The sequence below is a fragment of the Macrotis lagotis genome, chromosome 8 (assembly GCF_037893015.1).
Source record: "Macrotis lagotis isolate mMagLag1 chromosome 8, bilby.v1.9.chrom.fasta, whole genome shotgun sequence".
Lineage (NCBI taxonomy): Eukaryota > Metazoa > Chordata > Mammalia > Peramelemorphia > Peramelidae > Macrotis > Macrotis lagotis.
The window spans coordinates 193,505,349-193,576,930 of record NC_133665.1 but is presented as its reverse complement, the minus strand read 5'-3'; the positions used below and the strand labels follow the sequence as shown (position 1 = coordinate 193,576,930).

The 71,582-nt window shown below is 43.4% G+C and overlaps 1 protein-coding gene across 1 annotated transcript; it reads left to right on the top strand.

The window, feature by feature from the left end:
- The first annotated feature begins 17,811 nt into the window (after positions 1 to 17,811).
- SEPTIN7 (septin 7) lies at positions 17,812 to 60,993 on the top strand. Its single transcript, XM_074199253.1, has 13 exons — positions 17,812 to 18,406; positions 19,694 to 19,796; positions 24,755 to 24,861; positions 32,424 to 32,524; positions 38,075 to 38,209; positions 39,753 to 39,870; positions 41,172 to 41,264; positions 42,701 to 42,797; positions 48,525 to 48,576; positions 52,964 to 53,089; positions 58,112 to 58,247; positions 58,989 to 59,128; positions 60,051 to 60,993. The coding sequence occupies exons 2-13, from the start codon at positions 19,787 to 19,789 to the stop codon at positions 60,088 to 60,090; spliced, it is 1,155 nt and encodes a 384-aa protein (XP_074055354.1). The 5' UTR covers positions 17,812 to 18,406; positions 19,694 to 19,786; the 3' UTR covers positions 60,091 to 60,993.
- The last annotated feature ends 10,589 nt before the right edge of the window (positions 60,994 to 71,582 follow it).

Genomic DNA, 71,582 nt, shown 5'->3' with positions numbered 1-71,582 from the left:
CAGACAAATTTTGGACTCATTTAGCATTTTAAAGATGGCAAATAGTTAAAGCAGCAGCAGAATAACCAATTAAAGTAAAATTGACAGGGAGAAGGGTTAGCCATTATACTTGCTCTTCACAGAGCCAAAGACTAGAAAACTTGAAATATACAGCTGAGTTCATTTAGTCACAGATACCTTGGACCTTCTTTTTTTGTACTGGAATAAGTGCCTAGCACAGAGACACTGTTTTTTTGGTTTTGATTTGTTTCATGAGGGATGTCCCACTTGGATGTAAAGCAGTTTTGAACTATCCTTTTTTAAACTTTTGAGGTTGAAATTCTCCCCTTTCCTCTCTGCCCCCTTGAGAAGGAATACATTTTGATTTCATTGAAACAAAGTACGTCCATATTAGCCATGTTACAAATGAAAATACAAAATAAAATAACGCTTAGAGTTTGCTTCAGTCTCCATTCGGAATTCATCTGTTCTCTCTCATCAGAGAGATTGTTACTTTTCCAGTGTCAGAGCAAGGTTGATATGACCACATCATATCTGCAAGAAGGAAAGGAACTGCTTACATAAATAAATGAGGAGCTGTTGGTATATTGTCATTATGTTTGATACTTGTCCAAGGTCCCTAGAAATCCTTTAAAGGGTGTGATTTAGTGTCAGGTAAAAATATGAAGAGATTCTCAGGCAGCTATGTCTATAGAACACCATATAAACAAGGTAAGTACATGGACATAATTTCTCCCTCTGAATTCCGTTCCCCAAAATATGCCATTAGCAAAGGGGATGGGGTTAGGCAAGGAGGAAAAAGGAGAGGAGAGAGGCAAAAGAGAGAGACAAGAGGAGAGAGGCAAAAGAGATGGAGGAGGAGAAAAGTTGTGATATGCTTAGAAAAAGTGAGGTTTTACAGCTTTTTGATCAGAGGATGGATGGTTACTGAAAGAATAATGCCAACAAAATAAATATACACATATTTTTAGTGATTCGGGTAAATTTGGAAAGACTAAGTCAAAATGAGTTTTCATTGTGGATCTGTAGAGGGAATTTGAATTTCTGTATCTACAGTTTCCCATGAGGATGAGACCACAGTTCTAGACTAAAAATCTTTTATGCCCCCCCAAGAAAACAATATGGAGAAGTATTTATTGACCATTTACTATGTGCTTACCCATTTAGGTACAAGTTAAAAATAAAACATTATATTCTTTGCAGTGAACTAGAAGATTATACATAGATGTAATTAGATACAAGTCGAGTATTAGGTGCCGTAAGGAGGTCATTCAGACTAATTTCATATTTTGCTAGACTAGTTATGAAAAGTTGTTATAGAAATGCTAGTCAGGAGACTACAACAATATATCACAAAGATCATACATTGTGACCAAGTGGAATTGATACCAAGAATGAAGGGATGGTTTAACATAAGGAACATTATTAACCTAATAATAAATATCACTAACAAAAGTGGCAAATCATGACTATATTGATAGATGCAGAAAAAAACTTTTGACAAAATACAGCACTCATTCCTTTGTAAAAAACACTTGAAAATGGGGGGGCAGCTAGGTGGTGCAGTGGATAGAGCACCGGCCCTGGAGTCAGGAGTACCTGAGTTCAAATCCAGTTTCAGACACTTAATAATCACCTAGCTATGTGGCCTTGGGCAAGCCACTTAACCCCATTGCCCTGCAAAAAAAAAAAAAAAAAACCCTAAAAAAATAAACACTTGAAAATAGGCATGAATGGATTTTTCTTTAAAATGATAAGAAACCTCTACTTAAAACCATCAGCAGTGGGGATTATTTTATTTGTAAGGGGATAAGATAGAAATTTCAGCAATAAGATCAAGAGAAGAACAGTCACTTATTTAATATTATCCCTAGAAATGTTAGTGATAGCAATGAGGGAAAAAAATAAACGGATTAAATCAGAATGGTTAGGGAAGTAATAAAACTATCTCTTTTCAGACAACACGATGACATTCTTGGAAAATCCTAGAGATTCAACTAAAAAGTTAGTTGAAACAGTAATTTTACCAAAGCAGCAAGATATAAAGTAAACTCAAATAAATTATCAGTATTTCTACATATCACCAACAAAGACCTGAAGAAACAGGAAGAGATTACCCTATTTAAAATAATTGGAGACAATTTACCTCTACTACATGAACTACATGAACATACTTAAAAAAAATTCCTTTTTATACAAATGAAGCCAGATTTAAATAATTGGAGAAATTAGCATTCATGAACTAATAAAATAAAAGTGGCAGTTTTCTCTAATTGACATTTTCAATGCCATCCCAATTAAAATACCAAAAAATTATTTTGTTGGACCAGAAAAATTAATTCATTTGGAAGAACAGAAGGTCAAGTATATTAAAGGGATTAATGAAAAAAAGCAAAGGAATATTATAAGGCAGTAATTATCAAAAACTATGTGGTACTAAGAAATAGAAAGGTAGATCAATATAGCAGGAGGAATATAGTAGACAGTAATAAGTGATTATAGTAACCTATAATAGAAAAATTTAAACTTTTGGGATAAGGATTCACTATTTGGTAAAAACTGTTGGGAAAACTGGAAAGCAGTTTGGCAGAAATTGGGGATAGACCAGTATCTTAACACTGTTTACCAATTTAAAGTCAAGATACATGACTTAAATATAAAGAGAAATAATCAGACTTATTGGTAGGAGTAGAAATTATGAATAAATTGACTATAAATTGAGATATAAAGTGGATAATTTAAATTACATTAAATTAAAAAGGTGTTATATAAATAAAACCAATGTAACCAAGGGAAGCAGAAAATTACGAAAATCTTCTATAGGCAGTTTTATCGAATAAAGGCATTGCATATTATATATGTGTGTGTGTGTGTGTGTGAGAGAGAGAGAGAGAGAATAGTCAAATTTACAAGAATGTGAATCTTTCTGAAGCTTATCTTCAGTTTTTAAGTTGTCTTATGTATTATGTCACATTTTTCTCTAAGGTATTCTGTTTTGGATCTGATTCTTTTCATAGTATGTTCAATATCGGATCAATGTGAGCATGGCTATAAATATAGAGTTCTGTCAGATTCCTTTCTGTTGGGGGTAAGGAAGGGAGGGAGGGAGAAAAATTGTAAAAGAAATCAAACTCATTATTGATTACAGAAATACAAATTAAAACAACTATAGAGATATCTCACATCTATCAAATTGACTAAAATGATAGAAGGGGAAAAATGACATTTGATGGAGGGGATATGGAAAATTGGAAGAGCAACCTGAATTGTCTCCCCCAAATTAAAAAAAAACTGTATTATACCCTTTGTCTCAACAATACTACTCTTGGGTCTGTTTCCCAAGGTGATCAGGGAAAAGGAAAAAGAACCCAGACATTCTAAAGTATTTATAGCAGCTCCGTGGTGGCAAAGAACTGGAAATTGAAGAGATGCCTGACTATTGGGAAATGACTGAACAGTTGGAATGTCTATATCCCATGGACATCTTAAGATTGTGATGGATTACTACTGTGCTGTAACAAGCTGTTGGTTGGTTTTAAAAAAACAAGGGAATGACTTGTTGGAAATAACGAAGTGAGGTGAGCAAAACCAAGAGAACATTGTCTATAGAGTAAGTTTACAAAATTGGGATTCCTTTCCATCCAATTCAAATGATAACTTTCTCTAGTATGGGTTAGGGAATGAGGAATACAGTTCAGAATTTAAAAAGTATCCAAAAAATTGAATTCAATTGAATTAAATTTTTCATAGAAATCCTGAAATTCCTTTTTGATCAAGAAGTCCTGATTCCATTTTGTTGGTATATAAAATTCCTAATAAAGAAGCTCTTTCTCTAAAACTTAGTCTTTTTTTTGGTTTAGTTTATAAATGAAGCTTAATTTTCTAGGATCTTACCAAAACCCACGAGTGACTGGCATCCTTGCAAATACCAATGTTGATACCTAATTTGGGGGGCATTTTATGAATGAACAAAAAATCATGTAACTTTTGGCAGCCTTATTTAAGAGTAAACATTATACCCCCCCCAAATATAGACCCTTATGAGCAATAAAGTAAAGATAAAAAAAATTTAAAAATGTGCTTCAGTCTGTTCCAACACCTCCAGCTCTGTCGTGGGTGGACCACATTCTTTATGATAAGTCCTATCACAAAAGCTACTTCCATATTTTTCCACCGTTGGCATTGCTGATCACAACTCCCTCCATTCATACCTCCCTACTACCATATACTATATTTTCTCTCTCCTTTCACTTTATCCCTCTTCTTAAATGTGCTGTAGGGTAGCTGAGTGGCACAGCAGACTGATCACTGGCTCTGGGGCCAAGAGACCCCAAGCCCACATACCACCCCTAAGGCCCAGCAACCACCCAGCCCTGTGATCTCGGACAGGCCATCCAATCCCAACCCCTTGGAAGAAGTAAAAAAAGAAAATGTGTTACATCTGACCACTCTCCCCCACGGTCCACCTCCTCCATCACTCACATCTCCCTGTCCCCCATCCCCCTTCTCTCCTTTTTACTCTAGATGGATGACATGGTTTACAATATGATTTTCCCAAGTCTTATATTTACTTAAAATTCCTATTGACAAAAGTTCCACTTATACTGAAGAGTAAATGTTTACAAATAATAGGATTTTCTTTCTGCTCATCCAGGATATCTCTTATCTTGAAGTTTGTTGATCAGGTAAGGCTAACATAGAAAGGATCAGATAGTATTGACATAGTTGAAGTCAGCATTGTAGGCAACAGGCCTTACATAGCAAACTGACATTTTATAACTATTAAAGGTTAAGAGACTAACTTCTGATCAGAAATATATAGATTAAGAAATATTAATTACATTTTAAAGAATATCATTAAGCAACTGCTGGCTCAGATGAATTTTTTTCTAATTTTCCTATACTTGCAAAATGTTTTTGGTTGTTCGATATGGCACTGAATACATATTTGAGTTTTTTATATTAGCTTGACTAATCCATGAGCAATTGGCATTTGCTCACTTATTTAGATCTGATTTTATATGTGTAAAAAGTTTTATATCATAAAAGTTAAAGTCTTAGTTAAGAATTAAGATAGGACTTACTGGATTGGGGCTCTAAGATGATATGATTTGCCCCTAACCCCCTCAGCTAATATGTAGTCAAAAGGAGGACTTTAATCCAGGTAGGCAAGCTCCCTAGTTTCCTAATCCTTTTCTTTTTCTCACTTTTCTTTAACTCTCTGCAGTATGGCTTCCAATCTTATCACTTAACTGAAATTACTCTCTGGTGTTAGCAATGACTTTAGTTGCCAAGTCTAATAGTCATCTTTTTTCCCTTCCTCATCTTTCTTGAGTTCTCTGCAGCCTTTCACATTATTGATTAGTCTCTTCTTGATATTCTCTTTTAGTTTTTTTTTGATATTTCTCACTTCAGCTCCTTCTTTCTCAGTCATATTTGCTTTAATCTTCATGCCCCTTGGTAGGTAGCCCCTAACCCACAATCCTAGGTACAATTCTCTTTAATCTCTTTATTGTCTCATCTATGCATTCTAATCTATCTCTCTTTATTATAGCTAACCTCTCTCCTTACCACCAGGCTTGCTTTTCCAACTCAGACTGGATGTCTGTTTCTTAGGCATCTTAAACTCAAAAACCAAACTTAATATCATTCTTCTAATGCCCATTCCCTTCTAACTTCTCTATTACTATGAGGGTCATCACTCTCCTTCCCAGTCACCTGTCTTGCAATGTAGCAGTCATGTTTGTCTTTCATCCTTCCCTGCAACTTTTTTCCCCATATCTAATAAATTGCCAAGTACTGTTAATTTTACTTTGCACCTTTCTCATGCCTCCTTCTCCTCCCTGGCATAATGCCACTTTGGTGCAGAGCCTCATCACCACACCCCTGGAGTATTATAATAGTCTGTTGTGGTTTCTGCATCAAGTCCAACCCATCTTCTGGTCAATTATCAGATTGATCTTAAAATGCAGTTTTAACCATTTCTTTGCTGAAACATTTTAATTGTGTCCAAGTCTTTGTAATCCTGTGTGGGATTTTCCTGGCCTAGATACTAGAGTTGTTTGTTGTTTTCTTCTTCATCTCATTTTACAGATAAGAAACTGAAGAAAACAAGGTTAGGTGACTTTCCCAGGGTCACACAGCTAGTAAGCATCTGAGGCCAGATTTGTATTCAGGAAAGCCAGTCTTTCTGACTTCAGGCCTGGCTATGCACTCTGTCACCTAGTTGCCCCAGGTTGAACCAATCTCCTTGGTTCAAATATAAAATCCTTTTTGTCTTTTAAATCTTTTTTTAGGATTTTGCAAGGCAAATGGGGTTAAATGGCTTGCCAAAGGCCATACATACAGCTAGGTAATTATTAAGTGTCTGAGGCCGGATTTGAACTCAGGTACTCCTGACTACAGGGCTCTATCCACTACACCACCTTGACAGGGAGTAATTTGATATAAATTATACATGTTTAACTGTTAAAAATATTTTCATATTAGTCATATTGTGAAAGAAGAATTAGAACAAATGGGAAAAATGAAAGGGGAAAAAAAAGAAAAGCATAAAACAAGTTGCAAAAAGTGAACATAGTATTCTTTGGTCGGTATCCAGATTCCACAGTTTTTTAGTCTTTTAGAATTGTCCTTGATTGGGGAGTCAAGAGGACCTGAGTTCAAGTCGGGCCTCAGACACTTAATTGCCTAGCTGTGTGACTTTGGGCAAGTCACTTAACCCCATTGCCTTGCAAAAAAAAATTGTCCTTGATCACTGAACTATGATCTCTTTCCTTCTCCACATATCTAATCTTTACCTAGTCTTGTCTTTTCTTATAGGTCTGACCTTCTCAAACTCTTCTCTGTAAACTCTTACATCTTAGCATCTCCAGCATCAAAACCCCTTACCCCTTGCTACCTTTCTAAATAAGATAACTCCCATCTTCAAGCACCTGAAAGGACACTGTCCTTGACTCTGGGTGCTGATTTTGACTTAAATTTCAATTAAAAACGTGTCTTCTACTGGAAACTGTTCCTTACTCCTTCATTCTGGTGCCTTCCTTCATTTATTTTCTATTTTTCCCATATATAGTTTATACCTATTGTTTGTCTTTGTCTTAGATTATGAACTGCTTGAGCAGGAGCTCTCAACCTGGCACTTAATTATTGTATCTTACCTGATTGATGTCTGTTTCTGACATCTCTTGCATCTCTCTATTTCTAAAAAAATTGAAATGTTATTAAAAATTTTTTTGAATGTAACATTTTTTTCAATTATATGCAAAGATAAGTTTTTGATGTTCATCTTTTTTTTTTAGCTTTTACAAGGCAGTGGATGTTAAGTGACTTGCCCAAGGCCACACAGCTAGGTAATTATTAAGTGTCTGAGGCCGCATTTGAACTCAGGTCCTCCTAACTCCAGGCCACCCCCTTCAATGTTCATCTTTTTGTAAGCTTTTGAGTTCACATTTTACCTCCCTTCTCTTCCTTATGACAGATAGTAATCTGATTTAGGTTATGCACATGCAATAAGTCCTTATTAGTCATATTGAAAAAAGAAGGATCAAAACTAAAGCTAAAAGAAAATGAGAAGAAAAAACACAAAGCATGTTTTAAAAAATGAATTGTCCCTGATTGCTGAGCTATGAGAGGATCCAAGTCCATCAATGTTGATCATGATCCAGTGTTGCTTTAAATGTGTTTAATGTTCTCTTGATTCTGCTTATTTCTCTCCCTATAAGTCTATGTAAGTCTTGTCAGAAGTCTGCCTGGACTCATGATTTCTTCCAGAACAAAAGTATTCCATCACAATCATATCACAATTTATTCAGCCTTTACCGAATAAATGGGCATTCCCTCTATTTCCAGTTTTTTTTTTTGCTACAAACATTTTTGTACCTGTAGTTTTTACCCATTTTTTAATGATCTTTTTGAGATACAGACTTGGTAGTGGTATGTCATCTGTCCTTTTCCTGCTCTTTGCCTACCACCATCTTCTGGATAGAACTTCCTGTCTTAGGTTTCTTTTTATTCCTAGCCATCCTCTTCAGAACTACCAAAGTTGTCTGTCTGTCTGTCTTTCTTTCTTTCTTTCTTTCTTTCTTTCTTTCTTTCTTTCTTTCTTTCTTTCTTTCTTTCTTTCTTTCTTCCTTCCTTCCTTCCTTTCTTCCTTTCTTCCTTTCTTCCTTTCTTCCTTTCTTCCTTTCTTCCTTTCTTCCTTTCCTTCCTTCCTTCCTTCCTTCCTTCCTTCCTTCCTTCCTTCCTTCCTTCCTTCCTTCCTTCCTTCCTTCCTTCCTTCCTTTCTTTCTTTCTTTCTTTCTTTCTTTCTTTCTTTCTTTCTTTCTTTCTTTCTTTCTTTCTTTCTTTCTTTCTGGTTTTTGCAAGGCAAATGGGGTTCAGTGCCTTACTCAAGGCCACACAGCTAGGTAATTATTAAGTGTCTGAGGTTGGATTTGAACTCAGGTACTCCTGACTCCAGGCCCAATGCTCTATCCACTGGGCCACCTAGCTTCCCCTGCGCCACCTAGCCTCCCCTAAAGTTACTTTTCTTAATCAAAGGTTTGGTAGTCATCTTACTGTTCTATTCAGGAAACTCTACCAGACTTTGCTTCCTACATTCTACAGTTAACCCAACTGGGTCTTCCCCAAACTCCCATTTTCATTCTTTTTGCATTGGCCCTCACCCATGCCTAAGAAACATTTCCTCATTGTCTCCACTGGGAAGAATGCTAGTAAATGGGGGGAGGAGAATGTATATGGCTTAATCTTTGACATTTTCTAGACAGCCAAGCCATATCAATCCCTGAATCACAGCACATAACAAATTCACACTGTAAAGCTTGCTAGCAGGCTCTCTGGAACTAATTTTAGCACAGCCCTGCTTCTGTTTTAGAGCTATTGTAAATAGTGGGGAATAAATACCAACATCAAAGTGAAGGGACCTGCCCTCAGTGAGCTTCTTCTATTCAGTCAACACAGCACATTAATCTACAAAATAAACTGTGTGGTTATTAGGGCATTTTGGGGAATGTGTTGAGAATCAGGAAAGGTGTCATGTTAAAGATGGCAGTGATTGCAAGAAGCTGGGGTAAAAAGGGAGTGCATACCAGTCAGTAGGGAATGGTAGGGATGACCAAACAGGGAGCTATTTAATTAGCTAGTCATTTAGCTACTCTGTCCAGACACTGCTAAGAACAGCAAAAAACAGTCCCTGCTCTCAAGGAACTCAGTTCAACAGGGAGACCACAGGAAAATAACTATGGATGACCAAAATAACACAGGATATACTTAGGGCAGTCTCCGAGGGAAGTCACTAGGAAGCTAGGAGGCGGAGATGAGGAGGGAGAGTGTCCAATCATGAAGCACTTTCAGTAAAAATGTAGTCTGGAGTTCCCAGGTCACTGGATGGCAGACTAGTGGAGAGAGGAGGACCATGTAAGATGACTGGAAAGGTAGGAAGGGGCCAGGTTACAGACCAGAGCATTTTGTTTTTGTCCTGGAGATCATAGGGAACCACTGAAGTTTGTTGACTAGGGATGATAGGAGTCAGAACTTCATTTTAGGAAGATCAGTTTGCTATGTGAGTGGAAGATGAATTGGAGTAGGGCAAACCACAGGTGTGAGGTGTTGAGAGCTGTTTTATAGAAGAGAAGGGGAAGCTATTTGAGAGATATTGGTACTTGTTAATTGATTGGATATGGCAATGGGGGTGAAAGAATGAATGAAAAGGGTTGCTGGGTGGTGCAGTGGATAGAGCATTGGCCTTGGAGTCAGGAAGACCTGAGGTCAAATCTGACCTCAGACACTTAATTACCTAGCTGTGACCTTGGGTAAGTCAGTTTAACTGCATTGCCTTGCAAACCGCCACTGCCGCCCCCCCCCCCCCCCCCCCCCCCAAATGAAGGAGAACATCTAGTCCACAAGCCTGTGTGACAAGGGGGTTATTGCTGGTGACCTGGAGGGTAAAAGCTTTGAGGAAGGGGAGAGCTGATATCATTTTCGGGTAGGTTGACTTTAAGGTGTCTCCAGGATATCACTTCAAAATATCAATTGTATTGGTATTGGGGGGGGGGGGAGCAAGGAGTGGCCTGACTCCACTTGTGGAGTCTATAGTATGTATATATTTAATACATATTTGTGTCCCCCTAGAGCATGAGCTGTAGTTCAGGGACTGTTGGATTTCTATTTTGTATCTCCAGCCCCTGGCTGTGTCTGCTAGGTAGTTTATTGTATTATTGTGTTAGAGAGATGTATTGTGTTAGAGAGTATTGTGTTAGAGAGATGCTTATTTGGCTGTTTGGAAGGAAGGACGTTGTCAACATGGCATGCAGTTTGTCGGAATGCTAGGAGACCAGAGGAAACTGAACTTGCTTAGTCCCTCTTCTCATGGCTTTCTCACTTATCCTAGAGAAAGGTCTCTGCTCAAGGAGTTCACATGCCTTTGAAGGATAATTGTTCACTGAAAACTGAAAAGCTGTACAACCTAGCCAAATGGGAATTCATTTTCCCTTGCTTCTAACTCCTGTTTCTTTTGAGGGGACCCAGTTTTTCTAGTTTTAGGAATGTGGAAATGGAGATTGGGATAGGAATTTCAGTAGTCACCTCAGGAGCAACTTGTACCCAAAGAAGTTGCCTCTCCCACCCCCAACTTCCCTTTACTTTCCTCACCCCACCCTAGACAGAAAATTGTTGATCTCTTAGTTCCTTTTGTTCATTTAACACTCAGTCACTGCCCTCTTGCAGATCCTCTGTACCTCTTTCCTTGAGAGAGTAATCAGCCTCTTCAGTGGGTTTCCCTGCCTCTATACTGTCTCCTGGTCCACACAGCCACCAAATCGATATCCTTAACAGTATAGGTCTTGTTATGACCTTCCTGTACTAATGACAGTGACTTTCTGTTGCCTCAAGGAGAAAAGAACAACTCTTTCTTTCGCCTTTAAGTTTTTTACAATTTGGTTTAAATTTCTCTTTCCACATTCATTTCATTCTACTCTTTTTAGTCCTGATAGAACTGCTCTCGTTCTTCTCCAAACACACCATTTCACCTAACTACCTCTACCTCTACCTAATGTTCTGTTAGAGAAGTCAGTGACATGGTCCAGAGAGGCTTAACAGGCTTACTTTGGAACCTTCTGGAGGAGAGCATGGAAAAGAGAGATACCAGACAGAAAGCAGATAATGTAAGAGGATCTGACCTAGGGTTGTGCCTAGGTGAACAGAGAATGAGAAGTTTGGCGCAGTGACAGGTTTCTGGGAAAAGATTAATGACTTCTGTTTTTCACATGCTGATTGTGAGATTCCCTGGGGGACTTTGAGATGGAGCTGTCCAGCAAGCTTTAGTGGGTAATTTAGAGCGAATCAAGAACTGGAGATTTAGCTCTTCTGTTTCTGGCCATTTTCTTACATGTAAAATTAAAGCACACCAATCACATACATAGAGATTATCTTCATGCATATGATGCATATCATGCAGCATACATATCATGTACACATGTGGTTAGGGATGAAGAGGGGAGAGACTGAGAAGGAATGGTCAGGCAAACCAGGAGGGGATAATCAGCTGTGTCAGTAGCAATAGAAATGTCAAGAAGATTCATGTTTTCAGAAACAAACTTTAGGGGAATGAAAAAGGTATGTAATATTATTCAGAAGGCATTGTATACGTAGAGCTCCACTTTTGACTTTTGTGATGTTTTAAAAAAGGAAAAAGAAAGGTTAGACAAGAAAGCACCATTTAAAATAGGAGTGGGGACCCTTTTTTTCTGCCAGGCACCATTGGATATTTATAACATCCATATAACTGCTAATTTGATCAAATATTTAATCGATTCTCCCCTAAAAAGCTCCCGGATTTATTGAATTTTGAATCCTTCCTTCTGCTGAGGCAGGTACGGACAAAATGGTTCCCATTCCCTGATTTAAAATAACAAAGTGAGTAGAATATTTGGGACTAAAAAGTCCATAAGATCAATCAAATTACAAAAATTTTTTAAAAAGAATTGGCTAATACTGGAAGGCCCTTCATTGTGTCTGGTTGAATTGTACCATTGTTAAAAAAAAAAATGGTGATCCTGAGATCACTGTCTATTTAGTTCAATACTTCTTAGACTTAGAGATTCTTTAGAGTTAGTTGGATTGATCTAATTCTTCTCCAGGTTTCTCCTAAAATTTTTGGTCTTTTTCATAAGCCCATAACCATATAAATTGCCTTCCTGCATCTTTTTCTCAATTTACAACCCTTTCTCTTCTACCACAATCTTTCCCCATTCTTTTCCCTCAGCACTTTTCTGACTCAACCTTTCTTGGCGTGGCAGGCTCTGGCATAGCTTATACTTGGTAGCATGACCTTCAAGTATCCAAATTTTCTTCAATGTGAGGTAAAGTTAAAATACCTTATTCATACAGTCCTTTGCGGGGTACAAAGCATCTTCTGGAAGGCCATCTGGTGAAATAGCTGTAGAATGCTTATTTTCATTTTGCACATCAAGATGGAACTTGAACCTAGTCTTTTGCCCTACAATTCAATGCCCTTTGTATTATGCCAGAGGAGTCTTTAGACCTAGCACATGATCTACTTTCAGTGAGGATTATTCATGGCAGGACAGTCTGAAGCTTTTAGTAGGAAACTGTATAGAAACATGGATCTATTTAACAGGAACAGGACTTGTTCTTTAAAAAACATCAATAAAATATATATATTCATATGTGGTTATGTTGCTGTCATGCATGGAGATGGAGATAGAAATACAGAAAAATTTAAAGGGAAAAGAATTTTCAACTTGTATTCAAACATTCAGATTTGGTTTTGGGAAATAGGAATGAGAGTAATTGTACAGAATTTCTGGGTTGCCTTGCACATAATGGGAACTTTGAATTTGTTGAATTGTATTAAAAAGTTGACAGGATCTTTCTAGGGAAGAATGCTCCCTCCTTTTCTCAGCTGGAAAGGGGAGGGAAAGAACTTAAAACAACAAACTTGAACTTAGTCTAAATGAAATTACTCAGAACATGATGTCATTTTAATGTTACAACATGTTGGTGTTTTTGTGAGAGTGAATCTAGGTATTTTAAAAGACAGTTTATATTTGAACTCTTTGAAAAATGTCAATGATGAAATTCTTTTCTCCAAGGCTATATGTGAAAGAAATGTATGCGTCAGCAAGTGTCAATTATGTCTGTGTTTAAGTCAAGATTTTACTATGAAAATGAAGGGATAGAATATAGACATTTCAGTGTTTTTCTTTTATTTTTTTAGATAAAATAAAAATAAAATCTTAAACAATCTTACATGCCTTGGTGCTAGGTTGGGCCCTAGGAATGCAGTGATGCAAAAACTCCTTCAGAAGTTTGTTTTTCCTTGGGCCTGGGGGGGGGGGGGATGGATGTGTCCTGTAAATAGATGCAAGGTAAGTGAGATGCAAATAGGGGGGAATTGGGAAGGGTTTTCCTTAGGAAGGACTAACAGTGTAGAGGCTGTGTGATTTGAGAGGCTGGGCATTTCAGGTATGAGAGACAGATGGGAGAGATGGCATGCCAAATTTGGGAAATAGCAAATAGACCAATTGGGTGGATCAGAGAATGCATGAAATGGAGTAATGTGATATAAGTCTGGAATTCACAGAATTTTAGAATTGGAAAGAATCTTAGAAGCCATTTTGTCCAGCCCATACATGTCTAAAAAAATCCCTATTAACTCATGCTTGCAAGTAATCATGTAGCCTTTGTTGGATGAAAACTAGCCTGGAGCTAGTCTGTCAAGTCAAAGAGTTAAGGTTTTATCCAAGAGGCTCCTCAGGGTGGTGCGCCATGGGACAGACCTCTAATTGGGGGAGATTGTTTTGGCAGATCTGGAATGTGTGCGAATAAAGAGAGAACATTTCATATGTGCTTAGTATGTCCAGAAGCACTATGCTCCAGGGATAGGACTGCAAGTACAAAGACACGACCTGAGTCTGGAGCTCATTCTAATAGGGGCAAGGCCCAGGGATCTGTAGAGCTCATCAGCTAAGCATGGTCATGAGGACCTTTATTGGAATTTTCTGCTATCAAATCAAAAATTGTTTTTGATATTGGACTATTTATAAAGTACCAAGGTCTTTGGTAGCAAGAACTTTGTTTTCTTCATCTTTAATAGCTATGGATGCAAAGAGGCTGGAGTTGCCTAAGTTGGGACTGGCAGGTCATAGCTCCACAAAGGTTGTTCCTCTGGAGGATGGATCAAGGGGCACTCGATGGATTTAGGTCTGGGGAATACTGCTCTTCCCTCAACTTTGCAGCTTCTAGTCAATGGCAGGTTCTGATCAGCACTTGGTTGGGGGGAAGTTTTATATACATAAGCAAGAGTATGGCTAAGTTGGTGTATACCAGGATGGAGAGAAAAATTCTGTAGGGGGATTGTTCGATGGGGATGTGTAACTTATTCTTTGGAAGCTTTCTAAAGGAGAAGCCTAGTGGTTCTTCATTGGGTTGTTGGCTATGTACAGATGGACTAGTTTCTGTAAGGGAAGGGAAATTATGTGGGCATGTCAGTCAACAAGCATTTTAATAGCTTTTATTAATCTTTTTTCCCCCTAATATTTGCTGATTACTATCACTCTAAATTCCCCCCTCCCCTTTCTTTCCTTTCCCTCCTTACAGAATAGATTTTTTTTTAGGTTTTTTTTTTTTTTTACAAGAAAGTGGGGTTAAGTGGCTTGCCCAAGGCCACCCAGCTAGGTAATTATTAAGTGGCTGAGGTCGGATTTGAACTCCTGTCCTCCTGACTCCAAGGCCGGTGCTCTATCCACTGCGCCACCTAGCAGCCCCATCAGAGCAGATTTTTTAAAATAGGAAAAGTAAAGAGAAAGAAATTTTTTTTAGCAAAACTAATCATTACATTAAAAAGTATGATATAATATGCAGTGATCCACACCTTTCCCAACCCCCACTTATCTGTGCAAGGGAGTGAGGTAGGGATATTGTCAGGTACCTCCTTTGGGCCAAGCTTCAACCAGCATTTGTTAAGTGAGCATTAAGTGCAGGGGATCCCTAGAAAGTCAAAGCAACTCTGACCTCAAGGACCTTAAATTCTAATAAGTAAAATAGCTTTCAGTTAAATAGCCATGGCATTTGGAATCAGGACTTGGGATTCAGAACCAGACTCTTCTACTTATTGTAATCTGGGTGACCCTAGGCCAAGTCACTGAATTTCTCTAAGGGATTTAGACTAGATGGTCCCTGAGGTTCTTTCTAGTTCGCAATCCTATAGTTCTGTGGCTTAAAATGAATGAGTGAACTGGCTGAATGGCTGACTTCAGTCTTGTTTGTGAAGTCACTTCGGTTTGGCCTTTTCAGTAAAGTAGCAAGTGAGGTCATCTTTTGTGAGTTGGCAGGTGGGGCAGTCAGGGACTATTTCATGCAAATCGAATCTGAATAGGAAGATTAACCTGAAGTTAATTCTCCACCTACTTCTGTTCGGGTGAATCTGTGTTTTGGGTGGATCTAGGAACGCATTAACCTGACTTTGTTTAGCTCTACTCTCTGGAGTGACCAGGGCTGAGGCATCTAAGGAGCATTTGGCTGATCTTACCCACAAATCCCAAACTGTCCCATTCCTGGGCTGGGGGAAACATGGTAATGATCATTGGACTTTCTTAGGCTTTGAAGTCTCTTCCTTGTCCAGTGTCAGAAATTGAGGAAATCTGAAATTGTTTTTTTTTTTAACATAAAAAATATTTTTGCTCAGATTATTCTCTCAAGGGAGAGGGAGACTTTTTGTGACCAAAATGCATAAGACCCCAGCACCTACAGTGCATTCAGACACTAGTTCTTTCTCTGGATGTTGATGGTAATTTCCATCAGTTGTCCTTCAAAATTATCTTTGATCATTGAAAAGATGTTAAGAGCCAAGTCTGTCATAGTTGATCATCACAGTGTTGCTCTTAAAGTGTACAGTGATTTCCTGGTTCTGCTCACTTCATTCATCATCAGTTCATGTAAGTCTTTTCAGGCTTTTCTGAAGTGTGACTGCTTAATCATGCTTTCTTACAAGTAGTATTCCATAATATTCATATTTCACAGTTTGTTCAGCCATTGCCCAATGGATGGGCATCCCCTCAATTTCCAGTTCTTTGCTACTACAAAAAGAACTGCCATAAATATTTTTGTATGTGTACATCTTTTACCCTTTATGATCTGTATCCCAGGGATCCTAAAGGGGAAAAGACCCATCCATACAAAAATATTTATAACAGTTCTTTTTGTAGAATTGAGTACTCCATTCAGAATATATGCATATATACTTGTGTTTGTACACATATAATAGGATAAATAGGAGATAAATAGCAAAAGGAAGGGATTTCTCTTTCATGGGAACAGCTTCTTGTAGAAACCTGGTTTTTTAGGAGGCACAGATGAGTGAAATGCCCAGAATTAGGAGATGGAGTAAAAGAGCGAAGAATCTGAGTCCATGGGAGGGTGGACAAGGTCAAGGTATGAGACGAGTGGAAAGGTAGGGAGTGGGTTATAAAGGACTTTAAATGCCAAACAAGTTTTTATATTTACTCATGGAGATGTTAGAGAGCCACCAGAATTGATTGAATGAGAAGAGGGATTGACAGGGTCAGATCTGTACTCATCGAAGGGTTGGATGTGGCCAACTAGTAGACACTGATTTCAGTAGCCCTTGTGTGAGGTGGTGATGATCTGCTTAGATAAAGGCAATGTCAGGAGAGAGGAGTGTATTTAAGGGATGTTAACAAAAGTAAAGATTGACAGACCTTGGCAGCAGATTGGTTATGAAGTGTGAGAGATGACACTTAGAGTATGAACCTGAGTGATTGAGAAGATGGGGGTGTAGTACCCAGGACAGTAATAGAGAATTTTAGAAGATGGGGGGGGGGGGATTGGGATGAGAGGGATTGAGAAAGGGAGGAACAGTTGAGTTTTGTTTTGAACATATTGAATTCAAGATGTCTGTGGGATATGCAGTATGCAGTTTTCAATAGGGAACTGGAGATGGGAACCTAGAGAGGTTAGGGCTGATAAATAGATTTAAGAGCCATCAATGTAGAGATGGGAATGCAAATGTTTTAACACCACACATAAAATATTTTTGTTTTTGTGGAGTTGTTTTAATCATGTCTGACTCTCCATGACCCCTTTTTAGGGCATTCTTGGAAAAGATACTGGAATGGTTTGCCATTTCCTTCCCTAGCTCTCATTTACAGATGAGGAACTGAGGCAAACTGAGTTAAATGACTTGCCCAGGGACACACAGCAAGTAAGTGTCTGAGGCTGAGTTTGAACCAAAATACCCCCACAATAAAACAAAGTTAATTTATGCTTTTCTAAGTCAAAATGCTTTTGCATAATGGTGCTGCGGAGCAGAGAGAGATCTTGTCTTCTAGCCAAGAACATGCATTTGCAGTCATCCCTGTATCAGATTGGCCTAGCATCCCTCATAACCTCTTAAGTTACAGAGAAGGTGCCAAGTGACCAAGGGAATTACCCTATCAATGAAATTCCAGCCAATAACCCCTTTGTTGATAATAATGCTTTATTAATCCAAAGGGACATTATTGTTCTCCTAATGAAAGTTGTAGGCTCCCATTTATAAAATTACTTAACTGTATATATAATGTACAGTGACTGATAGAATATAATAGTGATATGTCTAAAGTTGGCTTTTCTAATTTTCTTAAATCTGTTAGCTATTATGCTTTTGTTTTTTACTTCAAATTGCCTTTAATTTTGGTTGTCTTATTCTCTTACTATTTATTAATTTTCATTATTAATTTTAACATTAATAAATTTTAATTCAGTATATCAATTTTAGTTTCTAACTTCCATTATCTTTATTCCCTTTCTTGAATCTAGCCAGTTTCTGGATTAATCTAAAGCCAAGAAGTCCATGCCAGTGCTAAACTAGTGCTGGACTAGGATTTGTTCTTGTCTGGGAGTGGGCTTGTCAGTAGCTACTCCTTGTGACTGAGTATTGTAACTTCATATACCTTTTGTGAGACATTTCCCCAGCTTCCTTTCACCAGTGAGAGCTGTGCAAAGTAAATAGGGACCTGTTCACCATTGAAAAAGAAAAAAAAAGGCTTGAATTCCCTTTCAAATATCAACACTTTTCTACCAGAGTTAAAAGAGTAAATGAAAATTAGTGTTTTATGTTTTTGTTGACAGTGAAGTCTTATGATCCTATGTTTGACAAAATTGGGGTTTATTTTGTAATAATTTGGAGTTACAAGTGATTTGTTAATTACAAGTAAGTAACTTGTCTGTTTTCTCCTGTTTTGCTTTGTTCCATTGGATTACACTTCTTGGCCCGACTCTGCCATGGACCGTTCTTGGAATTCCTCACCTTCCCTGCCATGGTGGAAATACACTATTGATATTTGGAACACTGGGATGATGGAAATCTATTCTTTACAAAGTAGCTGTGAGTATTCTGAGTAACTTTTTAAGTCCAGAAATAATAGATTTCTACTGCCCCAACTTGTCATAAATTGAAACTTGTTTGAAAATTGAGTGGAGGGAAAATGTTAAATGCAGTTTCATTCTCTCTGCATCCTAGGCATGCCCCTTGGCTGGGATGTTGATTTTCAGACAGAATAATGATGCAGGCTATTCATTAGCCAAAGAAATGAATCTATTTCAGAATTGCTAATGTTGACTAGAGAAAAAAATTTCACTATAAAACTTCTTAGGGAATATTACAAGGAGAAAAAAAAGATCTTTCTAGTAACAAAAGAAAGTAAGTATTGGGTTTGAAGTCAGCATTTTCACATGTTGATGATCCTGGATAGAATAATAGCAAGGAAATTATAAGGGTAGCATTGTATGAACTTTTAGAATAAAAATAGTTGATGTTTCTTCATTACAGAAATTATGTTGGCATGTTGGGTGAGATAGTCCTTAAGATTAAAACTAACCAGTGTAGTATCATTTAAATTTTTGCTGATGACTAAGTGAAAAAAATCATATTTTTATAAGCTTTAGGAATAATCAAAATCCATTTTGAAGTACCTAGTTGAAATGATTTTTAGCAAGTGGAGATAAAATTGGCTTTGCAACTTGTTTACATTTGATTTCCCCGAAGATGATGGCAGCAGAATCTTCTGAAACATCAATCTGAAGTCATTGTCCCACCATAGCTGCTTGCCAGCTGCTAATTTGACATTGGTCATAAAAACCAGCACAATTTTATGGGAATGAATTGTTAAGAATTTAGTACTTTAATTTCCCTTTATGGCTAGATTAAATTTCAAGAAAAGTATCCCATGAGGAAAGCCACTATGAGCCAAATGACTATAATTAAAGGAGTAGATAAAGAATTCTAAATGGATTTACATTTTTTGGTAACATTTCTAGTAGCTTGTTTTTTGTCCAGTCAAAATCTGGTTACTAATCTTCAGGGCTTGGCAAATGAAATCATTGGTCCGAGATGAAGTTTGTGAATTTTGTTGTCATTTTTCCCTTTGCTCTCCCTTGTTAATCACTTGCTACTGTACCTCTGAAACTCTAGTCATCCTTCTTCTATCCCCTCCACAGTCTGGTGGTACTGTATTCTAATATGGTTTCTTTTTAAATGCCTACATTTGAGATGAAAAGCTGGTGTGATTTGCTGTAAATATGATTTCTTGTATCATTTTCTAAGATAGCTTCAGGAAGGGTAATTAGACATTTATAGCATTAGATTTTAATGACTCATTTTATTCCCTTTCAGCAACAGAAGAACCTTGAAGGCTATGTGGGATTCGCGAATCTCCCAAACCAAGTCTACAGAAAATCTGTAAAGAGAGGGTTTGAATTCACACTTATGGTAGTAGGTAAGATGGTTTGGCAGGCACCAAAGGGGAAGCAGTGTCCCTGGTTCTTAGGTGATGCTTATTAAATGCTGGTTCTATTCCTTTTTCTATGCTTTCATCTGTTAAGTGTAGATTTAGATAAAGCCCCTCACCACAGTATTCTCTCTAATGCTTAAGAGGAATACATTCTAGTTGAGAAAGTAATTGTGAGGAAGAAGTTTAAGGGTGAGGGTGAGGAGGAAAAGGAAATAGATGGTGGAAGAAATTACTACTCAGTCCCTTTGGGCAGCACTGAGGAGCTAATCTCAAGGGTCAGACAGACCATAATGAGCTTGTGTTCCCTTAGCAGATTGTCCAAGATCCATCTGAGCCCCTCTAGGTTGTCCTGGAGCTCTGCAGTCCCATTTTATCTCTGCTTGATACAGGACGACCCATGTCTTACTGACAGCTGTTGTCAGCTGTCAGCTGCATGGGACCATGCAGAGCAATAAAGGGGTGCCAATGGACCCCCCCCCCTGCAGTGGGCAGCGAGCACAAGGGGTCTGCTTTGAGGTCTAGAGAAGAAGGTGATCAACTGGCCACAGCTGTGAAGTCAGGGAATGAGGGTTTTTTTCTTCTCTCTTCTTTCTTCATAATCAAATCTCAGGAGTGGACTGGGAAGGAACAAATTCGAGTCCAGAAAAGAAGACTAGGCTCGCTTTCTTGGGATTGGTTTCTGATATTCTCCATCATTCAAAAATCAGGATTGGGTTTTGTGCAACATATTCTGTCAGTGAAAAATTTTTAAAAAGTGGTGTAGAGCTGTTAATGTTGCTCCCTGTATCCTTGATTTGACACTCAGGAGATTGTAGGCTCCTGTTTTTAAAAACAGAACAAAATCAGCCAACCCCTCCCTCCGGTATCTTGAGGCTTGATTTGAACTCAGGTCCTCTTGACTCCAGGGCCCATGCTGTGTTCACTGCGCCACCTAGCTGCCTCCAGTCTTCCTCCACTGGGACAGTAGAACTTCATCTTATCCTCCCCAAACTCTTGTCCTCGCTTGCCCTCCAGTGAGTACTCCCTTCCTTTGACTAAAGAGGGTCCCCTGATGGTGCTGATGCTCCCTATCTTGGGGTCATAGATCAACCGTGAGCTGGAGAAAGGAGCCTTCGGTTTGCTGAAAGGTGACCCTGCTGTCTTTTCTCTTTTTAAATATTGGGCCCAGCCATCCTCCTGTCATCTCTGCAGCAGAGGCTCATAGGACCCCATTCTTTGAGAGAAGTCAAGATATACCTTCCAGGGCTGGGATTGTATGCCACCAGGACAGTGCTATTTTCAAGTAGGAATATTGGGAGAAATGCTGCATAAACCTGGACAGGGGTCAGCATCTCTTCCATCACGTTGGTGTTAACACTGTCAGAAAGCTTCCAGATCTCCCAGTTGATGCCTTGATATGGGCGTTTGTAACTTGGGGTGCTGACAGGTATTGGTACTTCGTGTGTATAGAGGACTCCATGATATATGAATAGGAGGCATTTTGGAAAGTCTTTTGCCTGGGGCCTTTGGTATAATAAATCAGACTTTTTTGTACATCGTTCAGTCATCTGAGAGATGGTCAAGGGTGGTAGACTGTTGCTTGTAAAGACATGTTTGGGGCGGCTAGGTGGCGCAGTGGATAGAGCAACGGCCCTGGAGTCAGGAGTACCTGAGTTAAAATCTGGCCTCAGACACTTAATAATTACCTAGCTGTGTGGCCTTGGGCAAACCATTGCCTTGCAAAAAAAAAACAACTAAAAAAAATCCATGTTTGATCCCAACTCTGTCCTCATTATGTGTGTCCACATTCATGAATAGGAGAGTCTCATAAAGATTGTGTTGATTCTGGTCAGTAGATGTCTGTGTTGTGAATACCAAGGCACAGGAATAGGTCCCGCCACCCTCCTTGTACTTCTATTAAATTGATGGAAACCAGGCTAATTGTCATTGATTAGGATAGATAGAGTATTGTGTTTGAGGGGTATCCAGTAGCTGATGTTAGGGGATCACAGCCAGCATGGAGGGGCTGTCAAGTCTGGAGAGCTTTCGAAGGCTCTGACCTTTGGGGGTATTGAGTTCAGGAGGCCAAGCTCAGAAGGGGTGGATGAGGCCCCCGGAGGCTTTCTTGAAGATGGAGAAGACATGGGCACAATGGTAGGAAGTTTGGAAGCCTGCAGCAGAAGACACAGAAGAGGAACTGAGAGAGGGCCCTGGCTTCTGGTGGCGCAGGGCAGCAGGAATACTGTGGTGAGACATGAGACAGGTGTGTCTGTCAATTCTGAGGCTGCTAACAGGCTCCTGGCTGCTATGGAGACCCCAGTAGGAAGCAGTTTCTTTTCATTCACAAACTTGGCCCTGTCCGGTCCTGGCATTCACTGTATTTTTTAGTCTCCTTTAGTGAGTAGTCCTGGGCCTCCTCAGTGGGTCTTCTTAGCACCTGTATTTGCCTCGTGGAGGCCTTTTCTTGTTTTTCTGCACTGGGACCTGAGCTCCTGGAGGGCAGATGCCATTTCCTTGGTGTTCCCAGAGCTTCGCTTCCATTTAAATTATCTCAGAAAGATTTTGAAGATCACCTGGCAGGAGAAGATCCCAGACACTGAGGCCCTTTCTCAGCTAAAGGGCCAAGATTACTACATTACTACAGAGAGCTCAACTACAATGGGCTGGACATGTTATTGGAATGCCAGAAAGACTATTCGACAGAGAACTCACACAGGGGAAGTGCCCATAGGGGAGCCAGAAGTGTTACCAGGACACCCTGAGGGGCTCATTGATGAATGTTAGAATTGATTATCCAGCATGGGAGACCCTGGCACAGCGCCCAGCATGGCATGCCCTCATCAGTGAGGGGGGCTGCCCTCTATGAGGAAGACAGAATTGAAGCAACTCAAAGGAATCATGAAATCCTTAAGTTTAGAGTGGGCACCCAAGGGATTCACATGGACTGTTTGTGCCCAACCTATGGTAGAGTATTACAAGTTCCTATTGATCTTATCAACCACAGTCAGACACACGATATCATTTGTCTCAAACATAGTGATGTCATTTTGGTGGTCTTCGATAACAAAGGACAAAGAACCAAGAAATTAGTGCTTAGCACAGTCTCTAGCACATGGGACTGTTGATTCAATTGCAATGAGACAAGCATAAGGGGGGGGGGGTTCATTGTAGAATATTTCCAGTAGCTCCCATGTTCCTTAGCCAGTGATTTCATCCTTGCTTCCCTTTTAAAAAAATGAATATAGTTCAAGATGTTTTCTGTCCTTTTGGTAATGTTCACCAGTCCCTTGTGAATTGTTTGGCAGCTAATGGGTATAGTGAACATTGAGCATGGACCTGCTTCCCACAAGATGTGTGGCCAGTAATCCAAAGCAGATTGCATGATCTTTTGGTTCCTGTTTTTTTCATCTTTAAAATGAGGGGTTGGACTTCTCCAGTCCCTTCTGGCTGGTTCCCCAATCTCCTTCCATGCACTAATGTCCAGCTGCCTTGCTGGTTTCTTTCTTTGGCAGCCGAACTTCTATGGATAGTAAAAAGGGGATGAACCTTTTAAATCAAATCATCTGACTTCTTGCTTGACTTCCCCAGAATGTCATTTTTCTCTGCCTTTGTGGTGACTTGGTTTCCTTGCTTGTTTAGATTTCTAATTTTCTTCACCAATGCCTCTGTCTCATTCCATCTTGTGAGAGCTTCCAAATGTGTTTGTTTTTGACTCCAATATTTCTCTTGGCCAGCATCTCTCTCTCAGTTTGACGACAATTGTCAGAAGTTTGATGACTTAGCGATCTCTTGGTTTTCTGGCTATATCCCCATTCTTTGCCTAGGCAGTCATTTCTGGGGCCCTGGGGGTGGGGGCCTTCACTGAGAGCCCCAGACATTGCCTCCCACCCCCAGCTTTTACCAAGCTCCTCTTGATGCTGTCTTCCTCTGTAGAATGTAAGCTTCTTGAGGGACTGTCTAGTTTGTATTTATATTCTCAGGACTTAGCTCAGTGATATTTTTTCCCCTCCCTTTTTTTTTTTGCATGATACTATAGTTATGAGAAGCCCAGTCCTGTGAAATGTTCATTACTTTTGTTGCACAATAAGATGAACTCTGCCACCTTTTTTTTCTTTTTCTGATGTTTGTCCATCATCCTCGAAGAAGACGATAACATCAGGGAGGTGATGCCATGACAAATAACATGAATTGGATTTGTGGGGGGGGGGGTTGGACTAAATAAGTCTTCAGCCTCACCTTCTCCTCCAGAACCATCTGGGTCCAGTGGCCAGCGATGGATCAGGACTAGAGATGACTTCAGCTGAAAGGCAATCAGGGTGAAGTGACACAGCTTGTAAGAGTCAGATGTCTGAGGCTGGCTTCGAACTCCTGCCTGTCTGACTCTTAAGGTCTCTCTATCCACTGTGTCACCCAGCTGTCCTGGCTCTTTCCTAGCACATCTCTATCAGCCATCCTTCTTTGAATTGGATCTTTTGCTCTTGGTTCTAGCCAGTAGCCATTATTTAGATTCTCCCGCTGTGTAGCCAATGTATGCCAATCGGGTGAGCTCAGACAAGCTCACAAGGAGGAAGTGGAAGTCTGACCTGTCCTTGCCAGGCCCTTAAAGGGTCCTACCGATGCTCCCTCAGGATAGGTCTCACTTGGGCAAAGACACAAAAATGATAGACTGGTATGTTCTGTAGTAAAGGATAACCTGGGAGAGAGCAAGTGGGCCCAGGGTGGTTAGCTACATGGGAGGGATTGTCCTGATCATTTGGAGTCACTTTTCCCCCCTCCAAATCCTTGCAATTGGAACACCTGGCTAGATATGTATGCATCGTGGCGCTTTGCTATGATTTATGCTCTCCTCATGGTACTTTATAAAACTGCCTTACCATGAGGCTCCTTGTTTCTACAATCAGGTTAGGGGCATGTTTGTGTCACCTGATAGGGGAAAGTGACCGAGGCTTTTTGTTTTCTTGCAGGAGAATCTGGATTGGGAAAGTCAACGTTAATCAACTCCTTATTCCTAACAGACTTGTATTCTTCAGAGTATCCAGGTCCCTCACATAGAATTAAGAAGACTGTACAGGTATGCACATTTGTAGTTTGCATCATTTTATTTTTGATTTGATTTATTTTTACTTGCAAATAGTGTGTTTTATTTCTAATGTTCAAGGATCATATGCTAATATACCTGCTATAGAATATACTTGGGTAGAGTGAGGTTAGTTTGTTAATTAATATCTGTTCAAATAATTAAGTACCTGGGTTGCTGTCAGTTCTTCCTAGTTCCATCTTGAGAATTCTTTATCAGAATTGAAAGTTACCAGTTGGCTTGTGTTTTGTAGTGAAATGTCAGGAATAAAATTTGAAAGTGATTTCTAGCAGATATACTATCCTCGTTTCATAATGACTTTGATTTGTTTAGAAGAACTCCAGTTGATCTTGGGCCATAACCTCATTTATGGTTGATCAAGTAAATAGCTCATTGAATGATAGATGTGGCCAAACCATTGCTCATGGAGGCAAATGGGCTTTTCTTTGATAGCAGGGATTCTTAGCTTGAAGCCTGAATGTTTTTGAATATTAGGTAAATATTCTGGTATAATTGATTCCTTTGTGATCCTGAGGATTTTTTAAATTCATTTTAAAAACATTCTCAGAAAAATTATCTGTTTCATTTGCCTGTGAAAAGGGGTCATGAGTTATATTGAATTATCAAGGAACTGTAATAGCACCTGGTGACCCTTGTTGGACTTTATGAACTTGGGAACACCCAAATGTACTCGCTGGGCCAAATAGTTCTTTCATCAAGTGATTTGGGGTTTTTCTTTTTTTTTTTAAGGTTTTTGCAAGGCAAACAGGGTTAAGTGGCTTGCCCAAGGCCACACAGCTAGGTAATTATTTTAGTGTCCGAGACCAGATTTGAACCCAGGTACTCCTGAGTCCAGGGCTGGTGCTTTATCCACTGTGCCACCTAGCTGCCCGGGGTTTTTCTTAATATTTGAATTCTCTCTACTTGGGTGGTTTTTTGTGAATGCAAATAGAGCTATTGGCATTACCTTCTGGGGTTTTTTAAAAATCTGGTGAAAGGTGTTACTTTCTTACCAGAATTAGAGCTTGAGATCTTAAGTGATTCATACAGACTTCTTGCCTAAATTTATCTTTGTTTTTGTGATGAAAAGTGATCTTGTTCCATGGGATATGAATTGGGTACATAGATAAGGAAGGTGAGAGTCATACTTGTAGTATTTCTGATGAGGATTATAAAATACTATTTCCTTCATCTTTTCTTCCATGTTCATTCTTCCTTGATGTTCTTGTGTAGGTTGTAGGGAGACAAAGAAGGGACACAAAAACCTCAGTTCACCCTGAATCCCTCTCATTTTGGGGAAGTTTGGGTTAGCCCATGTTTTGCCCATTTGCTAACTTCTACCTATTGCTTCTAGTCTTTTTCTTTTCTGGAGCCAAGCAGAGCAAGCTGAATCACAGCCTTTGGTCCAAAACACTGTTAGTGTGGGGGAAATTGTTTAGAGAGATATTGAGCCAGGAAGCTGAGCTGAGAAAAAGAACTTTCTCTTTTATTATTAACAAATGGTTCTTCATAATTCAGAAATTTGTGATTTTGAATGTGCCCCCAAGACAGGCTGCAGCCCCTTTTTTAGTCTTAGTCTTTGGGAACTGCTGTGGCTAGAAATTTCATCATCCTTTTGGTCAGTTTAGTGAAAATATAAGATGACTGAACTGCAAGAGAGCAGCCAAACCATTTCTTGATCTGTACTGGAAGAAATTTTAGGGAGGAAGAACCTGGTCTTTGAATCCAAGGTCACTTCCATGCCATGGTGAGGCAGCAGACTAGGACTTTTCATGGAGGAAATAAATAATGTTACAATAGTAAGGGGCCTGAAGCAGGTAGCCTCATGTGCAGGAAATCAGCATCCCAAACCCCAGTGGAGCCTGAATATTTTTGAATATTCAGGAAGCAGCCTAGGACCCTGAGATGGAGAGCCTTGAGGAGGAGGAGCAGGCTTCCAGTCCAGTGTTGAAGCCATAGCCCTGAAGGGGACTGGTCCCTGGCCCTCACCAGGGGCTGTCTACATTAGGCCCTCCTCAGAATGACCCCCTGCTGTGCTGTGCACCCTTCTCTTCCCCCACACACATGTACACACACACACACACACACACACACACACACACAGAGAACGCTGACCTCTTCCTAGGTGTTGTCTCCTCCGTTAGAGGGCAAGACTTGGCTTATTTTAGCGTTTATGTTCCTGATGCTGAGCCCAGGGCTTTGTGCAGCGTAAGAACTTTAAAAAATTATCTCATTACTTGATTCAGATATGAAAATTGGGGAACTATTTATTTTTCAGTTGTGACCAGAATATGCAAAAATAGGGTGTCTTAATCCTTTTGATCTAGAGGTGAGGCATGTTGATGCCCTTCATCATTCTACATACTTTCAAAACCTTATGAACTTTAAAGGTACCCCTTCATGTAAGGGCAGTGATCCCTGTATCCCCCAGCTGTGGGAGTAGATAGGTCGGGTTTGTGAGTTTGGAGTCACTTTTGGGGCCTTGAAGGGGGAGGGGTGGCCTTAAATGCTGACTGTACAACAGTGCTCTGCAAGCAGAATCTGTTCTTGGACAATTATTTTTGAATCTATGTATTTCTTGACAGACTATATGAAGATAAATAGATTGTTACTCTCTGTCTGAGCTATGAACTGGGAAGTGCATGGAGGGGAAAATTTTATCCAGGCAGGAAAGGTGGATGATGGTCCCTTTAAATGCTAAACCTCCTAATTTGATGCAGAGACCATGGGGAGAGCCAGGCCTAGAATTCTATCTCAGATTTTTAGGAGCTTTTGATTCTAGGTGAGTTACACAGCCTCAGTTTCTTCATCTTAAAGAAAGGAGAACAATAGCTGTTGCTATTGATGCTATCTTGGTATTTTGCAGACTATATAATGTCAAATTATTTTTTATTTTAACAATATTATTGAGGTGAGTTTTTAAAAATGAGTCTTTTAATTCATTTATGAGGTATATTCTAGTACAGGAGAACAAAATATTGGACTCAGAAATTGAATTATGTAAATACTTTAATGGAGCTTCAGGCATATTTGTTTGTTATTCAGTCATATTGTTCAGAAAATATTCTGAGTATTCTTTCTTAAGCGTTTAATCTTGGAGGAGTCAGGATAATATCTTGACCTCCTGCAGTAAAGTGCATGGGAAAATGGCTATTTGGAAGGGATTTCTTAAAAGTTTGAAATTCCTGCACTTGAACCAGTTTGTTTTCCATGAATCCCATGAGAATACTTGTAAAACCAGATGATAGGATACAGTTGGCCTCTGTGAATGACATTGGTTTACAGTTAGGTTTTCTGGATCTTCTCCAGATGTTGCAAGCATTTTGTTTTTGTCCATTTATGGACATGCAATTCTGTAAACTATAAATAAAAAAAACTGTATAAATAGACAACTTGGGAGATTTTTGCATCTTTTTTTTACAGTTTTCATCTCAGATTGATTCAATCAGTTGTGTCTTTTAAGAGTTGAACTCTTTGAAAGAGTTGAGTTGTGAATCTCAGTCTTAGTGTCTTAGTCACATTGTATAGTGAGAAAAAGCTTAATTTCAGGGTTCCTGGGGAAAATAGGTTCTAAATGAAGTCAATTAAATGGAATTTACAGATGCCTTCATTGTCTTTTATGTTGTCCATGATAGCATGAATCAGACACCGTATTGTATAACGAAAGAGAGTCAGACACACACACACAGAGATAGAGAATGAATTAGTTATAGGCTTGAACCATGCATGGCTTGTCTTGAGAATGACACAGGAACCAGTGTTAGCAGGTTACTTACTAATCACTTGTGTTTTTTATAAAGGCAGAGTTTGACTTCTAGACTGCAGTGTTCCCCCCTGAGCCAGTGATCGTAGGCACAGAAGCAGCTGTCTTCCATAGTGTGGCTTGGGATGTGCTTTAAAAAGCCAACTGTCTTAATTTTGCTTAGGGCGGGAGAGGAATACTGTCTGTGTCCAGATCAAGAATTGTGGAGTTTGAACAAAGACCAAAGACTATTACCTTTAATGTTAAAAAAAAAAAAGTTAATCATACCATGTGATTTTGCTATCTCTTGTACATCATGGTCCAGGCCTCAAGCTCACAGCCTCCAGGAGTCATCCTGGACCCCTGACTCTCTTCTCTCACCCCCCCCCCCCCACATTCAGTCTGCTGTTAGAGCCTGTTGATGGCAGTGGCACCTCTGAGACAGATACAGATCCCTTCTCCATGGATTATTTCGTTAGTTGCTGAGGGATCTACCCACCTCCAGTCCCTTCTCCATTCAACCATTCGTGTTATTCCTAAAAGTGAAGGTCTTAATCATGTCCTTGGTTCTATCCTTTTCCCTCTTCCTTCCTCCCCCACTTCAATTTGACCCTAGTGGCTTCCTTTAGTCTCCTGAAACAAATGCAAAATGCTCAATTTGGTGTTGCAGGCTCTTCATAATCTTGTGCCACCCCCCACCCCCCACCCCCCCTGCCTCTTTAGCCCTCCTGGCTGTATCATGGACAAGATCCTCCATCTCTGCTCTGGACCCAACCCCTTCTTGACACCCTTTCCCTCTTCAGCTGTGCCTGTTGATCCCACCTTATCTAGGAAGTCTTCCCAAACCCCCTTTAATTCTAGAGCCTTCCCTCTGTTCTTTTATCTCCTATTTTTCTACTACATAGCTTGCTTTATAAATGTTTGCCTGTAATTTTTCCCCATTAGAAGGTAAGTGACTATTTCTCCCTTTTGTAACTTAGCACTTAAGCACACAATACATAATTACTGACATGGATCTTAAAAGGTCCTTTGCTTCACTAATTTTAATGGTCATTAATTCTTTGGTGCAGGAGCATTGAAAAAAGGCATGTTTTCTGCAAATTTCATTTGTTATTTAGTTTTAGTTCATTTTATAGGGTAATTTGGAAGAGATTCACATAACTGCAGCAATAATTGTGAAATTCATAAATTGACCCAAATTTGACAGCAATGTTCAGCACTTGGAAAAATTTTGTTTTCAGCACCAAAAAGAGTTAATAGTCACATTTCTGTGGCACTTGACCTTTTTCAAACTTTATTCATCACAGTCCTGTGTGTCTAAGGAATTTCAACTGCACTTTTGAAGTCCAGTTCATTTTGAGCGGGACTTGGGAGGCCCTGGGATAATATCGGTCACAGGAGAGCTGGAGAGGCCCTACTAGGGAATGAATGCATGGCCATGAGGCTGTTGTGGAAAGTGCCTTCCTCTCCGGATTGAAGGCCTTTTTTTCATGGAAAAGATAATGGTTTCCACATGAATTTCTGATTAGCTGATGCTCAAGGAGTGATTCTTTTTCCCTAGGTTGCCAGCTGACTCTCAAACCCATTTGTTCCATCTCAATTCTAAGAGTCAGGTTGGAAATAGGGGCAGAGAGAGAATAGTAGGCTGGAGTTGAGAAGACTGAATTTCAAATACAACCCAGGATGCCCACTGGAGTAGGGGCAGTCTGTTGAAAGTCACTTTGCTTGTTTGCCTTGGTTTCCTCATTTGTAAAATGGGGTATAATAATTGCAGTTACTTCCAGGATTGTTGTGAGATAAATTGTGATAACTATTGTGAAGTATTTGGCACAAGGAAGGTGCTGTGTAAATGCTAGTGATGATGATGATGATGATGATGATGATGATAGAGCAACCTTGCAATTGGAGGAGTCTCAGTTCTGGTGCTTTTGTTAGCTAACAGTTTTCATGAAGTGATTTCTTCAGTAACAGCATAAACCTAAGCATAGGATAGATCTTTCAAGTTTAGGAGATACTGAAATCGCAAGTTATAGCAGAAACTAGTTTTGTAAAACCAGTTTTTGACATGAAAAAGAACTGTCTTTTTTCTATTCCAAGTATTATAGTAGAAATATACCCTTTTCTATGGTGCTTATGACAATTGATAGTAATTTTGTGATAGAGGGAGTTTGGGCATTGTTATCTCCATTTTCTAAAGGAGGCAACTTGGGGAATATGACCTGCCCAAGGCAATGAGGCTTACATTATTTTAGAGCCAGCCCTTTCCCTCCAAGTCTAATGCTCTTTCTGTAGATCCAGTTGTGTTTGATTTTGTTGACATGGGGAGTTTTTGGTGGGCAATCTCTTTCCATTTGAGCCTATTGGCAACTCCTTCATATTTTGTAGTTGTAGAGATTTTCTTTGGGCGAGAGAGAGAGAGAGAGAGAGAGAGAGAGAGAGAGAGAGAGAGAGAGAGAATTATATTAAATAGTGTCAAAGGTGGAGATTTGGCCCTATTCTTTTTTTTTTTTTAATTTTAAGGCAGTGGGGTTAAGTGACTCACCCAATGTCCCCACAGCTAGGCAATCATTAAGTGTCTCAGGTCGGATTTGAACTTCTCTCTTTCTGACTCCAGGGCCAGTGCTTTATCCACTGTGCTACCTAGGTGTCCCAGACTTGGTCCTATTCTTGATGGAGGCTGTCTCTCTAGTCAGTTAATGGGCTCTGAGGCTCTTCTGGTTATGGTTACTTACACCTACTAGTCAGGTTATTTTATCTCTCCTTAATGGGATCCAGTGACAGTTGGGTTTGAGTCAGGTAAGTAGAGGAGGAGGCAGTGGCGGGGGGGGGGGGGGGGGGGGGGGGGGGGGGACTGGAATGGAAAAGGACTGATTTCTTTTGGTACAAATTATTTAAAAACAGAGTCAAGTGTTCTTTCGTAACTTTGTGATTTCAGTGAGCACAGTGATGCCTTTCCAGGGACTGAGAGCTGGGGCCTGACCTGCATAAACAAATGGCTAAAGAAGAATTCATCAAAATTGTAGCATGTTCCAAGATTGTGAACAAGTTGTGGGTCAAGTGTAGGCAGGATGACTTAGAAGGGTGCATTTTCTAGAATGATCTATCATATGGATATAGAGTTTCTGTTTTCCCACAGACATTTGTTTCTTCAGTTTCCACAAATTTTAATTCAGCTTGAGTGATCCTCAGTTTTCTCATCACATGGGAATGGGATCACATCATATACTATGGAAATGAATGACAAGTGAGGGATGGAACTGGACCTGGAGTGGAAAGCTCTGCTTCTCACACTTGAGTTGTAAGCCTGGGCAAGTCACCAAACAATTCTAGTTGCTGAGTGTTATACTGAGATCTGATCTCCCTAAAACCTCAAGAATAATGCCCTCAGTGTGATTATTGGCAGGAAAAGAGCACATCTGAACATACTCTTCTGGATTAGGGTGGATCTTGGGAAGGATCAATTTTTAAAATGCCAAAAGAATCCTAATAGAAACTCTGCTAAGATGTTGAGTGTGCTATAGTCCAGATCTGACCTCAAGTCAGGAGAGCTTTTCCCTCTCCCATTTCTGGCAGATGGTCATCTTGCTGTTAGGATTGCTCCAGGAGTGACTACTCACTAACCCGGGAGCAAGCCTATTCTGTTTTTCAGCGGCTGTACATAAAGCAACACAGATCTGGACCCTGGTTTTTGACTCTTCTCAGCAACTTCTCCTTTCTGTTTCTGTTTTGCCTTTCAGGACACTGACTCAGAGTTATTCAATGGTCTAACAATCATTAATTCAGTATTAATCTTTGAATTATTGAATCTTTTCAGGTGGAACAAGCCAAAGTTTTAATCAAAGAAGGTGGTGTTCAGTTATTGCTCACAATAGTGGATACTCCCGGATTTGGTGATGCAGTGGACAATAGTAATTGGTAAGAAAGCTCTTTGTGTCTAGATCATGCTTATTCCCCCCCCCCTTCAAATTTGATATTGCTCTTTTCTTTTATATCATGCACAGGTGTTTTTATCTTTTTATCAACCATCAATTAGCTCTACCTTTCCCTTAAGCTATCATCATCTCTCTCCTAGATCATTCTGTTTTCTAATTTTATTGCTCAGCTGAAAGGATTGTTGCCAAACTTACCAAATGATCCCTTAATTGCCAGCTTTACTTACTTCTCAATCTTAACTTTTATTGCACCACTTGACATGGTGGGTAACCGTGTTCTCCTGGATGAACTTGTTTTTCCTTTGCTGGATCTTTGAAATTTTCAATTTGGCCAAAGCCAGTAATAAAACTTTGATGTCATCCTGGTTCCTCCTCCTCCATTCCCACCCCTTCTTGTCAGGTGCTACATCCTGGCCTTTCAGTTTTCTTAACAAGTCATGGAACTTCTGGTGCCTTCCTCTTACCACTAGGATCAAATGTAGCTCTTCCTAATCCTGCATTCTTTCTTTTCAGTCTGCATGTGTTACTGCTCTCCACACACTCCACAGTTCCTTCCAGAATGTTCTTTTTGAAACCCTGTCTACACTCCTTCCTCAATAATTCACACACTCCTCCCTGGCATGTCATCCCTGTCCCAAAGATTCTGAATGTCCAGGGCTCTTTATTCCCTGGTCCTTCCTGCTCAACTCTCACCTCCAGCATTCCCCTCTGGAGCCACTCAATCCTCCATAGGTTCTCTGCAGTGTCTGCTCCATAGGCAACAAACCAGTTTCTTCTCCACTTTTCGCCTTTGTCGCGTTGTCCATTTTCTGTTCTTATGGAGACCTGGCTCCCTCCTGTTGACAGTCACCAGCTGCCCTTTCTAGCCACCACTCATTGATCTCACAGGTGAAGCCACTTCTCTCTCTACCACTTTGGCTTCACAACTTTCTGTGCTTTTGAGATTTGTTTGATTCTTATCCAACACTCGCTCATCATTCTGGTCGCTGTAGGCTCCCAACTTCCAGGCTTCTTTCCTTCCTTCAAGGATTTCATTAACTCTTCTATCTACATTACTACTTCATTGAATTATTCCCACTCTCCACTACTTTGCTACTTCTTGTGTTCTGCTGATTGAAACCAGAGAAAAATCTCAAAGCTGATCAGATTCAGTCTACTATCAATTTGTTACCTGACCTCTGCTGGGCTCATTTGACCCTTCATTCTCTGCCAGCCATGGTTTCATTTCTCCCCTATATCTCTCCTCTCTTTTGTGGCTAGACTCATGGAAGAGGACATCTACAATCAAATGGACCTCTCCTTCCTTTCCTCTCACCTTCTATCTAGTCTGGCTTCTGACTGCATCTTTTTTTTTTTTAATTTAATAGCTCTTTTTTTTCCTTCATTTTTTAAAATTTTACACATTACTAAAATATCCTTGTTTAAGAGTAAACATATTACCCCCTCCCCCACAAAAGTATTAAAACTTCACGTGAAATAAAGTATAAGAAAGAGAAAAAAATGTTTCAGCTCTCTCTTGGGTGGATCACATTCTTTATCATAAGTCTATCACAGAAGTTAACTTCCATATTTTTCCACAGTTGCTGTTGCTGATTGTAATTCCCTCCATCCATACCTTCCCACTACCATGTATTATATTTCCTCACTCCTTTCACTCTGTCCCTCTTCTAAAATGTGCTGTAGGGTAGCTGAGTGGTGCAGGGGACAGAGCACTGGCCCTGGGGCCAAGTGGCCCCAAGCCCACATACTACCCCAGAGACCCAGCAACCACCTGGCCCCCGTGGTCCCAGACAGGCCACGCAATCCCAGCACCTTGCAAAAAATAAAAAAGGAAATGTGTTATATCTGACTGTTTTCTGCTATGATCTACCCTCTCCTCTATCATCCAGATCCTCCCCTTCCCCCTTCCCCCTTCCCCCTTCCCCCATCCCCCTTTTCTCCTTTTTTCTCTAGATGTCTGTACCCTATTGAGTGATTGTATGCTGTTTCCTCTAAACCATTTCTGATGTGAGAGTAAAGGTTCCTTCATTCCCCCTCGCCTTCCCCCCTTCCATATCATTGCAAAAAAAAATTCTTTTATATGAAATACCTTAGCCTATTCCACTTCTCCTTTCTCTTATTCCCAGTACATTCCCTTTCACCCCTTGACTCCATTTTTACAGTGTATTCTATCTTCAAATTTAGCTCTCTCCTGTGCTTCATCTATAAAAGCTCCTTCTACCTGCTCCATTAAATTAGAAGGTTCATATGAGTATTATCAGTATCCTCTTTCCATGCAGCAATACATGTAGTTCACCATCATTAAGTCCCTTATAATTTACCCTTCTTGTCTACTCCCTCTATGGTTCACCAGAGTCCTGTATTTGAAGGTCAAACTTTCTGTTCAGCTCTGGTCATTTCAGTAGGAACATTTGAAATTCCCTGTTTCATTGAAAGTTCATCTTTTCCCTGCAAGTTGTTCAGTTTTGCTGGGTAGTTGATTCTTGGTTGCATTCCAAGCTCTTTTGCCTTCTGGAATATTATATTCCAAGCCCTAGGAGCCCTTAATGTAGTTGCTTGCTAAGTTCTGTGTGATCCTGACTGCAGCTCCATGATATTTGAATTGTTTCTTTCTGTCTACTTGTAGTATTTTCTCTTTGACTTGGGAGTTCTGGGTTTTTTTTTTTGTTTTTTGGTTTGGGGTTTTTTTGGGGGGGGGGGAGGGATCACTTTCCAGAGGAGATTGGTGGATTCTCTCAATTTCTACTTTACCCTCTGCTTCTAGGGTATCAGGACATTTTTCCTGTATGAATTCTTTATTTTTTCTAATTAATTTTTTATTAAAGATATTATTTGAGTTTTACAGTATTCCCCCCAATCTTACTCCCCCCCCCAATCCTCCATGGAAAGCAATTTGTCAGTCTTTACTTTGTTTCCATGTTGTACCTTGATCCAAATTGGGTGTGATCAGAGAGAAATCATATCCTTAGAGGTCAGACAATAAGATATCTGTGTTTTTCTAAATTGCATGGGATAGTCCTTGAACTTTGTCAAACTCCACAGCTCCTTATCTGGATACAGATGGCACTCTCCTTTGCAGACAGCCCAAAATTGCTCCCGATTGTTGCACTTGATGGAATGAGCCAGTCCTTGAAGGTTGAACATTACTCCCATGTTGCTGTTAGGGTTGTATGAATTCTTTAAAAATGAGGTCAAGGCTTTTTTTCCTGATCATGACTTTCAGGTAGCCCAATAATTTTTAAATTATCTTTTCTCAATCTGTTTTCCAGATCAGTTGTTTTTTCAGTGAGATATTTCACATTTTCTTCTAATTTTTCATTTTCAATGATTGTATCTTGATTTCTCACAAAGTCATCAACTTCCTTTAGCTTAATTCTACATCTGAAGGATTTGTTTTCCTCAGAGAGCTTTCTTATCTCCTTTAAAGCATTCTTCTCCTCAATAACTTTTTGAACTGTTTTATCCATTTGACCTCAGCTGGTTTTACACGTTATTTTCTTCAGCATTTTGGGGGATCTCTGACTGAGCTGCTGACTTTGTTTTCATGTTTTTCCTGAATCTCACTTCTTTCCCCAATTTTTCTTCTGTCTCCCTTACTTTATTTTCAAAGTCTTTTTTTGAGCTCTGTCATAACCTGAGCCCAACTTCTATATTTCTTGGGGTCTTTAGATGCAGAAACTTGAACTTTCTCTTCTTCAGATTGAGTATTTTGATCCTCCATGGAATCTTAGACAGTGTAATTGTTTATGGTCAGGTTCCTTTTTTTCTGTTTACTCGTTTCCTGTGCCTGGTTTTGGGGTGCTTCCTGAACTTCTGAGTTTTATTGGGACACCCCTACAAGGACATCGATGTGTGAGGCTCTTCTGATCTGTGAATAACCACAGGCACACCCCTCTGCTGTGGGACTGAGGGGAGGGGCCCTGCTCTATGGGGGGCCTAGACTGAATGTGGTCAGAGCCCCAGAGTCCTATTCCAGGGATAGAGGACAGAACTGGGAAGTCTCCCTCCATTGCCTTAGCTTTGGTGGGCTGAGCATTCAGGGTGCAGCTGCCTGGAGGCTCCTGGGCGACTCCACAGGCCTGCTTCTGTTTCCTGGATCCGGACTGCTGCGCTGAGGCCTGGGCTTCAGTGTCGTGACTGCAACGAGGGCCTGGATTTCGCATTCACTCTGGCAGAGGTCTCCCTGCTGATTCCTGGGGTGTAGGTCAGGAAACTGCTTCTGCTGCCTGGAGGCAGGGCTCCCAGGCACCCTGGGGCTGTTCCCAGGAGGCTGAAGTTCCTTCACTCTGGTGGGGCCGCCCCTCCAACCCCATGGAACAGAGTAACAGAGTTCCACTATTTTCCAGGTTACCTTGGGCTGGAGAATTGCCTCACTGGATCTTTCTGTGGGTTCTGTCTCTTGAAAATTTAGTTGAGTCATAATTTTAAGATTTTTGAAATATTTTGGAGAGAGAGCACCTAGGAGAGCCTCTTCTCCTGATGCCATCTTGGCTCTGCCCTAACTGTATCAGAACTTCTCTTTTCAAAGTTAGTAATGATTTTTTTGCTGTCAACTTTATTGGATTTTTCTCAGTCCTCCTTTTTGACTTCTTGGCAGCCTGTGACATGGTATATTGTTGTCTTCTCTAGGTTTTTGTGACACTTGTCACAAAAGTTCCTGGTGGAACTCCTGAGTGTTGGACCACTCCTTTCTCAGTCTCCTTTGCTAAATCCCTTTGCTCCTCTTGGTGGTCTCCCCAGCTCCCATAGAGTTAATGATCTTTTCTGTGCTGATGACTTAAATCCACTTTTCTCCATAGCCTCTCTGGGGATCTTAGGTCCTGAATCTCCAGCTCTCTAGTGGACACTGCAAACTGTATGTCTTGTCTAAAATGGAAGTCCTCCTTAACTTTGTCCCCAGCAGAGGCCCACTTTCTATCCTAGTCCTTTCAACTTCTCCCTTTCTCACTGCCCCCGAGTCAGTCTGGTGCCAGAATCCCTTCCCAACATACCTTGTGTGTGACCCCTTTTCTGCTACAGGCCCTCATCTTCTACCCCCTGCACTATTTTAGATGCTGCTGGGTGTTTTCTCTCCACTCAGCTGGCAGTAATCATCCTTAAACTCAGTTCTCTCCTCTGGACTTGGACTATTCCTGCCTCTGTTCTGAGTACTGACTGACCACCCTCTTCATTCCAGAGCCTTGCCTCTGGTCATTATTCCCTAGTTATCCTGCATAGACAGAGCTATTTAAGCTTTATCTCCTCCATGAGCTGGCAAGCTCCTTAAGGGCAGCCATGACCCAGGATATAGTGCCTTTATGGCACTTGAAGAGTAATTGAATTGTAGTTTTTGACACTTATTTTAGATTTGCAACATGCATTATTTTGTTTTTGTTTTTTTTGCAAGGCAAATGTAGATTGTAATTTTTGGTCTAGTTTTCTGACCTGAAATAATTTGTATCCCTTTTATCTTGGAGGAAAGAAGATAGCAGCTCTCCATGTACATACTTGGAACATGGGCTCACGATTTCCTTTTTCTTTCTTTATTCTTCAGTTGGCAGCCTGTTATTGACTACATTGACAGTAAATTTGAGGATTATCTGAATGCAGAATCTCGGGTGAACAGACGACAGATGCCAGATAACAGGGTGCAGTGTTGTTTATACTTCATTGCACCTTCGGGACATGGGTTAGTACTTTAATCCTTCTGTTTGTTGGTTTGTCTCTCTCTTGTGGGTTTCTGAGTATTTGAGCTGGCCTGAAAGTCTGCTTGGGTAAGACTGCCCTAAATCACTATTTCTGAGAAGATTTGAGTCAGATAGACTCACTACACAGTGACCATATCTCAGGGCCAATGTCTTTTGATGCTGAAGGGAATGAATGCTTTATTTTACTTTATTAAATACTGATCTTGTGATACCTACTTTTCCACCTCAAATGACACAGAGGAATTTTTAAAAATTTTCAGTTATGAGTGGGAAAGACATGGGAGCACTCTGAGAAGGAAGAGTGGTAACTCAGAATCTCAATTTAAATTCTCTGTTGCTCTGTGAGAAATTCCAGATTTGATTGTTTGAATTGAAAATAACTTCCTCTACCAGGAGGGGGTGGGCAGAGGACTCTTACTCTTGACATGTCTTATTTTATATTTATTGAGATGCGCCTGCATTTAACAGCAAAACAGATGGAGCTTCTTTTCCTCCCTACATGCCATTTTCCACCCTACTCTCCAGGAGGTGAAATCTCTATATAGTTAATACACTGTGATATGATCTCATTTTCTGAAAATAACATGCAAAACACTGACAAGCAAGTAAATGTGGCAAGATTTTCCTAAAATGCCTCAGTGGACCTAGAACAGTCAATAGTCAAACAAAGATAGTTCAAGAATTTAATTCTCAAACTTGTTCTGAATCTGGTGAATATTAGTGGGAGCATACTAAGTGTTCTTGATAAGCATGCTACATCTTTGGATTTAGTGAAAGGAAGTGCTAACTCTCCTGTTTTATACATTATAGTAGCTTTGTTGTATATTCTAAAAAATCTAAAAATCAGCCGAATGGGAGAGGATCAGGGCTGAGTGTGAAAGTGTCATTCCCAGTCTGCTGGGCTTTTCCTGTTTTGGCTCCTCAGCCGCTGTAGTAGAAGGGAATCTGGAGTCCTGACCCATTACAGATGCTCTTTTCCTACTCCCCATGACCACATTAGTCTAATAACAATAGCAATCATAGCAAGAGAGTGGTGATAGGGACCCCATCTAACCTTCATAATCACCCTGCAAGCTAATGGTATGATCTCTATTTTCCAATTAAGAACACATGGTAGGTTGGGTGAGATGACTTGCTCAGGGTCACCTAATCCATAGCAAATTTGAACTTGGGTCTTCCTGACTCCAAGCCTTGAACTTTATGTCCTGTGTTGTCTCTGAATGATGAGGATAGTGATTTGATATTATCAAGTGTCTGGAGGTTTGACCAGCACCTCACTGCTGTTAATGACTGGGATGTCCTTCTGTCTTCTGGCTGTCCAACTGGGCAGTCATTGAGCATGCCAGCCAATGCCTGCTCCAGGGAATAACCCCGAGGCAGTCTCTCCTACTGAGACTCTCCGTGGCTGTTTGTTCATGTTACTATTCTGAGTAGTAAGGGGCTCTGACGGGCATGGACAGCACCTGGTGGGTGTCACTTGGGTCTCGACTGTTGAATGCAGTCACACTGCCGGTTTTCTTACAGCCTCAAACCACTGGACATTGAGTTTATGAAGCGCTTGCATGACAAGGTGAACGTTATCCCCCTCATCGCCAAAGCGGACACGCTGACCCCTGAGGAGTGCCAGCAGTTTAAGAAACAGGTGTGTGGTGCAAGTCTATCTTTAGTCCCCTAATTCTAGTTCCCCATCTCTGGGAATTATTTTGGATTGTGTTGCAGATGCGACCATCTTATCTCCTTCCTGGAAAGCCAGGGACTTGGTGTGGTGGTGCTTTATAAAGATACACTAGCTCATGCCTGCCTTCACTTGCCCCCTGAGGTTTTAGGGGTCAAGCTGCTTCTCTCTTCGTTTGAACTTTTTATTAGTAGATGCCATCCCTTTTGGTCCTTAAGTCCTTGACGCTCTGCTGGTGACCACTTCACTATATAGTAGCTTTTCTTCCTTTTTTTTTTCCTCTCATTTTCTTTCCAAAAAAGTCTTCCTCATCTCCCCTCTGCCTTCTCCCTCCCCCACCTCTCAATCATACAATGGCATTGATAGCTGAGAACAAGTCTAGCCTCACTTAGCACAGCCTCTGGGGAGCTCGCTTTTGAAGTCTCTGGTTACCTGGGAGCTAAATTGGAAGATTTGTGTTCTCACCAAAACTTCATCTTCAGTGCTTTCATCTTTTTCAGATTTTAAACAAGTATGTTATATGGAATTTGCCTTTGCCTATTATCTAGAATATAGTCCCAAGTTGAGCAACTATCTGCTACAGGCTATACATGTATGACCATAAGGCATTCTTTTTTTTTTTTTTTGCAAGGCCAATGGGGTCAAGTGACTTGCCCAAGGCCACACGGCTAGGTAATTATTAAGCATCTGAGACCGGATTTGAACCCAGGTACTCCTGACTCCAGGGCTGGTGCTTTATCCACTGTGCAACCTAGCCACCCCAAGGCGTTCACTTTTTAAATGTGTGTTATGCAAATAGTAGATATCAGTTACATTATTGGGTTATTAGTCTGTTCAAGAATAATTACCTATTAGTCCAGTTATGTGTGCCAGCAGTATTTGACTTCAGAAAATGTTCTTGAAACATCAGTCTTCATTTGCCCAGGATACTTACTCTTCATCCATTATGGGGGGCAGGGGTGTGGCGCTGTGGTTGAGTCATTTCAGTCATGCTCATTGCTTTGTGACCCTGTTTGGAGTTTCTTTGCAAAGAGACTGGAGCGGTTTGCCATTTTCTTTTCCAGCTCACTTTACAGATAAGGAATTGAGGCAAATAGGATTCAGCACCTTGCCCAGTGTCACACAAATATTAAGTGTCTAAGATGGATTTGAACTCAGGTCTTCTTGACTCCTAGCTATCTAGTTTTCACATAGTAGATATTTCTCAGTGAATCATTGGTTTGTCTTGTCTCTTGTTGTCTTACTCTGTTTCATTCTATTTGTTTTAGATAATGAAAGAAATTCAGGAGCATAAAATTAAAATATATGAATTTCCGGAAACAGACGACGAAGAAGAAAATAAGCTTGTTAAAAAAATAAAGGTAAGACATTCCTAGCCTATATATTGAAATATTATGGCCCTTGGAAAACATCTACATCAACTATTTTTTATCAACCAATTAGGATTTCTCTTTTGGCCTTTTTTTTTAGGCTTTTGCAAGGCAATGGGGTTAAGTGACTTGTCCAAGGTCACACTGCTGTGTAATTAGTAAATGTCTGAAGTCAGATTTAAACTCAGGTCCTCCTGACTCCAGGGCTGGTGCTCTATTTACTGCACCAGCTGGCTGCCCCTAGAATTTCTCTTTTAAAAGCAATTACTCAGAAATTTTTAAGGAGCGGTGTGTGTTATGTTCCTCTGCCTACTAAGTCTTTGACTAAGGACAGATTTTTAAAAAAAGAAATCACTTGGACATTAAAATTATGTTTTCCATTTAGTTTGGTGGGGATATTTTGTTTGTTTGTTTCATATATGCAGTTTTTTTCTTCAAGCCAGAAGTAACTTTAGGCTAGCAGTTTATGGTGATCCCTGACAGGCAGAAGAGGTTGCTGGTATTTCTGGTGCTGTGGGCTTTGTTCTCTTCAGCTCTAGGTACTTTGATCCTGAAAGCTTTGAGGTCCTTTAGGTCCTTTCCATTCCTGCTTTTCCTGTGTGTGTTTGAGACCTTTGAGTGAGTGTTCTCCCTTTAGGTAGCTGGTACACACCACAGTGACTGCTCATTGTTATTTTCATCTCAGTGTTGGAGCATCAGTAATGGTGGAGCCGTATGTGATGGTGCCCTGGACACTGAGCATCTTGGGGAGCTGGTTTGCTGGGGGAGTGGTAAACAAGTGAAGAAGATCCAGTTTGGAAAGACTGTCCTCATGTGTCAGGGTGGAAACAAACCTCCAGCCAAGCAGGCAGCCAAATCTGTCCCCTTGGTGCTGTCTGGGCTTTTGAGCTAGGTCTTAGGATAGGAAATGGGCAGTGGACAAATTCCCAAGGTAATAAATGAGCCAACTGTGTTTTTCCATGAAAGTTGCCACATTTGAGAGGTTTGGGCCTTGTTTCCACCTCAGTGTGGTTTAATTTCCTCTTTTTATTTGTCTTTAGTTTATTGAATTATTGGTTGAAGAAAAGAATTGTGTAAATAAAAATGAGTCCTAATAGAATTACTGTTGTTGGACTTATTTTTGGCTCCTTTAGTGCTGTTCAAACCAGATGTCTTGAGATGATGGAAGGGCAGTGACAAAAGTCAGCTGTTGTTTTAGGTGACTGCCCCTCCCTCCTAGCCTCAAGTGTCCTGTCTGCTGAACCAGGCCTCTCTCATTAAAGAGTTTGGCAGTGCTTTTTCACATTATATTCTAGTTACCCATTGAGGGCTTTGGCAAAAAGCTACTCAGAGGATACTTACAGTGTCTTGCCTGTTGAAGAATGCCATTTTTATATTTCTTAGAGCAACAGAAATGTATTTGAATAGTACTTTTTTTTTCCTTCTAGGACCGTTTACCTCTTGCTGTTGTTGGTAGTAATACTATCATTGAAGTTAATGGCAAAAGGGTCCGAGGAAGGCAGTATCCTTGGGGTGTTGCAGAAGGTAAGGTTTTTATATTTCTGTTTACTCGGATTTATCATTTTTATGAACCAAAAGATTACTCTCCAGTCATGAATCTTCCCGAATTTATTTGCTTGATTCATGGTTGGTCTTTACTCTTTTATCTCTTTTTGCCATGTATCTTGGGCATCCTCAAGTCATCAAAAAGTCATTCCTCCAGACCCTAACCATTGATTACAGTGAAGGGAAAATTTCTATTCATTTGTAAATCTCATTTGAAATGGAAATAAAAGACCCTGACCCTTACCTGATAACGTCACAAATTTGTTTTATCTTCCTTCACATGGTTCTTACATCCATTTATCCTTTTGAGATCTTCCACCATTCCTAATATCTCAGGTGCCCATGCACCCTGTCCCATCCATAGTACAGAATCAATCCACTTTCATTTCAGGTAATTGATTTATAATTTAAAAATAAAATAATTTCCTTGCAAGTAAATTTTTTTGTGTTGGGGGGAGTGTAACATGCTGACAAGATTACTTACTTTGATTCCTCTTTGGTGATGATCTGTGACATTTGTCATGGACTATATCTGGCCTTACATTCCACCTCTGACACTTCTTATAAGACCTTGTCACCATGGGAATGGCCTTAGGGATTGTTCTTCTAGGATTGTTGAGAAACTCAATTAAGAATGTGGACCAAAGGGGCGGCTGGGTGGTTTAGTGGGTAAAGCACTGGCCTTGGAGTCAGGAGTACCTGGGTTCAAATCTGGTCTCAGACACTTAATAATTACCTAGCTGTGTGGCCTTGGGCAAGCCACTTAACCCCCTTTGCCTTGGAAAAACCTAAAATAAAAGTAAATAAAAGAATGTGGACCAAGTAAATTGTGATCATTTGAGTCATATATGACTCTTCATGTCCCTATTTGAGTTTTCTTGGCAAAAGATCCTGGAATGACTTGCTATTTGCTTCTCTGGCTCATTTTACAGCTGAGGACCCTGAGGCTAATAGGTAAAATGTCTAAGACTGGATTTGAGCTAGGGAAGATGAGTTTTTCTGATTCTAAGCCTCACATTTTCTGCACTATGGTGCCCTCTAGCTGCCCTCTCTTAAACGACGATTGTTTCAGTCATGGGAGCTGTTGCAGTAGTGCGCAGGTTAGGATGATGAGCTGGATCCTTTTTGCTTCTTTTATTTCCATTCCTGGGCATGATAGCTCCCCACCTTCTTGCCTCTCCCAAAACTAGGCAGCAGTGTGAAGTACCTGCTCCCAGGATGGTATTGGGTGTTTCTGAGCCTCCACAGCCTCAGAACACCATGGATTATCTGCCCTACATCCAAGTTTTCCTTCAGTTTCCATTGATGACGCAGTCACTGCTACTCACAGCGTTTGCTTTTTCTGCTTCTTAGCCTGGAATTCCCTCTCTCATCTGATTTAAATAAATAACTTCTTTCCTTCATAGTTCTATTCAGATTCTCATACTTTGTGAATTCTTTCTTAGTCATTATAGCCACCTCACTTTTCCTCCCTCCCTTTCTGTTCTTACCCTAAACATTTCTATTGACTCTGGCCTTGAAACTTCCATTGACCTCTTTAGTCAGTCAATGCCATGGTCATCCTTGACCTTGTCTCTCCCCATTGAAGTTGGAACGCTCCTTGGTTTTGAAAACTATTACACTTGTGGGTCCTTCAGAGCAACATGCTCTGAGCAGAGGCTTTTGCTCTATCATAGTAGAATGGGGACTCATCTTGGGTCAAGAGAATCTTGAAAGCCATATTTTGGTACATTTAATCAGATGCTTTTTTAAAACTCAAGAAGCATCATGTGTGGATCATGGTTCAGAGCATTGTGGGTGACTCCTGAGGCATCCTCTATGGATGCCGGATAATAAGATACTTAGGAGTGATCGAAGGTTGATGGTATACTCTGCATCCATTCTCTAATCTTGTGAGAATGTGGTTCCATTTAGACACCACAAGGCTCTGAGGGGGTCAGTCTTCCCCTAAACACACACACACACACACACACACACACACACACACACACACACACAAAACTCTTCTGTTCTGTAGTACTGAACCATGATAGAATACCAGTTGAAAATGCCCATTGTTGGGCTCAGGCAGCCTCTCAAGGGGAGTTGACTTTTTGAGCCCTAGGTCACAAATGAAAGTCATGGCCAAGCAGGTTGATGTAGAGATTTAGGGGACTATCAGCTTAGTCATAACCCATATGGTAGGGGATTATCTTAGGGAGTGCAATGGCTAGTCAGCTTGCCTTCTTCCTGGGTTGGACCACTCCTAGCAGAGTCTGTTCAGTGCTGGTGGGGCATTTTAGGAAGACTATTCAGAGTTGGGGAGGCACCAATAGAGAAGGTCCTAGGGACTAAGCTTTAGGAGGACTGGCAGAAGGACTTGGGCAGTGTAGGCAGAACAGGATGGTGGCATCCTGGTAGTTGAAGGACTGAAACTTGTTCTTAGAAGCAGTGACTGGAAATCACAAAGAAACCAATTTAGGCTTGATAGTGAAAATAACTTCCCAAGAAGTTCTTGAAGTTCTTGAGAATTGGCTATTTTGAGGGGTGATCAAGCTTCTTTACATGTGACTGTGCCAAATTCCTATGGGGCCCCTTCTTCTTCTGAGATCATTTTGTGCAGAGACTTGGACCTGAAATTTTCTCCCAGGACTTTTCTTCCTAGTTTTATCCTCCTAACTTATCATCACCATTTGGGTGACTTCTTGGTCTTGGGTTGGCAGGATAATAACAGGGTCCAAATGGGGTGGTTCTTTGAGAGTGAATCTCTGTTGGGTCTATTTACTGACTCTCAGGAGCTTCTGTGATGACTAGATTTGACATCAAGGTTTTCTCTTTTCCTATTGGGCACTTGGACACTTTGCTTGGTTTCTTCCATGCTTATGCTTTTTCTTTCTCTTTTACAAATAAAGTTAGAGTGCTTTTGGTGCTATGTCCTTCTCCTTTGAAAATTGGTTAAAATTTGCTTTTGTATCTAATTCCAAAGTGTTTGCTGGTTTGGCTGATGGTGGTTCTGCATCTGTTAAACTTTATACTAAATAGAAGGGAGTATCTTATGTCCATTTCTGATTTTTCTGACTTGTCTGATACCAGGAATTGTCCATCAAGTAAGTTTCATTTAAAATTTTTTTTTTTAATTTTAAGACAATGGGATTAAGTGACTTGTCCAAGGTCACATAGCTAGGCAATTATTAAGTGTCTGAGGCAAGTTAGTTTCATTTTTAAAAATTTATTCAGTTAAAGGAAATCACTTATCTTTCTTTTTTTAAGAAAGTATTTAATGATGTCCCAGTGTGAATATTTGATCCCTAATTTGTTGTCCATAAACAGTAGCTTTCTACAAAATTTCATCATCTTCCCTTGGGTCACCTGGTACCTTTTTTTTGGGGGGGGGTTCTCTTCAAATTCTTAAAATCCAGGTTCCCTTTTTGGTGGGTGGTCTCTTTATTTGGGTCACTGGGAGGAGTGTGAGGTGAGGGGAGGTGATCAAGAACCCTACTCTGCCTACTCCTCCCTGGGCATCTTCATGAATGGCTGGAGAGCCAGTGCCCCCAGGGCCCATTCACATTTTACTCTTTGAGATGGTGGTTGCCATTTGAACAGGAGGAACAATTGCATTTGTCTTTGTAAATAGACTCAGAATATTATGTGGGATGAGAAAAGGAGGTCCACTTCTCTGGAGTCCATGTTACTCAGGGTTTCCCTGCCAGCCTCCGTTTTGTGATGGCTCACTCCGAGGGCTGTAAGGGCTATAGGCTGCAACTGTCATTGCCACTGCTGGACAGGGTCCAGAGGTCACCCGGTGAAGTGGGAAAGCCTGGAGACCCGAGCTCACTCTGGTGATCCTGGTATATCTTCATCTGTAAAATAACAAAGTGCTTCAGAAACACATTCTCCTCATGTCTTTTGTTTTAAGCTTTTTAGTGGGGGTTGTTGGGAGGGAGAGGAATGGGTTAGGAATGGGATTGCCTCCCCTGCCCAAAAAAGGAAGAAGAAAACAAGAGGTCAGTGTAGCATTTATTTCACAAGAAAGAATGAGAGCAAGAATAAGTTGCTTTCAGAGTTCCATCTAGAATATATTCTGCATTTAACAAGCAAGATTGAAAGCTTCATATACAGGCCTTTCTGTTCTTCGAATATGGAAATGCTTAGAAAAGCATCAGAACTCAAGGAAATGGAGCTGGGCTATTTACCTGGCAAGAGGGTGACAGTCTCTACTGGCTTTGTAGGCTCTGAGATAATGAGATGACCAGAGGGAGGCCTTCTGGACTGCCTGACTGCCTGGAAAGAGGCCCTATGTTCAAAATCCCAGCATTTCTGGGTACTGGAACAAGGTGTTCTCTCTGGACTTCAGTTTCTTCATCTGTAAAATGAGAGAGAGAGAGAGAGAGAGAGAGAGAGAGAGAGAGAGAGAGAGAGAGAGAGAGAGTGAGAGAGAGTTTGCACATGTATGCCAGGTGGGGGTGGGGGAGGCAGTCAGACTAGATTACCAATGACTTTCCCTCAGGTTTGTGGTCTTACAGCTGTGAGTGTACATCATTGGGTGAATGAGGATTTATGGACCCTGTGAAGTTTTCACTTCTCCCCCCTTAAATTTGCAGAAAGGCTTTACTGTCACTCCCTCTCCCTACTAGCCACCCTCTTCCAGTCCCTGTAAGATCCTCTCGAGCAGGGCTGCTGGTGGTAGGGGTTAGTCTTCTATTTCCTATCTATCAAAAATTGGCTCATCTTTGTCTTTCACCCTCTCAGCTTTGTATTTTTCTCAACCCTGAAAAGAATCAATCTCAGAGTAGTAAATTTACTCTCCTTTTGTCTGAGAGAATGAAATCAGATTAAATGTCAAAACAAAATGTAACCTGATACATGGTAAAGGGAGATGTCTGGCAGGGAATGAAGTTTTACTTCAAGGGACCAGAGTTTCAAATACAACTTCAGGCACTTAATAATTACTTAGCTGTGTGACCTTGGGCAAGTCAGTTAACCCCAATTGCCTTGCAACCCCCCCCCCCCCCAAAGCCCCTGTTTTCTTTTGGGGGGTGGGCTCCTGTCTAATTGACATAACATTTCAATGGCCAGTGTTGTGGAAAATTCCATTGTTGCCATGGTGAAAAAGATATTCAGAGTGACTGTTCTCTGCCCAGAAATTGTGTAAAGGAAGGTTTAACTTACCTTTGACATTTTGGATTTAAAGTATAGCTATGAGAAGGGCAATTAGATAGCACAGTGAGTAGAGTCCTGACTAGCTATGTGACCTTGGCCAAGTCACTGAACCCTGATTACCTCACTTTGAGTGCTAGTTCCAGTTGTCCTGATCCATATGTTCTTGATTCAATGGACCTAAATGGCTCTGGAGGAGAAAGTGAGACTAGGGCCTTAGCACAGCTCCCCCTCACTCATTCAATTCACGTGTATACCATAGTTTTCGAGAATTAAGAACAAACATTACTGTTACCATTATGACCAGAACAAAAATTACTATTATTATAATCATTATGACCAGAGAAAGTCATAGAACATCTTGGCTTGCCTGTCTTTGAAGAGTAGAATAAACGAAGTTATTTCCTTCCATTTGAAAAGTGCTCTCAAGTTGGGAACTTAGAACTGTAGGAGATACAGTTCAAAATAAACAAATCATTGTGCTTTTTATAGGGTTGTTGATAATTGTTGTTGGGAAAATGTAGTGTTTTTAAGTGACTTTATTTGCCATCTTCTGTGTTTTTCCTGCAGTTGAAAATGGTGATCATTGTGATTTCACAATTCTAAGAAACATGTTGATAAGGTAAGTGTGAACAATAACATGGAATTTTAACAAATCTATTTAAAAAGCTGGAAAGACCTAAGAGTCTGACATCTTTAAGTGTCAATTGGATTAAAAATGGGAATGGTGCTCTTGGAACTGTACTTTTAATTAGCATCTATTATTTGTACAGAGCAGTTGTGATCTCTGTCCCAAAAGACTCAGTTTAGTTATGACAAGAAAAGTAGCCAGTGAAAGAGTAAGTAGGTGTTGTGACTTCTTTCTGTGGGCTCAGTGGAGCCCCTTAAGTCACTGGTCTTTATGCAGCATTCTGATGAGGGACTCCTGAGAACTCCTAGAGGTTGATCCTAGGTAAACAGCAATAGAAAATGGTGGCAAGCTCAGTGAGATAGAGCACATGGGCCTTCATGCTCCTTCACCACCCACTTCCTAACTGTGGGTCCTTCTTGGGCCTCTTTGCTCATCCATAAAATGAGAGGGCTGGTCCAGACAATATCTCCATTCTTTTCCTGCTTCAGACTTTTTAACCTGGATTTTCTGCCCCCAGATGCTGTCTCCCAACTAGTTGTTCATCATGTTTAGGTTCACCTAACTGTATCTCTCAGTCCTTTGGTTAATGAGGTATATATATACAGATAGGGACATAAAACAAGGCCAAGTGTATATATACTCTTAAGAATTTCCCTCCATAATGAAGACTGTGTCCTGGGCAGAGTTCAAAGAGAAAAGAACTACTTTATCTAAATGGCAGCGAGACTGATGTCAGCAGGATTGTTTGGGGGAGATAATAAGGTATCCCCTTAGGGGAACTAAGGGTAATAGCTCTGATCACTTGTTGGATTGATTATCGGCTAGGGTGTTGAAGTACTGTCCTGGTGGCAACTATCTTAAGTCCCGTATACCCTAGGATTGAGAGGCACAATCACCTGCAAAAGTTTAGGAACTTTAGAATTAGGGATTTATGAGCTCAGTGATTTGGGTACAAATCACAATTTCCAGATCCTCTGTTTAATTCTTTTCATGGCTTCTTTCTTAGAAGACTTCCCTTAGAGGCCTTCACACAGGCTTCATACCAGTCTGTCATCCAGGTTGTTCATAAGTTATTTCCAATGAGAGTGATATATCCTGGAAGCTATTTTTCTTGCATCAAATCTTTGGTCAGATTTGATAGACAGCTCACATTCACATCCATGATGGTTGCCTGCAGTTCTGTTCCTGCTTCTAGTGCCTAGACTTCCATTGTCTTAGATGGCAGGATTTACATCTCTATGGCTCCCCTGGAAGGAATGTTAAAAAGATGGGGAAGCATAGAGTCATTCATTACTGGCACTTCGCCCAGAGGGGTATTTTAGCTTCTCTCCAGTGGGATGGGGCCAGCTCATGGTCCATCCAGGATCTTGTCCTGTTGGACTCTGTTGCTGGAGATGGGTGTTGTTCTCCATTGGTCTACCCTGCCCTGCTGCCTCTAGCAGACTGGGCAGACTTCTTCAGCTTGGGGCCACCACCACATTGTCCTGAAAGTGAGAGCATCTGGAGACCCTCCCCATTTGCGAGTCCGCCCCAACTTGCATCCATACCTTGCCTGATAGCAGTGACCAGTGCTGCCCAACAGCTCTAGGTTGTAGTGAACAATCTGGTATGACATTAGCATGTGCATGAGATCAATCTTGTCACTGGACCCCTTTAGGACTTTGGTCTGTCCAATTGAATGACTTTTGCCAACCAGTGAACAGAAACCCAAAGGGATCATGCCATCTTTCCATCTCCCGTTAGAGTATAAAGATGCTGTTCTGTTCCTAAGGTGTACATTCACACCTCTGCATGGATGATCTAGGTGGGAGAGAGCAGGTGCAGGGCAGATCCCCTCCTTCAGCCGTTCTGATGCTGCGATAACTGAGCTATTGTGGGATAGGGTCAGTGTGGCTCTGTCTTGCCAGTGTAGAGAAGTGAACCCTCACTGGAGGAACAGAGGCTCTAGAAGATTCAGTGAGCTACCTGTGCTCGTCTGGGGCATAAGGCCCTGGAAGCTACAGGAACCAGGGTAGAGACTGAGGCCTGGCACCACCTGAGAAGCCCCTGGAGCTGAGAGGGCTTGGGCGGCCGCTGTGACCACAGCTGCAGAGGACTGCTTCTGGGCTTCCGGGTGGATGCTGGTCCCTTTCTTGGCTCAGTTGGCTTTCAGAAGGCAGAAGACATTGACTGTGGAGGAGGGTTTAGGGGCATTCAGGGGCAAACGTCTGTCACTGAGCCTTCATTTTAATCAGTAAGCCAGCATTTGTTAATCTTCATTTTGTGTTTGACTCTAAAGAGAGGTCACAGACAGTTCCTGCTCTCAAGGATGCCCCCAGGCTCTCTGGGGGTGGGGGGCAGGGGGCAGGGGGGATGCAGCATGCAAATAGCTGGGTACAAGCAGGTACAACCAAGGTGTCTTAGAAAAGTCTCAGAAGGCAGGCAGGCATTGAGTTTGAGGAACAGCCAGGGTTGGAGATGGCCTTGGGCAGTGACCCTGAAGCCATGGAGAAGGGTACACAAGAATTCATTCAGCCCTCCACTTAGATGGCAGAAGGCAGACCAAGGAAATAGAAAAGGTTCTGTCCTTGAGGAGTTTCAAATTGCTGTGTAGGGATAAAACATAGATCTATGGATCTGGAAATACTAAAGTAGTCGAGTTTGGTAAGGGCATTAGTGGGAGGGAGTTTCCTGGCAGCTGGGCAACACAGGACTCCTTCCTTCCAGGTGAAGGCAATGGGTCATAGCTCCTTCAGTCAGAGTAAGCCTTCACTTGGGAGGTTTGCAGACCGTTTTACAAATATTTCATTTATCCTCACAATATCTCTTGCAAGGTGGTAGGGGCTATTATTCCTCTTTGACAGATGAGAAAGTCTCAGGGATTTAAGGGGAGAAGTGTATCAGAGTCAGGATTTGAACTCCAAGTCTTAACTGACTTCAGGCCCAGTGTTCCCTTAATGCCTAAAGAAATACATGGGGCAAGTACCCACTTCTGCAGCTTTTTGTTTCTGTAAAAGTGAGATTGAAGATGACTATTTTCTTTTTTATCCCCTCACCAAATACATGCTTTATTAAGGCTAAGAAGTGGGGGCAAGAGGTGGCTAGGTGGCACAGTGGATAGAGCACCACCAGCCCTGGAGTCAGGAGGACCTGAGTTCAAATCTGGCCTCAGACAATTAATAATTACCTAGCTGTGTGGCCTTGTGCAAGCTACTTAACCCCATTTGCCTTGCAAAAACCTTAAAAAAAGAAGTGGGGGCAGCTAGATGGATAGAGCACCAACCCTGGAAACTGGGGGACCAGATTTCAAATCCCACCTTAGATACTTAGTACATAATTAGCTGTGTGACCCTAATGAAGTCACTTAATCCCATTGCCTTGTTAACCGCCCCCCCCCCCCCCCCCGAAAAAAAAGACTGAGAAGTAAAGCTACGTTCCTTGTCTTTGGGTCAGTCCTTAGGTTCCCCACATCAATGTCTTGGTTTACTTAGTTACATCTCTTAGAAAGTGGCTGTTTTCCTTATTAATATTCAGCAGTTTAAGGGAAGATGTGGAAGTAGTTGTTAGCATGAATAATTGTTGTGATTTTCACCGCAGTGGGAGTGAAGTTCTCCTTAGTGTGCATGGGGGGGGGGGGGGGGCTCACTACTACAGGCTTGCTAAAGAATGTTGGCTTTGGAGACAGAAAGCCCTGATTTGCCTTGAGTAGGTCACTTCATGGCGCTCAGCTTCAGTTTACTCATCTGTGAAATGGGAATAATAACAATAATAATAATAGCCCCTACCTCTCTGGGTTGTTGTGGGATCCCAATGAGCTTTAAATAATGTGATCTGGGTTGTGGGGAGGCTTCTCCGTAGTTTCTAGGCAACGAAGAGAATAAGACCTTGAGACCTTCTATGGCTTGGGCCAGATGAACTGTGAGGTCTCTTCCAGTCTTGCCTTTGAACAATAATTCTAATCCTTTGGCAGTTGGTAATGGCCATGTGTTAATCTCCAAACCCCAGCTAACTGGTCAGGTGAATGGCAACTAAAAGAACTACCCATTTTGAAACCCTGACACCATATTGGAAATTTCACAGAATTATTACTAAAACAGCTTGAGTTTTTTTTGCACTTTATTTCAGCAAATGGATGTTTTCTGTTGCTGGCTAGATGAACAATTCTTTGGTCTTAGTGGAATAATTTGGGAAAGTAGTGATTGACTGTTGAAGGTGGAGCCTACCCAAAACATGCTTCCAAACCTAAAGGAGCTTCCCAGGAAGGAAAGAGACCCTTGCACCCTTGAAAGGTGTAGTCTACAAAGTCAAAGTCTGCAGAAGAATTAGATGGGAAATTTTGTCCTGCAAATAATTAGTGTACAGCAGGAGCAAATGCTCACTCTCATCTCTGTTGTCACAGAACCCATATGCAGGACCTGAAGGACGTGACCAATAATGTGCACTATGAGAACTACAGGAGTCGGAAGTTGGCAGCCGTGACATACAATGGTGTGGACAACAACAAAAACAAAGGACAGCTGACCAAGTGAGCAAGGCCGGCCGGCTGGGTGAACGGGTGGGCCAGTGGGGATACGTGGGAGTTGGGTGACAGGCCACCAGCCTGGCCCTCAGGCTTCCTTATAGTTAACCTTCTTCCAGTCAAAATATGGACGATTCCTTGGTCAGACAGGAGCGTGGAGTCTCTCTTCCTAGTAATGTGGTGTAGCAAGCCTGGGGCAGGGGGTGTGGGGTGTGTTGGTGGGTTTGGTGTGTATGGGAGAGATTGAGATTGTAAAGGCTTTTCTTGTGTCATTGTTCTAGATATCTAGTAGAATGCATTTCAAATATATCCCTCCTTGGCCCCCTCTCCCTAATTTCTTTGACAGTTCTTTACCCTTTCAATTCTTGTGATATAGGTTTAATTCAGAGCAATCATTAGACTTCATCTAGTCCTGCTTCTTTTTAGGTTTTTGCAAGGCAGATGGAGTTAAGTGGCTTGCTCAAGGCCACACAGCTAGGTCATTATTGTCTGAGACTGGATTTGAACCCAGGTCCTCCTGACTCCCGGGTCCATACTTTATCCACTGCGCCACCTAGCTGCCCCCCTGCTTCTTTTTCAGTTGACAGTGACCTCTTAAAGGAAATGACTTGGCCAAAGCCATGTAGGTAGGATTAGCAGAGCTGGATTCAGACTTGGGTCCTCTGGCCTTGGCCCTGCCTCATTCTCTTCCTGGGACCCTGGACTTCATTCTGCCAGAGGTTTTTTATCCACTGCGCCACCTAGCCGCCCCCATTCTGCCAGAATTTTGCAGTCTATTTGGCTACCTCAGGAACCAGGATTCCTTTTTATTAGTCATCTTCTGGGTGCCTGAACATGTATCCACCATAGAAAGGAGACATTAGAATTAGGCATGACTGCTTTTTCCTGTGTAAACATGATGCTGGTGTAGTGGGACACAGGGCAGTCCCTGATATCCATGAGGGAGGATAAGAAGGCTCTATGACCAGTGGGTCACTCCCCATGACCAGTTTCCACCCTTTCTGTTGCCATCTCTGCCTGCTCGTTCTGAGCAAGGACACTAAGTGGGCCGTTCCCTTCCTGCTCCCTACACCCTCTACATAGAGATAGACTAGGTGAGATCATTGTGCTCCATGTTCTGTCACATCCCAGTATTTTGCTCACATCTTTTCCATTTTTTATACCAATAAAGGCTGTCCACCAATACTTTCCATGTATTGTCTGCAGGCCAAGAAGGAAACTGTTGCCTAAGCTTCTTGCTGAGCAGAGCCACAACCCTGCCTCCCCAGTAATTCTATCAATGTGAACTTGAATGTGAAATGTGATGCCCCCTGCTCTCATGATTGGCTCTTTGACCATAGATTGGATTCAGCATCTTTTTGTTGTGCAGATGGAGGCATTTCCCCAAATCATATTCTTGTTTCTGGGTTGAATTTTCCTGTTTTTCTACTACTTCCATCTTACTGTTGAGTGGGAACTACTGAGATAGTAGGATCTAAGGTTTCTGAAGGTGTTTCTTCCAATTTCCACAAAGACCACCTTTTATTTACATTTTCTTTTTCCTCTTTCCTATCACTTTCCTTTGAACACTGTAAGTATTTTGTTGTTCCTCTTCCCATTGCAGTCCCAGGAACCTTTTAGCCTAAACCAGAGTCCTCTCTTGGAGCTGCCATTTTGGAATAGCCTACTTTGGGGTTTTGTTTTTTTTTATCGTTATGATTCAGAAAAGGTGATATGCACATGAAATAGAGGCTTGTTAGGAAGAGATCTGATGTGTAGTTGGACATAGCACCAGACCATCAGGTGTGAAGACCCTTCCTCAGTCTCTTAATTTCTTTTGAACCATTCATTTACATGACTGGGAATTTAACAGTATCAAAACATCCATGCGGAATTAAAACTTAAATGAACTGAAGTGTTATATAATTTGATATGAGTTGATTAAGGACTTAATTTCCTTTTGCAAGGTCCCCCTGGGGTCAGAGGACCATTCCTGTTTGTGACCCTGAGGAAGTCACTTCTAAGCCAGTCCTCACTCAGCTGTCTCATGAGGAAACTGATGTGATAACCCAAGGTCCTCGTCTCTTTAGGAGTCCGTGATTTTTGTTACTTGATCACAGAACATCATCAACCTCACAATTAGAACTGATGATAAATTAGCAGAACTATCAACCCTGGCCTTGCCAACTGTTGGGGGCTATTAACCAGTTTGGGACTCCTATAAAATTCTATTATAAATATATTTTTTCAGAAGTCACAGGATTGAGTATTATTATTTTATGGTTGCTGCATATGCTTAAGCCTATAAAAGCTGGTGTCGAAATTCCTAATTTAACTTCTCAGTTATTACTGATGACCTGTTTGTCAGCCCTCCCATTGGCTTTTAGAGAGTGCCCATTCTTTCTTGAATGCCCTGCAGCACTGGAGGGAGTGAACAGTGGATTTTTTTTTCTCCTTGTCCTTTGACTTGATTAACCTCACCTCCTTTGACCCTCTCCCCATCCTTTTCGTTCTCTGCTCCCAGCAGATGACGTCTGGGAGCACGAGTCTCCCACAGGGATTCTAAACTCGCTAGGATCTTTTCCTCCTGCCGATTCTCTTTCTCTCAACTCCCTGATTCTTCCCAGGCTTCCGCCTCCTTCTAGTACCCTTTTCCCACCCCCACAGATGGTGGCCCTTGGGGGCCCACATAGCCCATCCTCCTTGTTTTTCAATGGGTGACAAAGGTCGTGGAGGCCCCCCCTGGTTGCTTCCAATCCTCCTGGGGGGATATAGCTCATAAACAGAGAGGAATATACAAAATAGCCGGGGAAGACGGGAGTGTAAGAGTCACTTTGGGCAGCAGAAGTGGCCTCTGCCCATATTGGAGCTAGACCTGTGTGACCATGGGAGTGAGGGCCCAGCCTGCAGATGGTTCTCAAGTGGAAGCACCAGCCAGGAAGCTGCAGAGGGGGCTGGGAAGGGGGCCAGAGCAAGTAGGGCACCTTCTGTTTGCCATACTCTGTGGTCGGAGTACTTTCTATAAATTTCTGACCAGCAGTCCTGGCAGGGAAGTGAAGTGACTAGCCCAGGGTCACACAGAAGTGTGAATTTGAATTCAAGACTTAATGATTTCAGCCCTTGCTCTCTGATCTCTGTGTCATCAGCTGTTTAGTGCCTCCACATGATTTCTCCCCAGTGTCCCTGACCCCCTAGCTTTACCCTCTTTTAGATCAAACCTTTCTGTCATTGAAGTCAAGTTGGGATCCTGTGCATAGCCAGAGTTGGTGTGCACTAGTTTTATTAAATGGGTATTTCATACCTAAAAGAAAGAACTCAGAAGTGATGGGGTAATTTTAAAACTCCCTTTTCTTCCTTTCCTTCAGTCCCCAAATGCCCACACATTTGTCCTCTTCGGGTGCTTCCAAGGTTTTTCATTGATTTTTACCAGGCAAACAAACTTTCAAAGGGGTCTCAGATATGAGAATTATTTTTGGACACTTAAAATATGCCTGTGCAGTAGACAATGTGGGGCCCACTTTCTTAGAACCTCTTCATAGTCATCCATTCAGTAACATCATCTGGAGTAATTGGAAGAGGAAAAAGAAAATGCAAATAAAATTTATTATGTTTTGTTTACATATCCTTCATTTTTAGGTAAAAGGAAATTCTTGAGTTGATCTTAAGATAATTGCTTGCAGTTTCTGTGGTTTCCATGCTAAATCTCATATTTGTTCATTTAGATTTGACACAGTTGAAGGTATGTAAGTGGTCATTTATGTGTCTCCAGATTTTTGTATAGAAACGAATATAGATCTGAGAGAATTGCCAGTTTTTATAATAGCAGCAGAAAAAAATCTGTCCCTGGCATTTTTCAGCCAAGAATTTTAAACAGAAGGATCTATGGAGGGTGGTATTGTTCTGACTTGGCTCTTGCAGAGGACCCCAGGAAGGTGATGCCATAACTAGCAGGTGAATTGAATTTGAGTAAGAGGGGCCTGTGCTAAGTCACCCTCAGGGTCTAGTGGTCACAGATGAAGCAGGACACCTGGAGGCAGCTCCCGTGAGGTATTGACCAACCTCTTGGAGCCCAGGATGTCTTTTCTAGACAGTGGCACTACACTGTTCCTGCTCTGGTGACAATCACAATTTAGTGCAGGAAAGGCTCCGTAGTTTGAGTTAGGCCCACATACCCACCCAGCCCCCTCCTTTTCATGTCAAAGAACCACCTGCCCTGCCCGGACCTTCCATCTCCCCTCATTTAGTTCACATGGTTTTCAACAACCTTTGATTGAGTCCATCTGGTAGTATGGGTGCAAGGACACAATCCATGCAAATTTGATTCTCAAATGTCAGTAACAGTTGATGTAGAATGGACACTTGGTCACTATAGGAAAATACTGGTCTGCCTCACCCCCTCAAAACAAAACAAAACAAAAACAAAAACATTGTTACAGGCAGGGGAAAGTCTAATCTTTTACAGAACAGTTTTCTCTGAATTCCATGTCCTTGAACCCAGCAGCCTTGACTGTCATTTCAGGTGGATGTCCCTTTTGCCAACCACACATGTGTGTACCTGATTATGTTCAGATTCTATATGCATTTTAGGAGCACAAAGCAGTCCAGGCAGGCATGGGACATGATTCAGTTCCATCATTTTAAAAATCATTGTTGCCCCCCAAATGACTCCACTGCAGCAGCTAGCTTCCCCGACTTTGGAAACATTCTGATCTCTTCTAGTGCACTTGTCATCTTGTTTATGTAAAGGCCATTTTTAGGTTGCCACATGTCATCACCTGAAGCCCTCTTGGAGCTTGCCTTTGTTTTTTATGCCTAAATCATGGGAAGTATTTTTAAAGGTTCTCAGCAAAACAAACCATGTTCTAGGATATTTTTAACCATAATGAAAAAACCTTTGAACAACTCTTGTTATTATGAATTGAATAAAGCGTTTGTACAATTCCAAGAAGGAGGCACATTCAATGGAGAACCCACTACACCCATTATTTGTGTGTGGTTGTGTCTTCCCATAGTTAATGAGTCAAACTCTGGTTTTTGTCTTGCTGGCAGGAGTCCCCTGGCACAAATGGAGGAAGAAAGAAGGGAGCATGTGGCTAAGATGAAGAAGATGGAGATGGAGATGGAGCAGGTGTTTGAGATGAAGGTCAAAGAAAAAGTGCAGAAGCTGAAAGACTCAGAAGCCGAGGTATTCTCTCTAAAGTACCAACAGCTCATTTTGGGCAATGAGGACCATTTCAGTGACCAACAGTCAAGAATTTTTAAGCTTCATTTTAATTACTAGTTTTAACCTCTTCCAATAAACCTTTTACCAAAGCCAACAGTTTTGAGTTTCTTTCTACTTCTGCCCTGTCAAATGACAAAACTCAAAGGGTTCTTAAGGCGGGTGGACCCCAGAAGCCCTCTCCAGCCTGGTAGAAATTGCCATCAATTACTCCAGCCTTGCTCTTTCATGGCCTTGATCTTGTTGGGTGTTAGTCTATGAAGCCAGGTACAGTCCCATTCAGTGAATGCCCTGGACAAGGTAGCCTGAGCCCCACTCTGGGGACCCAGAAGCCCCCAGGGTCTCCCAGTAGGCATTTCCCAAATTGTGAATGAGCAGCCAAGATTTTCTGGTTCTCTGAGAACAGGGAGCAAGAAAGGATTTTCCCCAAATCTGAACAAGGTTCTGGTACTAACCAGGGCATCATGAGCCCAGCTTTGCTGGGTTTGCTGCCAATGACAGGGAAGTCCCTTGGGCTGGGCACCATCTGGATCTGGCTCTTCTTTGGAATGTTGTCTTTAGAAGTTCCTATAGTAATGATTCCCATTGGTGATGGGGGTGGGGTGGGGTGAGTGACTTCCTGTAGATTCTTGATGTAGGGTGGCAGTTTCAGCTGTTGCCTCTTCTGATTGCTTCAATTTGGGGATTTTTTTCTTTGTAATTTAGCTCCAGCGGCGACATGAGCAAATGAAAAAGAACCTAGAGGCACAGCACAAGGAGTTAGAGGAAAAACGGCGCCAGTTTGAGGATGATAAAGCCAACTGGGAAACTCAGCAGCGTATTTTGGAACAACAAAATTCTTCCAGGTAACCAAGCATTGTGATAGAGGCAGCTTTTTGTGGGTACTTTTTTTGAGGAGCTCTGGAAAGATAAGTGGCATTTGCCGCAGGAGTGGAAGCTCCTTGGTGAGTGAGTGGAGCTTGAATTTTCTGTTTGCTTATGTTTGATAACAAGTCCCAAAAGGTACATTCTAAAGTCCATAGCTTATTTACTTTCTGGTCTTTTCTGCGGGAGGAGGGAAGTCCACTAGAAGAGCAACAACCTGCTCAGGAGCTGGTTGAGTCCCTGTTCTGGGATGTAACAGGTAGCGGAGAGAAGACATGGCCAGAGCAGTCTGGGTGGTGAGTGGGTCTGGCTCTGCTGTTTGTTACCCTTCTTTTGGGCCCCGAGTTTCTTCCTCTCTGGAATGAGGGCATTAGACTTAAAGTGCTCTTATGACCTGACCCTGTAGATGCAGTAGTGCAAACACAGTGCTTTGGGAGTCCAAAAAACAGTCGTTTCTAACTCTGGGATGGAGGTCCTGAATTGTCGTTCAGATTGAGCAAGCAGAAACCTACAGCCTGGAGAGGAGAACCTGTGTGGGTCCGAGCCAGGGGTCTGGGAATTGTGGGATTGTTGTATGAAAGGAAAGAGGCCTGGGAGATCCAATAATATAGAGAGCAACTGGACTTTGGGTAGTAGCCAAGGCCTCTTCTCTGGGCATCTTGGGGTTGTCATCTGTTGGGGACCCCATCAGCATGGCACAACAGCATTGGTCTGAAGATTAGCCAGAAGATGCTCCTTTCTCCCTGTTTTTCGAAGGAGTCAGTTTTAATGAGAACACATTTATGAGGCCGTTTTACATGAGGCTTACCTGCCACGGGCCCCCCTTCCCCCCTGGAGAACTTTGCCTGGGTCGGGTTCAGGAACTTGGTGTTGATCCCAGACATTTTCTTTTTCCTTTTCTAGAACTTTGGAAAAGAACAAGAAGAAAGGAAAGATCTTTTAAACCTATTATTGACCACCAGTTAATGTATTAGTTGCCAATATTGCCAGCCTGGACGTCAGTGTTTGTTGGATCCGTTTGACCAATTTTGCACCATTTGTATCCATAATAATGGATTTAACAGCATGACAAATTCCTTTTTTTTTCTGGTTGATGGAGATAAGATGCCTTGAATTGCATAATGGCATCATGTACTTAGAAGGAAACATCTCTAAATACCTTTCCAAGTTTTCTTTTTTTTTTTAAGACATGTCTTCACTTTAATGCAAGAGAACATTTTATTGTTGTACAATCATGTTCTGGTGGTTTGATTGTTTACAGGATATTCCAAAATAAAAGGACTCTGGAAGGTTTGCGTGGAGGATAAATCGCCATACTCTGATAAAACTATGCTTCTCTCTTTCTCTCTCTCTCTCTCTCTCTCTCTCTCTCTCTCTCTCTCTCTCTCTCTCTCTCTCTCTCTCTCTCCCCCCGCCCCTCCTCCTCCTCCTCTCCTCTCAAAATTCTCCGCAGATGAGAACGTGACCTAGTCTAACACAGCTGCCCCTCTTTTTTTGACACTTCCATTGTTTTAAAAATACACATGGAAAAAAAAAACTCCTATAAGCTTCCAGTGCACCTAAAGCTTTTTATAACAGCCCTTTCTTGTTTTGGATTCTTTAAATATATGCTCTTCTCAATTTAGTGACTTCTTTAGCCAGAAGACTCATTACTGCTTCATTTTTGTAATAACATTTAAATTTAGATATTTTCCGTATATTGGCCCTGCTAAAATAGAATATAGCTTTCATATGGTAGAAACCAGTAAAGTAACACTTTCCTTTAACTCCCTTTTTACACTTTATGGTAAGTAGCAGGAAAAATGCATTAATAGGTCATTTCTAGACAAAGATGTGGAGTTAACTACCAACTTGTTTCTACCTGTGTGCAGTCTCTTCTTTATTTTACTAGAAATGGGAATCATGGCCTCTTGAAGAGAAAAGTCACCGTTCTGCATTTAGCTGTATTCATATATTGCATTTCTGTATTTTTTGTTTGTATTGTAAAAAGTCACATAATAAACAATATTGTGATGTAACCATCTGGTCTTGAAGGCTTTTGCAACTTCTAATCCCGGGGCATTAATCTTCTGGGTGAGGCTGGCGAGGAGAGAATTAGTGATCTCATTCCCCATTTACTCATTGACTGCCCAAAAATCGTCTCCTTGGGTGTAGCTTTGGCTCATTTTTAGGTGACTGAGTTGTTTTCTGCTTCAAGGATATAAAGCCTTGACTAGCACCTTACCTCTAACTTGGCTGTATGGCTTCCTTTATAGGAAATTGCTCATTCAGATTCAATGTATTCACCTATTTCTAGGGCATCAATTCTTCACTGTCTTTTAAAAAGCAAGATGTTACTGATTTCTTACTTCCTGTGCTGTTTTTCATATTAGAAAATGTCATCTTGTTTTATCTCGGGATAATGGGGAGGTTATTTTGGGGGTGTTTGTTTTAATGTCCCTTTCTGTTGGAATTGTTCAAAAGATGGCTTCATGATGCTTGTGACCATTTTGGTTGCTTCTAAGGAAGTAGACTGCCATTGCTCAGACTGTGGGGCAGTACCTAACCCTGCCTACTTTCAGTGAGCCAGAGTTCCTGGAGGCAAAATGCGGGAAAAAACATTCTTTTCAGTAAACCTACATTGACTTTTAGTAAATCGCTTTACTGTTGGAACACAGAACATGGAACACAGGAACTCTTTTTGAGGGAATTCCCTTTCCCCTCATACTTTAAAGGTTACAAATTGCAGCCTTTACACCAGGTAATGCAAGTATTAACTACCTTTTATAAGCAAGGAGACTGAAGTTGAGGCTGTAATTTAAGATCATTTTGGTGAGAGGTGTCAAGGCTAGGAAACTGGCTCTAATCTAGGGGCTTCTTGATTCCTTGCCACCTTGAGAACAAGATGGTTGGCATCCTTAAAATGAAAAGGGCTTGGGAAAATCCCCTGTGTCCCTGCTCCAGAGCACCCCAAGACATTGCCATTGTCAGGTCCATTTTACAGCAAGACTTGTCCTGTGTAAAGCTGCACAGCTCTAAGAGCAGAATAGTTGAAGTTTCACAAAAGGCTTTACTCTTTTGCTCTTTAGGAATTTTGAGGACCATGGTCTTGGGCAAGCTCCTGGTGGTTCCAGCTGAGCTGCCCCCCCCAGGGAGGGAGATTCCAGGTGAACATGGACGGCCTAGCCTTGGTGGCAAGTTTTTAGTAGCTACAGGACTCGGGACAAAAGAAGCCCCGGCAACAGGAGGCACTCATTTGGCGGGGGGGGGGGGGGGGGGGGGGGGGGGGCTTGGCTGCAGAGGGCAACATGACCCAACACACTTTAAGATGGTTTCCGCTGTGGGAGACTCCTGCCTTTTACAAGTCTGCCCGAGCCCTTGCCTCTAGTTCCCCAGGCTTGGTTTTCTCCTCCCTGTTAGGTGTGTGCTTTCTGTCACTCCTATCTGTAGATAATCCTGCTGTCCACCTTGGGGAAGGTCAGCTCCTGAGAGCTTTGCTGTCCCCATAGTCCGGTTAAGGCAAACAGGTGACAGAGACTTCTCTAATCCAGGGAAGAGGTGACGAGGGGTCTACAAGAGATGTCAGAGACCTGACTTGGAAGCTCCTTGACTTTGGGTTGAGGTGAGAGTGGGACAATGTTTACCTCACAATCTGGGGAGGAAACAGAAGACCCAGTGCTGAGCCTGGATAACCCTTTTTTTTTTTTTTTAAAGGAATGCAGACATGGCTAATTGGAAGTATGAAGAGTAATGGAGCCAAGTTAGTGGTATGATGAAAGCGCACCCACTCTTGGGGCATCCTTTCTTTGGTGGGTGCTCCCACTGGACTGGCCGCTGAGGTGATCAGGTCCTGAGCATCCCTTCCTCCCTAGGCACCCCTTGGACACTTGTGCCCCTCTTTCCCTCTTGAATTTCCTTTCTGAACACTTACCTAGAGGGTAAGCTCCTTGAGGGCAGACGCCATGGTTTTAGACTCATGACAGCCTATTAGATGTGACCTAATATTTTCATTTTATCAAGTCATTGAAAAGCCAGTAGTGGGTGTGGAAGGGCCCCCCCCCCCCCATTTCTCCTGATTCTTGGGCTAGCTTTGCTTAAAAGCCTGGGCACTGGACCGTCTTCTCTACTTCCTGCATTTCTAGCCTTCCCCTTGGGCTGACCTTGGATTCCCAAAGCAGGGAACCCCGTTTCTTGGCCAAATTGAACTTTAGAAACTCCCTGGGTGTTGGTTTTGAAAAGTCCCACCAAGGCTCTTCCAGGGCATTAAAAGGTGATGCTTGATTGTAGGGAGATCCAGCAGCTGAGACTGTTCTTACCCAGCCTCCTTTCTTTGCTCATCCTGGTGGTGCCGGCTTCAAAGAGGCCACTTAGTTACGCAGTCCTGGCAAGGCACCACCAAACTGGGCTTCTGTGAAAGGAAATGGGGGCTCAGAAAATGGGAGGCTTTCTTTGGCCTCAGGATGAAAATGGGCAGATACAAGAATTTCTAGAGTGATCCAAGTCATGCTGACTGCCTCTTGAGAACTAGAGGCTGATGGCCACACGGCTGGGTTGTGGTGGGGAGTCAGAGGGCCCCGGGGTGGGTGGAGGGGAAGAGCCATTGCCGTATCCCTTAGGGCTGTGGGGTCTGGGGTTCTGGTGCCCCTTTGTGTTTCTTTGGGCCAGTCTGCCCCGTGTCAACACCCGGAGCAGCGCCTTCTGGACTGTGACTGTTCTCCATCTGGGATCCCTGGGCCCCGGGTGGTCTGCAGGCACAGCCCCCATCTGGGATGGGAAACAATCTTGCTGTTCTGGGAGCTGACTGGTTCCCATGAATTTTTGCCTGAGCCTAAGGGCCTTCCCGGCTGGGTCTCGGGGTCCTGGCTCCATTTCCTCTGCTCAAAGCCTTCAAAACATGGAGAGGAATGAAAAGGACTTTGGTTTCTCATGGGGCGCCAAGCTCCGTCCGGAGCTGAGGCTGGGCCCTGTCAAAGGGGACCTTGTTCTGGCGCTGCTGGGGACACAGAGTCTTCTGTTCTGAGCCTGCAGCCCGGGGCACTGGGGGCCCTGGGAGCCTTGCCCAGCCACCGACGGAGCAGTCAGAGCCATCTTGGGCCTTGTGAGTGTGGCCAGGGGCCATCTCCAGTAACCTCCATCCAGGTGGGGTTCATTCCACACACTGGGCCACCTGGGTGCCCCCGCAGAGATCACTGGGGCAGGGCTGGGCTGCGACAGGTTGCCTGCCGGACCCGGCTGCCATCCTGGGCCCATCACAGCCTCTGCCTCGGCTGGACGTGCTGGCCTAGCTCATTCCTGGATGAGATAATGGGGCTCCTCCTCTCCCTCCCTGGCTTTTTTTCAGGGAGTACGGTTCTAAGGGCCTTGCCATGCCCAGCCATGAGCCCCCCAGCCCGGTGTGGCGCACCCCTTGGAGAGGGAGGCTGAGTGGATGTAGCTCGAAGGAAAGAAGAGATGGGCAAGTTTAGTGGAGACCCCAGGCGGGACCTTGGGTTGGTCTGCTCAGCCCACTGGGCAAGCACCCCGAGTTGTCTCTAACAGTGATGTCGTTTTGGCCGATTACAAGAGAACCATTTCTGGGGGGCTGGAGCCCAGGGTCTCACTTCCTCCTTCTAGGGTCCTCAGACTGGGGGAGGTCTCTGCCCCCCCATGAAATTGGTGAGAGCTGGCTCTGGAGGAGGTGCAGCGCTGGCATTGCACGGGCAAGAGAGCCCACTTGGAGCCTGGGCCTCGCTCAGGGCACACAGCACCTAGTCCTGAGGTGACTGGTCACTTCCCTGGGTCTGGAGGAGGTCTTCCACGACCCCTGGGCTGTCCTCTCTCCTACTGGAGAGGGCAGAGGACGCTGCGCTCGCTGACCTCGGCCCCAGTCTGCGGGTTTCAGAAGGCTCGGGCCAGGGTGGGAGCGAGCCCCCTCCCTACCAGTGCGTCATTCAGGGACATCTGTCGAGGGAAGCGTGCCTAGCCTCCCAGGGTGAAGCTGGGTGGTGAAACTGCTGAGGACCGTGGAGCCCAGGGCTGGGGTCAGCAATGGGCGCCAAGCAGGCCTGGGGGTGCGGGCAGCAAAGGGCACCGAGGAGGCCGGGGAGGGGGTGGACCCCAGGAGGGGCATGCTGAGGGGCTCACCCAACACCAGAGCAATGACCTGTGGGCCTCGTCCTCGCTCCCGAGACCACCGAGGCTGGGTTTGGGGAGGACCTTGGAGAGCCCCTGGACCTCAGCATGCCAGCTCCAGCCTGTGGGGGCCGGGTGCAGCCAACCCCCCCAGAGGCAGTGTGTCCCAAGACCTCAGGCCTCTGCCTTTTCCCTCATTGCTGATGCCTGCAGATGGGGGTCATACCCCCCTGAAATTTGTTCTGAATTTGCTTTTCTCCTTTTTCTGCCCTCTGGAGGCCAGAACATGCCCCCTGCTGCCCCCCAGGCTGCCCGTGGCCGGCTCCCCAAGGTCGCTTCTCATCGGGTTGCTCCAAACCAGGCAGGGGCAGGGGCAGGACTCTTTGGGGGTTCAGGACAGGGAGAGAGGAAGCGGAAAGGCCAGGGTTGGAGGAAGGCCGAGAGAGTGGCTGCTGTTCTGTGGATGCCGGGGGAGAGGCAGCGCCACCCGGGGAGGAGACGGGCAGCAGATGGCAGCATCACCCGCAGCACTGGGCAGGCCACGCTGCCCTCTCATCTCCTGAGATTTCCCTTGGGGGGAAATATCCCCCCTTCCCCTCCTGAATGAACACACACACACACACACACTGACATACACACACACCATGCAGACATACACAACCTAGACACACACACACTGACAGACACCCATACCATACACAGACACACACATCTCATACCACACTACACACAACCCAGACACACACAGAGCACTCAGACACACTGACAGAAGACACATACATCATACAGACACACACAGCACACACACACACAGACATACACACATACGCATACCATACACAGACACAGTGCTGTCTAGACAGACAAACTCATGTACACACACACGCACACACACACATGCGTGCACACTCAGGCAGCAGTCCTGGCTGGCAGCTTCTGGAGGAGCGGCAGGCCTCTCTCAGCGCTGGGCACGCTCCCCTGGCCCCACGGGGCCGCCCGGTCCTCTCCTGTCCAGCAGTCCTGCCCCACGGCCTGCAGGCCCCACACCCGGAGCTGGTTCTCCCCGGTGGGTCTGACCCGCCCCGCCTGGCGGCCCAGGTAGAGGCCCGGCCCGGGTCGGGCCAGCTGCACCTGCTCCCGGTCTCAGGCTCCTGTTTGCCTCCACACCTCCCGCCCAGGTGAGGATGGAGCATGGTCCTATTAGGGAAGCCTGGCCTCCTCATCCTTCCCATGCTTCTCTCTCCCAGGGCTCCGCCGACTCGGGGTGTATCTGTGGCTCGGTCCTGGGGGTCTCCTTGTCCATCCCCGTGGCTGCCGATCTCGCCTTTGTGTGGGTGACAGCCAGGTGGACAGCTGGAGACCCCCCCCCCCCGACCTCTCCCCTCACCCCAGCTCTGACTGGTGATTGCCACATCCCACGGACCAGACCCCCACCTCCCCCAGCGGCCTCTGCCCCCGTCTCCGGCCTTCTCTGCGCTCACACCATATCTTCCTTCCTCCCACCTCACCTGGGCTGTGGCCGGAGCCTCTCAGCCGGGTCCCCTGACTCCTTGTCTAGTCTCTCCGTGCCCAAACACTCTTCCTGAAGGACGGGGTGTCCACCTGGCCGAAGGGTCACCTCCCAAAGGAGCGCCCTTCGCCGGCCACCAAGCTTCAGCGCTTTTCTCCCGACTCCACTTGCAGCCAGCCTGCTTCCGCCACCCCTCGGGCCTGGCATGGTCTCGCCGACCCAGCCGGGTGCCCTCTCCCTCCTCCACCAATCTTGTCTGTCTTCTCAGTGTATGCGGCCCAAGGAGAAGGCAAGTTCTCCCCGGGAAGGAAGCGTGGTGGGTGGGTAGAAAGCTGGCGCAGGACCTGTCAGAGCAGGGCTCTGCCCCAGAGCTGCCCATGCCACCTCTCAGGGTCTGGGCAGGTCCCTGGCACGCTGCTTGGCACAGTGTGGTTGCCCAAAGCTGATTGTGGGTCGAGTTGAGCCCCTCTGTTGGCCACCCGAGAGTGGACCCTGATCCCAGCCGGGGCCTCGGAGCTCTGAAGAGCGGCCGACCTACCTTAGTTCTTCCACCTTTCTCGGCAGCGAGTCGGTGCCCGGCCTGGGGGGCCCTGCTTAACCAGGGCCTCTGACCCACCCCGCTCTTGAGTTCATACCACCCCCACTCTTACCATCCTTTCCCTACCAAGACAAACCCTGGCCCCAGGAGAAGAGCAGCCTCACCCCAGGCCTGGATTATGGCCTCCAGGCCCCCAAGCCTTCTGCCCTCGGGGAAACTTGCAGCCAGGGGCCTTGAGCCCTGGAGAGGCTCTTGATGGAGGACAGAGGTCGAGCTGGGGGTGGGGTGGGAGTAATTCAGCCACACTTTAAGCATCGAGTACCCCTCTGATGGGGCCGGGTCACAGGCCAGCCACCTATGTTCTAGAGGTGCCCCCTCCTTGCCCCGAGAGCCTGACCCAAATGTCCGGCAACAGGCCCTGGCTCTGCAGGCAGGAGGCCTGGGTTCGACCCCGCCATGGTGTCCACTCCCCAGCCGAGTCTGGGACCTCTGCCTTTTCTGGACCTCAGTTACCTCAGGGATTGGCCTAGACGACTTTGGAGGTTCCTTCCAGTTCCAGGCCTATGGACCATCAATCAGCAAGCATTAGGCACTTGCTGTATATGAGGCAAATTGTAGTAAGCCCTGGGGAAGGTTACAGATTGGAACAGGTCACCAATGTGAGCCAGAAAGGTTCTCTGCCCTCAAACTCAGGAGGGGGTGTGCTGGGCTGGCTTAGGGGTGTGAGGAATCTGGGGGAGGAGCCTTTGAGGCCTATGGAAGATGGGGAGCAGGCAAGGGACCCACCATCTTGTGGGTGAGTGAGGGGAGTGATGGGGCTAACTGGGGGCTCCCCAAGCATTTTAATGCTAAATTCATCCTGGGTCTTCAGGAGTTTGGCCATGACAGAGAGAATTGAGAGACTTTGACCCAAGTCTCCCCGTGACCCAGTGGGAGGGTCCTCAGCCTAGATCCTAGGGACATGGATCTGTGGGGAGCAGGGGTGGGCTCTTCCACAGTCTCCAAGGTCATTCTCTGACACCTGCCTTCGTAACACTGGTTTCCTACCTCCACGTCTTTGCTCACACTGGTAGCTACCGGTTTCATGATGCCTCTCAGTCCTTATGTTCACTCACAGGCTTGAGAAGACTTCGATGCTTGGGGATCACTTTGGACCTCCTGGTCGGCTGGAGGACAGGACGTGAGGACACTGGCTATACTCTGGGACCGCCGCAGAAAGCACCAGGTCTGGGGTCAGGTCAGATTCGGCTTAGAGACACTAGCTGTGTGACCCTGGACCAGTCACTGCTCCTGTTTGCCTCAGTTTCCTCATCTGTAGAATGAGCTGGAGAAGGAAACAGAGAACCCCTCCAGTTTCTGCTGAGAAGACCCTCATGGGGTCCCAACTGCAAATGACTGGACCACTATGCCACCCTTGAGTCTTGCCTGGTGCCATCACATGAAGTCTTTGTAGGGAGGGAAGTTGGGGGCAGGATTAGACTTTTCAAATTTTTAAAAAATTGTTTTCTCTTGGAAATATCCTGAAAATTGATTCTTGGAGGCTTCCTAATATACCTTGCCTCCTTTGTGGGTCTCCCCACCCTTCCCACTGGCATCCTCCAACTTCCTCAACCTGGAAGGCTCAAGTGTGGAGTTCAAGGATGCTGTGGTCCTTGGAGTCGCTGGCCAGTGGGGGCCACTTCAGTAACCATCGGGTTCCTCCTAGTTGCCTGGCTCTTCAGTCTGGTGATGGGTCCTCTTCTCGGGGCTGCTCATGTCCCACCTTGTTCTTCTGCTACATTGGCACACTCGCTCATGGCTCTTGGTGGCCGTGGCTGTGGTGGGAAGTGAGTTGGGGGCAGAGACTCTTTCTGGGTCACATTGGTGACTGATTGAGATGCCTTCCATTCCAGTCTGGAGCCTGGTCGGTCTTGGTGGTCTCGTCCCCACCACCAGCTGCCCCGGTTACCTTCAAGGCCCATTAGACTCCCCCTTCTTCTAGGAAGCCTCATCCCCCCATACGCCAGTGCGTCCAGAGTGGTTTGCGGGGTCTCCCTCCTTAGACCGGAAGCTCCTTGAGGGCAGGGCCCGCTTCTGTTTGACTTTGGCTCCTCATGACCATGGCACACCTACCTTGTTGGCTTGGGCTGGGAGTCTCCAGGGTCACTCTCCCTCTGGGAAAGAACTGGCCCCTCTTCTCCTTAGCAGGGCCATTCGCTCTGGCTTCCTGAGAGACGGAGGGAGCACACAGAGGGAAGGAATCCTGGAATGGAGAAGAGACCTGCCCTTCATTCTGCAAATGGGGAATGCATCCAGGGGACGGCTAAGACACCTCTGGTCCCCCAAGGCTGAAACCAGGGCTTCTTCCCCTCAAGTAATGCGTAATTAGGAAATTCAAAAGAGTGCATGGAGCTTAGGACCTAGTCAGAAAGATCTGAGTTCAAATTCAACTCAGACCCCTCCCAGTTGGGTGATCCTGAGCAAGTCCCTTCACCTCTACCTCAGACTCCTCAACTGTAAATGGGAAGAGTAATAGCATCTCCTTCCCAGTATTGAAATGTAAATTATTATTATTACTACTACTGGTGCCGAGCAATTTCATGAACCCCAAATATTTCCATTATCCAGAAAATTCAGTTAACCAGAAGAAACCATCCAGGCCCTAATCATGGAGGATAACCGCTTCCAGGAAGTTTGAGGCAGAAGAGAGTTGTGCTGGGGATCACGACTGGACAATAGGTCCTTTGGATGGCAGGGACATCCTCCCCTTCTGGGCTGACCATGACTCCCTTGTCCCCCAGGCTCTCAGCTGTCCCAGGGCCTCTGTTTCATTCAGGTTTTCTTGTCCTAGGGGAAAAAGAGAAGAAAAGATGAGGCGCATGGGGTCAGAGAGGGCAGGGGAGAAACTCCGCACGCGTCACTGTGCTGTGAAGTAGCCCTGGGCACAGGCCTGGGTTGACTGGCCAGGCGGGAGCCGGTGGCTGGAAGGTCCTCAGGGGAGAGGCGGGGAGGCCGAGGCAGGGCCCAGGGTGGCTCGGGGACTCCAGGAGCAGCACACAGAGGACGGGGGGAAATTTCAAGTCCCTTGCTTAAGCCAACCTTGGGGCCAGGGGCAGCCGCAGAGGGGCCTGGCTCTTGTTGAGTCAGCAGAGCGGGGGCGCCGGGTCAGGGATCCTTCATGATTCTTTTTGTTTTCCTCAAAAGACCCGGCTTCCCTGCCTCTTCTCAAGCAGTTGGCTCACCGCCTGGAAGAAGAGGGAAGGGGCCGCCGGAGCTCACCAGAGCCTTGGTGGGTGCTGGCCAGCCATGAGGAGACCCCTCGGCAGCCAATGGGAGGACCTCTGATGCCCGGGGAGGGGGGTCACCAGAGACTGGCCCAGTTGGGAGAGTCTTCACTGTGGTCCCTTTGGCAGCGGGCACGCGCGTGTGTGTGTGTGTGTGTGTGTGTGTGTGTGTGTGTGTGTGTGTGTGTGTGTGTGTGTGAAAAGAATTTCAGTGAGAATAAAAGAGGGAGAAGGAAGAAGAAAGAGACTGAAAGTGTGTATTTGAGACAAAGAGCCGGGAGAGACAGAGAAGAGAATTACTGAGAGAATAAAAAAGGGGGAGAGAAAGAATGACTTTAAGAGAGAGATGAGGGAAGGAGGAGAGAATGAAGGACAAAGTGGGAGAAAAGAGGGGAGGGAGAAGGAGAATGAGTGTGTGAGGGTGGGGGAAGGGGAGGAGGGTCTTAGCAACAGTTTCCTTTGTGGAAAAAGACCCCGCAGCCCTTGCTTGGTGAACTGGATTCTGGGAAAGGAACGGCAAATCAGCACGGAGGGTAGCGTGGAAGGTCGGAGCGAGTGCTGAATTTGCCCCCAAATAGAGCTTGTCCCACTGATGCTAGGCAATGCCCCCCCAGTCTTCTCTTGCCTTGCATCGCTCCTGTCTCTAGGTGCCATTTTTGGCTTATTGTCTCCTGCTGCTAGACTGGGCTCTCTGAGGGCAGGGGTCTTTCTCAGCATCCCCAGCACCTGGCACAGATTCCACCCCTGGCTCTCCTGCCCAGCCTCTTCTCTCAGTCTCCCCAGCTGGCCTGAGGGCAGAAGCCTAATGCTCTGCCCATGGAAGCTTCTTGTGTCCTGTCTCCTTAGCTACATTGGAATCTTTACCAATGCAGTCCACTAAACATTTCTTCAGTTAATCACAGAATTATTAAGGCCCAAGCTTCCTACTAAGGCCTGGGGCTCCACAGAAAGGCAGGACAAAACAAGCAAATAGCCAAGCCCCAGTCCTTGCCCTGGAGGAGCTGCCAGTCCTTTGGGGGCATAGCAGGAGAAGG

Excerpts from the sequence above, each read along its gene's own strand:
- SEPTIN7 (XM_074199253.1), top strand. Across the intron at positions 24,862-32,423 it reads GAATTAAGAAGACTGTACAG|GTGGAACAAGCCAAAGTTTT; the intron begins GTATGCACATTT and ends GAATCTTTTCAG. Across the intron at positions 59,129-60,050 it reads GAACAACAAAATTCTTCCAG|AACTTTGGAAAAGAACAAGA; the intron begins GTAACCAAGCAT and ends TTCCTTTTCTAG.